Source organism: Lucilia sericata, unplaced genomic scaffold (genome assembly GCF_015586225.1).
Source record: "Lucilia sericata isolate MDLA Ls3-8-SP2 unplaced genomic scaffold, ASM1558622v1 Contig001096F_arrow, whole genome shotgun sequence".
Lineage (NCBI taxonomy): Eukaryota > Metazoa > Arthropoda > Insecta > Diptera > Calliphoridae > Lucilia > Lucilia sericata.
In genome coordinates, this window is record NW_023995070.1 from 91,226 (window position 1) to 163,314 (window position 72,089).

At 29.0% G+C, this 72,089-nt stretch overlaps 3 protein-coding genes across 3 annotated transcripts; 2 read left to right on the forward strand and 1 right to left on the reverse strand.

Annotated features, from left to right (window-relative positions):
* Positions 1-3,700: 3,700 nt before the first annotated feature.
* On the reverse strand, positions 3,701-7,725 carry LOC119609969 (phosrestin-2). Its single transcript, XM_037965031.1, is given in 5 exon segments — positions 3,701-4,145; positions 4,256-4,385; positions 4,460-5,102; positions 5,105-5,266; positions 7,429-7,725. Coding segments are annotated over 5 exon segments (1,089 nt in total). The 5' UTR covers positions 7,538-7,725; the 3' UTR covers positions 3,701-4,100.
* A 19,221-nt stretch (positions 7,726-26,946) lies between these two features.
* Positions 26,947-31,605, forward strand: LOC119609968 (protein croquemort). Its single transcript, XM_037965030.1, has 5 exons — positions 26,947-27,238; positions 27,333-27,635; positions 30,253-31,061; positions 31,123-31,213; positions 31,272-31,605. The coding sequence occupies exons 1-5, from the start codon at positions 27,110-27,112 to the stop codon at positions 31,431-31,433; spliced, it is 1,494 nt and encodes a 497-aa protein (XP_037820958.1). The 5' UTR covers positions 26,947-27,109; the 3' UTR covers positions 31,434-31,605.
* Positions 31,606-37,905: 6,300 nt separating this feature from the next.
* LOC119609967 (protein croquemort) lies at positions 37,906-42,075 on the forward strand. Its single transcript, XM_037965029.1, has 5 exons — positions 37,906-38,046; positions 38,424-38,729; positions 38,796-39,592; positions 39,656-39,749; positions 41,874-42,075. The coding sequence occupies exons 1-5, from the start codon at positions 37,918-37,920 to the stop codon at positions 42,018-42,020; spliced, it is 1,473 nt and encodes a 490-aa protein (XP_037820957.1). The 5' UTR covers positions 37,906-37,917; the 3' UTR covers positions 42,021-42,075.
* The last annotated feature ends 30,014 nt before the right edge of the window (positions 42,076-72,089 follow it).

Consider the following 72,089-nt stretch of genomic DNA (forward strand, 5'->3'; position numbering starts at 1 on the left):
AATTGTTAGGTATAGCCATTCACTCAGAATAGATTCAGATAATATAGACTAGACTATAGAAACACCGCTATAACAAAATAAGTTTTAATCATAGGCACATTATTACTCAGAACTTCGAGATATTACTTTCAGTCGGTGTAGAGTATTATACTGTAAAGCTTGATTTTTTAACTTTTTATATACAATATCGAGATTCTGTCCCGAGAGCTAATGCTGGTGTATATTGTATGTATAAGAGTGGCATAAAAATTGGTTTGTTAGTAAAATGTCGGATGATAAAATAAAATAAAAACTGAAATAAAAATAAAAATTGATAGTGTTTGAAAGTAAAAATGTCTGTTCACATACGTTACACTTAAAGTCATTTCAATAGGGAGACAATTTGCGAAATACGAAAATGTTTGAATAAAAAACTAAAAGATTTTATCAGAAACTATTGTTGGTGTTTTGTGAAACAAAGTGGAAATCGATGTGCATTCATGCTTGACAAACTCTTTCTCACACATTGCTACAAAAACATACATACATATTTATGTACGTACTTTAAAAGGACTGAGATTAGTGGAATAAGAGAATTGATAAAATCTTCTAATCATCAGCTGGTACGACAAGACAGGTTTTAAACACTTGAAGATATGATTTCGATCTCTCTCTTAAACCTGGCTAAGAACTATGAAACAAAAAAAGATAGATCCCTGGATCCTTATTTGAAGCATAGATGCAGCTTATCTTAACTCTTGACTAGACTATAGTCCAGACTATAGACTATAGTCCAGAAAATAGCCAAGACTATAGACTAGATTGAACTCCAGACTATAGACTAGACTGTGGTCCGGAGTATAGACTAGACTATAGTCCAGACAAGAGACCAGACTATAGTCCAGTCTGTAGACTAAACTATAGTCCAGACTATAGACTAGACTATAGTCCAGACTATAGACTAGACTATAGTCCACACTATAGACTAGACTATAGTCCAGACTATAGTCCATATTATAGACTAGACTATAATCCAGACTATAGACTAGACAATAGTCCAGACTATAATCCAAACTATAAACTAGACTGTAGTCCAGACTATAAACTAGACTGTAGTCCAGACTATAGACTAGACAGTAGTCCAGACAACAGACCAGACTATAGTCCAGACAATAGACTAGACTATAGTTCAGACAATAGACTAGACTATAGTCCAGACCATAGACTAAACTAGACTATAGTCCAGAACATATACTAGACTATAGTATATAATATATAATATACTATAGAATAAACTGTAGTCCAGCCTATAGGCTAGACTGTACTCCAGACAATAAACTAGACTATAGTCCAGACAATATAGTAGACTATAGTCCAGAATACATACTAGACTATAGTCCAGAATACATACTAGATTATAGTCCGGAATATAGACAAGACTATATCTAGACCACAGACTAGACTATATCTAGACCACAGACTAGACTATATCCAGACTATAGACTAGACTATAATCCAGACTATAGACTAGACTATAGTCCAGACTATAGACTAGACTATAGTCCAGACTATAGACTAGACTATAGTCCAGACTATAGACTAGACTAGACTATAGTCCAGACTATAGACTAGACAACAGTCCAGACTATAGACTAGACAATAGTTCAGAATATAAACTAGACTATAGTCCAGACTATAGACTAGACTATAGTCCAGACTAGAGACTAGACTATAGTCCAGACTAGAGACTAGACTATAGTCCAGACTAGAGACTAGACTAGACTATAGTCCAGACTAGAGACTAGACTATAGTCCAGACCAGAGACTAGACTATAGTCCAGACTATAGACTAGACTATAGTCCAGACTATAGACTAGACTATAGTCCAGAATATAGACTAGACTATATCTAGACTACAGACTAGACTATATCCAGACTATAGACTAGACTATAGTCCAGACTATAGACTAGACTATAGTCCAGACTACAGACTAGACTATAGTCCGGAATATAGACTACACTATAGTCCAGAATATAGACTAGACTAAAGTCCAGACTATAGACTAGACTATAGTCCAGACTATAGACTAGACTATAGTCCAGACTATAGGCTAGACTATAGTCCAGACTATAGACTAGACAACAGTCCAGACTATAGACTAGACAACAGTCCAGACTATAGACTAGACAACAGTCCAGACTATAGACTAGACAACAGTCCAGACTATAGACTAGACAACAGTCCAGACTATAGACTAGACAACAGTCCAGACTATAGACTAGACAATAGTTCAGACTATAGACTAGACTATAGTCCAGACTAGAGACTAGACTATAATCCAGACTAGAGACTAGACTATAAGTCCAGACTATAGGCTAGACTAAAGTCCTCACTATACACTAGACTATAAACCAGACTATAGACTAGACTATAGTCCTCACTATACACTAGACAACATATAGTCTAGCCTATAGTCTGGACTATAGTCCAGTCTATAGCTTGGATTATTGTCAAATCTATTGTCTGGACTAGAGTCGAGTCTATAGTCTAGACAATAGTCTAGTCTATAGTCTGGACTATGTTCTAGTCTATAGTCTCGTTGTTCTAGTCTATAGTCTCTGGAGTTTTCTTTTTCTTTTCTGGACTATAGTCCAGTCTATCTATTGTCTGGACAATAGTCTACTCTATAGTCTAGAAAATAGTCTACTCTATAGTCGGGACTATAGTCTAGTCTATAGTCTGGACTATAGTCTAGTCTATAGTCTGGACTATAGTCTGATCTATAGTCTGGACTATAGTCTGATCTATAGTCTGGACTATAGTCTGATCTATAGTCTGGACTATATTCTGGTCTATAGTCTGGACTATAGTCAAGTCTACAGTGTGAACTATAGTCTGTAGACTATACTACAGCCTATACAATAGTAAAGACTATAGACTATAGTGTTGACTATAGTCTATTCTGCATTCAAGTCTAATAATTATTCTACAGTCCAGAGGGTAATCTATGCCAATTAAACGATTTAATAATTAAAACATTTGTTTATATACGTGTACTAACTCTTCTCTGTCCTTCATTACATAGTAGGTAAATTTTAATATTGCACAAGTTTCTGTATGTATTTATTTTTGTCTACAAATCTATAAAATAAATGTACTATTAAAATTTCTATGTATCTAACTATTTTTCTGGTGATTTCATTCACTTTCTTTTTTCTGCAATTTCTCTCTTAAACATTGTATTTTTTTACACAAAAGTGCTGTTTATATTGGTGTTTCCGTTTCGTTGGCATTTCCGGCTCAAATGTTACATTTGCCAAATGTCTCCAAACAATTGAATTTAAAACCTTTTTTCCTGTTTCCTACTCTTACATCCCCCCACTCCTTTAGGGGTAGAAGGGGAATTGCTTGTGAAAAGAGATACATTAAATTATTGGCACTTGTATGTGAACATATTTGTTACGGATGTGTTTCTTTTTTAAAGATTATTTATTTGTAGAGAAAAATTTAATTGACCTAATAGTTTTTTTTGTTTTTGGACATAAGTTGAAAGTTTGTTTTTATTTAAATAAATTTATAAAGAAAGAAACATTAGCCATTTGTTAAAGGCAAACAAAGTATATTATATTGCCATATCAGCTAAGATAATGATTATTTATCAGACAGGCATACAGGCAGATAGACAAATAGTCAAATTGATATGAAGCATACACGTATTCGTTTATGTTTAATTTTAAATTTTCTTTATTATTCAAACCACTTTATATGCAACAGTTGCTTCATCAATGCATTTTATTATTAATGTTATAATTACTTTATAAACTATTTATATAGAACAACATATAGACAATCACATTAAATACTTAAAGAAGAAGTAAAGCAATTGATACGAATTCCCACTTACAGTTTGCTATTTTGTATTTTTTTTAAATATTTTCAGTATTGGTATTATACTAGTATATATATGTATATATAAATAAAGAACATGCAAAACATTGGAAAAATATATATTAACTATACTTATATGCCTCATCTTTATTGCGAACAGTAGATTCAGGCAAATGTAGTAGACAGAATGTATTCTGTAGTAGTATTAGTTGCAGCTGCAGCAATAGAAAATTTAAGCTTCTACAGTTTCAGCTTCCGCTTGAGCCTTGAGGCTGGGCTGTGTTAGAGGAAATTGGAAAAAATTTAATTAAAAATTTTCAAAATAAATAGATAATGTACAGAAATTAAAAGCCTTAAAAAATCATTAAATTTAGAATTACGACTTACTTTTGGATGCATTAAAATAAAAGGCAATTCTGCACACAATTCACCACCCAATGCTCCCAAAAATAATTTGACTTTCACTGCATACGAAACAATAATGCCAAATGCATCTCGAGCCTCTTGGCTGGCAATTCTTTAAGATAAAGTTATTTTTATTAGAAAACTCTCTAAAAACTACTAAAAAAAACTATCAAAAATTTCACTTACAAAGTAGTTGAGGCCAAAGAAGTATTCTTATGCTTAATATCACCCTCAACAGCTATGCCAGCACGATCACAATTGGCCGCCAAAGTGGGCACCAAATACATAACCTTCTGTAAACTAGAACCAGGATTCAAAGGACAACCTTCACTGCTTTCCGAAAAAGCTATAGTATTACGAAATTGACCATTCTGGAAGAGCACCACATCGATGCCCTGTTGCACCATGGCCTTAATCTTTTTCACCACCTTATTCGAATTGTTACGTACACAAATGTTAATGGAAATCTTTTCGCCATGATAGTACAATTGTCGATCTAAAGTAACTTCCAACTCCAATTCTCCCGGTGATAAAAGGAAATCCTTACGCACCACAGTACAGGGTTGTATGCCAGTCTTTGCTGGGGCATATTGTATCTTACGTATACCCAAGTTAACGGTACTACGACGATGAGTACGATCACAATCATTCTCACCGGCAAAGACTTTAACGAAATATTGCACACCACAGGGTTGAGTACTATCGCTGGCTTTTTGCTGCAATACCACCGATGCCGGGGAGCTGGGTGGCATTTCCAATACAAAGGGAAAAGCATTCGAACCCAGTTTCTTTAGTAGGCGCTCTTGCATTTTAGTTAATTGTATATCGATTTTTGTTCCGGATATACCGCTTGGGAAACTAAAATTAGTTCCTTTTGAAAACGTAAACCAATCATTTCATCATCTTCACGTCCATAGCGGAAATTGCAAATGAGTTGTACAAAGATTTTGCGATTTTGACGAATATACTCATCGTCCAGAACGACAATACCATCTAGGGAGTAATGAATTTGAAAAAGTGTTAAATGTTATTTAGATTAAACAATTTAGAGAGGAAAATTTGGTTGTGCCAAATATTAGCTGCATTTTTAAAGTAAGAACAAAAGTAGGTCATGCTCGAACATGTAATAAATTCCATTTCAGTGCCTTTTTCTGAGCTCTTTTATACACAAAGATGGTGAGAAATCTTACAGTTAAAAATTAAATCGGCTACTATGTATAGTTGTTAACTGTTGTAACTGCCAGATTTGGCACAAGATAAACCTCTGATCCGGCAAAAAAGAAAAAAATTGGTAAAGGAAATCTCAAGAGTTGTGTCTGGTTGCTTACTAAAGGCAGTACCAACAGGGGAAAGACTGCTCGAAAATGGTTGTCCTCTCATAAAGAGGTGCATAAAGTCAGGTGGGATTCTTCTAACAGATAGACCACATCGTTATTAGTATAACTTCCTATAACATGTTTTAAGGAAGGAGCAAACGACTTGGTTGTAATTATTATCCCTTCAACGCATGGATTATATCAATCATACTCAGTTTTATTGGTAATTGGTTCTCACGAGGTAAGAGTATATTGAACAGTGGTTAAAACTAGCTTTAAAATGCCTGCGAAATTTAACCTCAGTTACAAAGTTTCAGATGAAACATGGAACTTTTTATCGGGATGAAAGAAATCCAAGACTCGAAAACGGAAGACAAATCTAAAATCTTTGTAAAATCAATTGAACAAGTCCTCAACGAGATAAATACTACAGGATTGATAGCATCGCTAAAGAAGAAGTTCAGACAGCCTCGAAGTCCCATATTATAATAAAGAACAGCAATGAAGAGTTGATAACATAAGAAACGGGGCAGCTTGATGTTCGACTTGACTGACCTATTGTAAAAATGCTCAACTCATCACCCTTTCAGAAGTCAAATTTGTGATCTCAAACACAACGACAACGTTGTATCTCTTGAGCTATTGTAAACAGATGCAACTGTAAATGCGAAGATCATAAGCTATATAAAATAAACAACTCAACAACTCAGCAAGTATCTTCAAAAATGCCTCTTAATTAAGATTTCGAAGAAAGTGTGTAGAAACATAAGGGCAATAACTCTCCTTAGTATGCCGAATAGGATAATTGTGAATACACTAAACTAACGCCTGGTAGATGTTCCCGCTTTCGATATCATCAACGAGTAATAATTACGAAACATTGAGACGAATGGCACCCTTCTCTCTCATTGAAAAGGCGTTCGACACTATACATTCAAGGAATATGAAAGAAATGTTATGATGTCTCAAAGACCTTGACCACTGCCATCACATACATCGGATGACAATCAGTTGAAATTGGGGGACATAGAAGTCTGAGCTGAAGATAAACACTCATAAAACTAAGATCATAAGGATTAATGCAACAAATACGTATAATTTTACGTTACAACAATATTAGTTACAACACGATCAATCGTTTCGCAACTTGTTCAGCAAGCATTATTAGCTATGAACAACTTTGGTCACAGATCAGATACAAGTTGAACATGAAATTGGAAGGTTAAAATGGATATGGATTAAGTATACTTTTGGATATCAGCAGACACGCAATAGACTAGAACCGTAGAACTACAGTGGGGCTGATCAGGTCATACATCGTGTCGGCAGTTGGACATAGAAGTGATAAATGTCTAGCTAAGGAGTGTATCAACAGATAAACAAGAGTGAAAAGAAAAAAAAACTGTTTTATTTGTAATTTCTGGAACTACATATTTGAAGTTAATAGCTTTGTGCGAACCTAAGTCCATTTGTTCCTAAAACTTGCATAAAATACTACGATAATTTCTAAGCAAATACAGATATTTGCTCAGCATTTGGTGGGTAGATATACAATCAATAAAGGCAATCAATAAAAAATGTTTTCGAAAGTTTTGGAGCAAAAAATTCACGGTATAATATTTGTCCAAAGGAGTCGTCCTCTATGTATTTGAGGTAGATCCAGGCACTGAAATGTTTTTATTTTAATTTCACTTAAGTATCAACATGTTAAGCACTTTTTCATTGTCAAAATTTTATTGTTTGTTTTAAAGATTTTAATATTCACATAAAATTTTCAAAATTTTCTTATATTTTGATAGATTTTTTCTCAAAACACAAACACAATTTACTATCACCTACCAACAGGTTCCACCTGTGTCACCGAATCCACAAATTCACGCCTGTTCATATACAGGGTAACCATATTGTTAGGCGAAGCCTTTTTAAAAATCTTAAAATTAACAACCATATTGAATAGTCTTTTCTTTCAATTAACAATTAATAAATATAAATTAAAATTCGTTCGTTTGTTATGATTGAAAATGTTTTTTTATACAGTTTTTCCAAAAAAAAATAAACGTTGTTTTTCTTGTATTTATTAGTTTTCTATTTCAAAATTTCACTACCCAGTACGATTTTAGAAATGACTTTGAATGGAAATTTACATTTAGACCAACCTTTATACCTTTAAAGACATGAACAAACAACACTAAATTTATTTAATTAGTTGCAATAGTAAGAAACAGGCAGCTAAAATTGAGAAAAAAAAACTGTCTAAATTTAACAGCAGAAATAGAAATTGTCCACTTGTTAGGCAATTTCTATGCTTTTCTGTATATACCCTATAATATCGGTAGTAGTTTTAAGGAGGAAACTATTCGGTTTATTGTTAGGAATGTAACGTTAGCAAAATCTAAAAAAACTTTGCCCAGACTTGCTCAAAAAATGGCACATCCTCTGGTAATTTTGAACTACTTCCAAAAATTGTATTTGTAACCACCTTAGCTTCAGTGGAAGTGCTGTTTAATGACTTCCAAAGAAGCGATAATAGTTACATTTTTCAAAAATGAAAGTATGACTTCAGAAATAGTGAATTTTGGAATCAAATAAAAAGAACATCCCTCCTATGACAAGCCAGTATTATCACTTCTGCAGATCTTTTTCTGTACTTCCATGGAGTAAATTCTACTTCGTTTTCGTTCCTTTGGAAATTTTTTTTACTTGTAAGCTGAAACAAATTATTTCCAAGGAGGTTTGAATTGGAAGGGGGGAAACGTTTAGTTAGTTAGTTAGTTAGTTAGTTCGTTAGTTAGTAGTTAGTTAGTAGTTAGTTAGTTAGTTAGTTAGTTAGTTAGTTAGTTAGTTAGTTAGTTAGTTAGTAGTTCGTTAGTTAGTTAGTTAGTTAGTAGTTAGGTTAGTTAGTGTTAGTTAGTTAGTTAGTAGTTAGTTAGTTAGTTAGTTCGTTAGTTAGTAGTTAGTAGTTAGTAGTTAGTTAGTGTAGTTAGTTAGTTAGTTAGTTAGTTAGTAGTTAGTAGTTAGTAGTTAGTTAGTAGTTAGTTAGTTAGTTAGTTAGTTAGTTAGTTAGTAGTTAGTTAGTTAGTTAGTTAGTTAGTTAGTAGTTAGTTAGTAGTTAGTTAGTTAGTTAGTAGTTAGTTAGTTAGTTAGTTAGTTAGTTAGTAGTTAGTTAGTTAGTAGTTAGTTAGTAGTTAGTTAGTTAGTTAGTTAGTTAGTTAGTTAGTTAGTTAGTTAGTTAGTAGTTAGTTAGTTAGTTAGTTAGTTAGTTAGTTAGTTAGTAGTTAGTAGTAGTTAGTAGTTAGTTAGTTAGTAGTTAGTTAGGTAGTTAGTTAGTTAGTAGTTAGTTAGTTAGTTAGTTAGTTAGTAGTTAGTTAGTTAGTTAGTTAGTTAGTTAGTAGTTAGTTAGTAGTTAGTTAGTTAGTTAGTTAGTTAGTTAGTTAGTTAGTTAGTTAGTTAGTAGTTAGTTAGTTAGTTAGTTAGTTAGTTAGTAGTTAGTTAGTTAGTTAGTTAGTTAGTTAGTTAGTTAGTTAGTTAGTTAGTTAGTTAGTTAGTTAGTTAGTTAGTTAGTTAGTTAGTTAGGTTAGTTAGTTAGTTAGTTAGTTAGTTAGTAGTTAGTTAGTTAGTTAGTTAGTTAGTTAGTTAGTTAGTTAGTTAGTTAGTTAGTTAGTTAGTTAGTTAGTTAGTTAGTTAGTTAGTTAGTTAGTTAGTTAGTTAGTTAGTTAGTTAGTTAGTTAGTTAGTTAGTTAGTTAGTTAGTTAGTTAGTTAGTTAGTTAGTTAGTTAGTTAGTTAGTTAGTTAGTTAGTTAGTTAGTTAGTTAGTTAGTTAGTTAGTAGTTAGTTAGTTAGTTAGTTAGTTAGTTAGTTAGTTAGTTAGTTAGTTAGTTAGTTAGTTAGTTAGTAGTTAGTTAGTTAGTTAGTTAGTAGTTAGTTAGTTAGTAGTTAGTTAGTTAGTTAGTTAGTAGTTAGTTAGTTAGTTAGTTAGTTAGTTAGTTAGTAGTTAGTTAGTTAGTTAGTTAGTTAGTTAGTTAGTTAGTTAGTTAGTTAGTTAGTTAGTTAGTGTAGTTAGTTAGTTAGTAGTTAGTTAGTTAGTTAGTTAGTAGTTAGTTAGTAGTTAGTTAGTAGTTAGTTAGTTAGTTAGTTAGTTAGTTAGTTAGTTAGTTAGTTAGTTAGTTAGTTAGTAGTTAGTTAGTTAGTTAGTTAGTTAGTTAGTTAGTAGTAGTTAGTTAGTAGTTAGTAGTTAGTTAGTTAGTTAGTAGTTAGTTAGTTAGTTAGTTAGTTAGTTAGTTAGTAGTTAGTTAGTAGTTAGTAGTTAGTTAGTTAGTTAGTTAGTTAGTTAGTTAGTTAGTTAGTTAGTTAGTTAGTAGTTAGTTAGTTAGTTAGTTAGTTAGTTAGTAGTTAGTTAGTTAGTTAGTTAGTTAGTTAGTTAGTTAGTTAGTTAGTTAGTTAGTTAGTTAGTTAGTTAGTTAGTTAGTTAGTTAGTAGTTAGTTAGTTAGTTAGTAGTTAGTTAGTTAGTTAGTTAGTTAGTTAGTTAGTTAGTTAGTTAGTTAGTTAGTTAGTAGTTAGTTAGTTAGTTAGTTAGTTAGTTAGTTAGTAGTTAGTTAGTTAGTTAGTTAGTTAGTTAGTTAGTTAGTAGTTAGTTAGTTAGTTAGTTAGTTAGTAGTTAGTTAGTTAGTTAGTTAGTTAGTTAGTTAGTTAGTTAGTTAGTTAGTTAGTTAGTTAGTTAGTTAGTTAGTTAGTTAGTTAGTTAGTTAGTTAGTTAGTTAGTTAGTTAGTTAGTTAGTTAACCTGCGGAATCAATATCTTATATAATTCCTATGTTATTGAAAATCGTTTCAGTTGAAATAAAACTAAGAACCAAGATATAAATTAATCGCAAGTAATTTTGTTGCTTTGCACGTTCAGTTCAAGTTGGTTCACTTACTTCAGTTCTTTAAGACGTAGGGTATCTGAAAACCAACATAAACCTGCTAGTATTAACGTGTTCAAATTTACTTTGCTTTTTTGTTGTTTTGTCGTCGATAGCTAATGTTCAACTTTTAAGGTTTCATTTAGTTTAATGTCCATTTTTTGCTGTCGTATTTTTTAAGTCTAATGTGATTTTGTTTTTTTTTTACACAAATATCGATTTGTCTGTTGAACTTGTAAAATTTGTTTTCAAGTTAAAATTTTTTTTTATAGATAATTTAGACAAAAAACAAAAATAAAGTTAAAAAATGTTTTCTAAACACAAAAATGTTTAGACTTTTCTTTGCGTTTTTATTGGTCTAGGAATAATGTCGTTGACTTAGTTTTTTTTTTTTTTTTTTTCATTGAATAAAAACGCAGTTTGTTTTGTATTTGTTCTTATTTCTTCTTGTTAATGACATTTAAACACTTTAAGTAGTTTTGATTTAAAATCTAGCATGTTTTGCAACAAACAAACAGAAAAAGATTAACTAGACAAAACATTTTACTTACAGTAATTAGCAAATTTTCGAATATATTATATTAATCTTTATGTCAGCAGTTGTTGCGAAATGAACTGAGAGGGAATCCAAAGTACCTGAAGTATTTTTTTTTTTTTAAATAGTTATAATAGAATTCGATTCTTTCACTTATTATATGGTTTTATAGCCGTTAAAAATTTTTAAAATTTCAAAAAAAAAAATCCGTTTTAATTTCTAGATAATAAAACGTACAAAAGTTCAATGTTTTCAACATCTTTGTTTTATTTCAGTTTTTCTTTGTATTTTTTTTCATTTCATAAAAGTAAATTTTTCATTTTGTATTTTAGTCATTATTCATTTAATAAAATTTGCAATATTCAGATTTCTGACTTTCGTTTTTTTTTTTCTAGAGAAACTGATGATGTTGCAGCAGTAGTACGGGAGCAATTCTCATATCTTTTTTCACATCTTGTATTCTATGAAATTTTTTCTTGTTTTTTGTTTGGAAATAAAAGTTAAATAAAATGCTTATGGTGGTAGTTGTGGTGATGCTGTTATGCACAGTTGTATTTTTTATTAAATTCAGACAAAAAAAAAAAATAAAAAATTGCGTGGCTCCAACGAAAAAAAATATATGTATAAAATGAAAGAGTAATTTCTGTAGTCACAGTTGTTGTTCCACTTTTGCCAATTGTTCTTCAGTGGGTTCGTCAGTTATTCTTGGTTTTAAATACCCTACACTACAGAAATAATGATCTTATGCCAGCCTTAAAATATGTCAAACTTATCAAAAATTGTTCTGCATGGTTCTGCAGCATTCTGTAAAGATTAATCCGTAACAAGACCTGGTAGGTAAGTCCAATTCTTATTGCTGCTGTAGGATATCTTATGATCGGGCTTTACCATCTATAAACTTTCTTACTTCTTTCTATGTATTGTTGTCGTTTTGTGTGTGTTTAGTAATTTGTATTGTTGACGCTATTTTTTATTGTAGTTGTTACAATTGCAACGTTAAAACTCATAAACTTTTGTAATTCTCCGTTTTTTTTTTTCTTTTCCTTTTGATGCAACTTTTTGTATATTTGACCAATTTAGTTACAGACATTGTTGGCTTAAATAGTCAGTTTTAAAATGAGCTTGTTGCAATTATTGTTGCATTTTTATGTTGTCCTTTTCTTATAAAATTTTGTCCATATTTGCTTCATAATTCAAAGGGAATTTTACACATTTGAACTTAATTGAAAGTGATTAAAATTAAATTAATCAAAATGTGTAAAGGATTCAGTTAAAGAAGGAAAATTAAGATTAATAAGTTAAATACAAATGAATATTGTTCATCTCATTTAAAAGTATTTATATTCTGTGTCCTTATTAGATTCCTAAACAATTTAGACATGTCCGTCCGTCCGCCTGTCTGTCCGTCATTCTTTCGAAATCTCTATAGAGTTCGAAAGGGGCTGATTAAGCTATGTCCGTCTGTCTTTGTGTCCTCCCTTGTGCATGTTACCTTGGTGAAATCTCCATCTTTGTGTTATTGCAATATCCCGTGGAAAAGAAATGTTACTTTAGTGTGCGGGACTATAAACTGGTGATGATCAAATGTATCCTCGGCCCTTCATTGAAATGATTTGACATGGGGTCGAACCAGAGCACTAGATAATCTGGTACTATGGGTAGCCATTTGTCAGTCGGTTGATGAGGACGCAGTAGTGAAGATGATGGTTTGGATTTTTGCTGCATACTCAAGTATGATTGATGTTTTTTGAGCGGTTAAGTAGGAGATGTTTAATCTTTGTGTTAAGGGCAATTTTCCTTCGTGGTTGGGTGTGTTTGGAGTTTACTCTAATCATGCTTAGCACAAAGCAGTAGGATCTAATGGCCACTGAAATAAGACTTGTCAAGTTATTATAGAGTCCGTTATTTGGTCTACCATTTTGTCCCTAGGTGCTGTTGCTAACTCAACAGAGCCATCCCAGTTGTGTGGTTGCGCGGGCTTTAAGAGGTTAAGGAATGCATTAGAATGGCTCATTAGATGATGTGGATTGCATTTTAAATAACTCAATCTTTCATGATATCAAACGGGTTGTCACTTTCCGGCTAAGATACCGGAAGATTGATTTCAGATGATGTTGGGGTAGTCTCCCCTTCTATTGACTCTAGACCATTGCACAGAGGGAAAAGGAAATATACACGCCTGGTACCAAATTGACACCAAAGAGTTTATAATTTTTCAATAACATCCGTTGTCAAATTATATACATACGTACGACAACACTATGTAATGTTGACAACACAACATTACATAGTGTTGTCGTACATATGTATATACTTTGGCAACGGATGGTATGTTGACAACACAACATTACATAGTGTTGTCGTACATATGTACATATATACTTTGGCAACGGATGGTATTGAAATATTATAAACAGTTTGGTGTCAATTTGGTACCAGGCGTATATATTTCCTTATCCCTCTGTGTGAATGCTTTTTTCCTTGTCGGGGTATGCATTGGGATTGACCTCGTTCTGTCTGTCATTCCGCAACGGGACTACTATGACATGAGATAGCTCGAGTATTTATACAAGGTGCTCGTACATGGACCGGCACAGCCACCTGCCACCTGAGTTCTTCATTGAAGGATTCAGGGGCGACTGATGGACCGTCCCAAGTCCACCCAGTGGTTAAAAAATACCACCGTGAAAAAAGGCCGTCAAAGCAGGTGTTCACATTAAGCATATTGACATTCTTGTCTTTGTGTTCATGCAAACCTTGTAAACGGAGTACAGGTTGATATTTTGAAGATAATTAGCAGACAACTAAGTTTAGTACAAGTCTTGATGATCATGTCGAATTTTGTAATGCTGACACATGCAAAGTCTCTTTCAGGAAATGACTTGATCGTGAATGCCTAAAAGTATGCCTATTATCTTCACAAAATATCCACAAATATAGCCAATGTGCCAGTTTAATAATTTCATCATTAAATTTATTATTTATAACTGTTTTTAAATTTCAAAATTTGTAATCTAGCTTTTTAATTTGTTTCTAAACTTTTAGATATTTCAACATTTTCGGCATCATGGGTTGAATCAAATAAATGGTTTCTCCTATTAAATACTCAAAAAATTAATTTTTTTATTAGATCCGACAAGTTTCTTTCAAAAATTTAATAATCAGATTACATATGTATGCTCTATTTATATACAGTTCTACTAAAATCACCACTTACTGTTATTGCCAAACAGAATAGTCTGGGAGGCGTGGTGGCATAATTTCATTCTTAAAGTAACTTTCGGAAAAACAAAACTTAATTTAACACTTAACAACATTATTATGTTCATTTATAATTATTGTTATTATAATGTTAACTCTAGAAATTACAACAAGAAAAAAATTAAAAGTCAAAAAACAGCTAAAACACAAACATATACCAAAACTATTTAATAGAACCATGTAGTACGAGAAGAGCTCAACTAATCCTGTAAAAAGTAGCTTATTTCTAGTGAGGTTAATTAACTACTTTTAAAGGAAGAATACAAAAATCAATTTGGGTTACTTAAAAGAAGATTGAATTACACTCCGCTTTATTAAAATTACGTAAATATATATCTGTGAAATGCTCCAAAACCCAAAATGGTTTCAAATTTCTCTAAAATATTATGAAAAGAGAGTCAATGTATTCCTCGTAAAACTACCGGAATATACTAATATATAAACAACACCTAACATGCCAACACACACATAAACATTTCAACACACATATGACCAACTTTTCCACTCACACACTTTATTAATGAAAAAGAAGCAAAAATAAAAAAAAAAAAAAAAAAAAAAACGTTGAAATTGAAGGAAGAAGCCTTATTTTGTTTAATAAAAACTATATTGCTGTACTATGCTAGAAAATGTGTTCCTAATGAAAGTCGACATGGGTGGGAGGGGAGAAAAAAAGTAGGAAAAACTAATAGTTTAACAATGTGTTGTTGTTCCTTATTCATATTGTTGAACATTTTAGTAGTTACTGAGTACTAAATGGGTCGATTTTGAAAACAGGGTGATTTGTTAATAGTTAAGTAATAACACTACTAAAGAAAAACGTTGCTTTCATATTCTATTATAGATTAGATTAGAGGCCAGATTAAAGATCAGATTAAAAGCTGTTCCACGGACTACAACATTCTATAGTTCAGACTAAATACTATTCTATAATCTAGACTACAGTCCAGACTATAGACTGTTCTATAGTCCAGATAATGGACTGTTCTATAGTCCAGATAATGGACTACTTTATAGTCAGAATATTCTATAGTCCAGATTATAGACTGTTTTATAGCCCAGACTATATGTTGTTTTGTAGTCCAGACTGTTCTATAGTCCAGACTATAGACTGTTCTATAGTCCAGACTATAGACTGTTCTATAGTCCAGACTATAGACTGTTCTATAGTCCAGACTATAGACTGTTCTATAGTCCAGACTATATACCGTTCTATAGTCCAGACTATAGACTGTTCTATAGTCCAGACTATAGACTGTTCTATAGTCCAGAAAATAGACAGTTTTATAGTCCAGACTACATACTGTTCTGTAGTCCAGTGTTCTATAGTCCAAACTATAGACTGTTCTATAGTCCAGACTATAGACTGTTCTATCGTCCAGACTATATTCCATTCTATAGTCCAGACTATTCTATAGTGCAGACTATAGACTGTTCTATAGTCCATACTATAGACTATTCTATAGTCCAGACTATAGACTGTTCTATAGTCCAGACTATAGACTGTTCTATAGTCCAGACTATAGACTATTCTATAGTCCAGACTATAGACTGTTCTATAGTCCAGACTATAGACTGTTCTATAGTCCAGACTATAGACTGTTCTATAGTCCAGACTATCGACTGTTCTATAGTCCAGACTATCGACTGTTCTATAGTCCAGACTATAGACTATTCTATCGTTCAGAAAATAGTCCAGACTATTCTATAGTGGAGACTATAGACTGTTCTATAGTCCAGACTATAGACTGTTCTATAATCCGGACTATGTTTTCTATAATCGAGACTATAGACGGTTTTATAGTCCAGGTTCAATTTAAACTGTTCTATAATCCGGACTATGAAATTTTCTATAATCCAGACTGTTCTGTAACCCAGACTTTAAACTGTTCTATAGTCAGGTACTGTTATATATTTCCAGCTATAGACTGTTTAGTCCAGACTATAGGCTGTTCTATAGTCCATACTATAAACTGTTCCATAGTCCAGACTATAGACTGTTCCATAGTCCAGACTATATACTGTTCTATAGTCCAGACTATAGACTGTTCTATAGTCCAAAATATAGAATGTTCTATAGTCCAAAATATAGAATGTTCTATAGTGCAGGCTATAGACTGTTCTATATTGCAGACTATAGACTGTTCTATATTCCGGACTAGAGACTGTTCTATATACTATTCGATAGTCTATAGGCTGGACTATATAGTCTCGACTATAGACTAATCTATATTCCCGACTATGTGTTGTTCGATATTCTCGACTATAGATTGTTCTATAGACCGGAGTATAGACTGTTTTATAGCCCAGACTACTGTGCATTTCTATAATCCAGCCTTTTATGTATATATAATGAAAACAATGGTTTAGTATATAGATTATAGCCCATATTATAGACTGATCAACTATCATATTATATATTAGATTGTAGTCTAGACTATAGACTATAGTATAGATTATTATGTTTATAGTCTGAGCTATACATCAGTCTATAATCTGGGCTATAGTCTCATTATAGATTATTATGTGTATAGTCTGAGGTATACACCAGTCTATAATCTGGGCTATAGTCTGATTGACTATTCTATTGTTTACATTATAAACACTCTTTCTTAGCACACCCTTTGATAATGGTATGTTAAAGCTGATGTTATAAAGTTTTTCGCCATTCTTGTTTTATATTTTTATTGTATGGTAACTGTGCCATCGGGTCCACTAGATCTAGACTGACATTGCGGTTGTACGCTCATAATAATAAAAATTGCATATTACACGTTAAAAACACGGACATACACCCCAAACTTTTCAGCATTTTTATCCACACAAATATGTTGAAAACTTTTCTTAATATTTTATTATGATGGTCAGTCACACAGACATTATGTGAATGAGACTAAAAGTGAACAATAAACAAGTTAGATTGCTATATTCGGCTATGCCGAATCTTAAATACCCTCCACCAGCAAGCTACTTTTTATTGAAACCCATTTAACTATCTAATTTTTAGATAACTTGGTAAAATTTTTGTTTCCTTATTGAGGGTACTAACATTTATGCATGTCAAACTAATTTTAATTAGGTTGAGAAAAATGTATATAATAGGCCAGTTTGAAAACATTTTAATATATACTCATTTTGAATTTTATCCGGATATAATCATTTAATTACGAATTAAGTGGTATTAAGTGATTTTCAGAAGTATACCTTATATGGGAGCTAAGGCAACCTATGGACCGATCCGGAAGAAAAAATCCGTAGAATGATTTATATATACAAAATACACATTTATGTCGAATTTTATCCCGATAACTGTGATTGTTAATGTGCATTTGAGTAATTTTCGGAAATGGTCCTTATATGGGAGTTGTGACCAATTATCAACCGATAAGGAAAAAATTTCGTATAATGAATTATTTATTCCAAAAAAAAAAAAATTCAAGTCGAATTTTACTATTAATTAATGAAATATGTGCGTTTAGGTGATTTTCGGAAGTGTACTTTATATGTATAGAAGCTATGACCTATGACAAAACATATTTGTGTCGAATTTTATCAAGATATCTTTATTTGATAATGAAATATGTGCGTTTAAGTGATTTTTTTGAAGGAGCTATTACCATATATGGAACAATCCGGAAAAAAATTTTGTAAAATGATTTATATGCTCACAAAACATATTCTGGTCGTACTTTATCCAGATAGCTTTATTATTCAAAGAAATATGTGCGTTTAAGTGATTTTTGTAAGTGGACCCTCTATGGGAGCCTATCAGGAAAAAAATTTCGTAGAGTGATTCATATAAAGACAAAACATATTTGTGTCGAATTTTATCAGGATAACTTTATATGACAATGAAATATGTGCGTTTAAGTAATTTTCGAAAGTGGGACTTATATCGTTTAAGTGATTTTCGGAAGTGGACCTTATATGGGAGCTATGACCAATTATGAGCCTATCCGGAAAAAATTTAGTAGAATAATTCATATTTATACGAAATATATTTATGTCGAATTTTACCACGATAGCTTTATTTGACAATGAAATATGTATTTTTAAGTGATTTTCGGAAGTGGGGTTATATGGGAGCTATAACCAATAATGGACCGATCCGTAAACAAATTTGTAAAATTATTTGCATGTATACAAAACATATTTTTATCCCGATAGCTTTAAAATTCAATGAAATATATGCGTTTAAGTGATTTTCGGAAGGGGACCTTATATGGGAGCTATGACCAATTATGGACCTATCCGGAAAAAATTTCGTAGAGTGATTTATATTTCGACTAAACATATTTGTGTCGAATTTTATGAAGATAGCTTTATTTGACAATGAAATATGAGCTTTTAAATGATTTTCGGAAGTGGGCCTTATATGGGAGATATGACCAATAATGGACCGATCCGTAAGAAATTTAGTAAGATGATTTGTATGTACACAAAACATATTTAACTCGAATTTTGTCACAATAGCTTTATTCATCAATGAAATATGTGTTGATACCGATATATTTGAGGGAGTTATTAACGATATACTAATTTCCGGGAATATATACCTTTGTATGGGGGCTATGGGAAATATTGGATCGATTCTAAAGATTTTCAACATAATTGATCATTGCCATGAAAAAATAATGTGTGACAAAATTCATCGAAATATCTTTGGTAGTTTCTGAGAAAACTTCAAAAGAATTATGAAGAAAACGTAATTTTTTTCGAGGTAGTCTGAAATTTTTACTCATAACTTTTTACGTTGTGAACCGATTTTGCTGATTTTCAATACCAAACTGCTTAGGATAATAATAAATATTTTGGGTGAATTTGGTTGATTTCCTTTGCTTAGTTTTAACGTGAGCGTGTTTTACACAGACAGACAGACAGACGGACGGACAGACGGACATAGCTAAATCGACTTAGAATTTCATAAGGACCCAGAATATATATACTTTGTTGGGTCTTAGATGAATATTTCTTGGTGTTACAAACGGAACGACAAACTTATATATACCCTCTATCACCACTGATGGTGGTGGAGGGTATAAAAATAGAAAGAATTTTTTTTAGACCGAAATTTTTATGAATCATCTTGTAAATTGTTGGCATATTACGAGCATAGCTGTAAAAACCCTTGTAATAATGTTTAAATAAAAAAAATATAATAAAATCTAATAAATTTTTGTCTACATGTTCTTTATAGGTAAACTGCTTATCATTATTAGATAATTAATATGCAAGCTCATTTATTAATCTACTTAGTTAATCGCGCAGACGGCCTTTATTTAATCGGAGGAAATGCTAAGAACTAAATAAATAATCGTTAATAGCATTAAAACAAGTGTTTCAAATAAAGAATTTTCGATTAAAAGTGCTTGATAAAAAAGTTATTGTTTTAAACATTTTAGAATTGCATTTGCTTCAAAAAAAATAAAAAAATAAAAAAACAAAATAATAAAGTTAATAAAGAAAATGTTAACCAAATAGCAGACACAAATTATAAAGAAAAAATTCTTATCATTTTCTAAGAGCACTTAGTTACCTAGTGTTCTTCTCTTTGAACTTTATAATTGTTTATTTTTAATTACTTATCTAAAGTTTGACTGAACTTAGGACAAAAATAAATTATAGTTTTATGGTTAGTTATAATCAATTTAACTACTGTTACTCTAACAATAAGATAAAAGTTATTAAAACAAAATTCAATTTATTATTAGCCTAATTGTGACTGTATATTTAAGTGTGTGTGTAGTAATCTGATCACAAGCAAACATAATAAGTACATATGAAGGTTGTGGCTATATTTGGTATACGCTGAGTCATAGTAGTTATTACCTATTTATTATCATTAATCTGATATTTTTAACAATCAATTTAAAACGATGTCTGTCTGTCAAAACGATGCAAAAAGTAGTTGCCAAAAAAATAAACAAGCAAGTATGTTCGGATATACCCTACATAAGTTATGAGTATATTAATTTAATCAAATTTTCGTAAAGATTGCAATCTGCACCTTGTGCAGCAAAAACTTACATTGAAAAGTAATGAGTTAAAAAGCTAACGTATTTTTCACCACTATTGCTTACAAATAAGTACTTAAATAAGACATTGCAAATAGGAGCTTAAAGGTTATTTTAATTTACGCACGAAACCAATGTCATCACGGAATACGAACCGCGTTCGTTAGTCCGATGTCGTACTCAAAACATCAATGCTTAGTTAAAAGTAAGTTATTGTGTAAGTACAAGTCATTACCAAGTCTCTACAGGGTAGTAATTGATTTTGTTACGTTAGCAACTTGTGCTTTAGTTTATCGATCATACAATATGATAAATTTTGATTGAGAAGATAAATCTAAGAAGATATATGTATGTATATGTGCCTTAATATGACCAATATTTGTATACCTTACAATCATCAGCACAAACTCATATTACCCTTCTCTAACCCATGGTGGTATAGGACATACAAAAATTACTTATAAAGGTCGGTTAAACATATAGCGATAAAATTTAATCTACACGTTTAATTTTCTTTAATTTTAAGATTTAAAATGTCTAAGCATTTTATTAACCTAATTTCTCAGAATTACGTATACATCAAAATACATTAACAAGACAAATATCGTCTCTTTGATTACCAATAAAACTTGGTTCTAAATAACATGCAGTTTTTCCTAGTTATTCAATTTAAAGTAAGTGATCATTCTATTTAAATAATATTCAACTTTAGGACTTCAATATTGTCAACAACATCTCAATAATCCAACCTAAGTGATAATTGATATTCTCTTCAGTTCTTAAACAAAAGTGACCTACATCTTAGTTTGAATACTACTTGGAATTAGGTTATTCTTTTAAGTTATAATGTAATTGAATTACAAACAAAATATTGACTAGTATATTAAGTTCCCCCAAACAATATCTATACAACATAAACTTTGACCCGTAATAATAATCCCCTTAAAAAAACAAAGAATATTCAATTTATGTCTATATCTATCTTTAAGGCCACAAAAATATAAGATTTCAAATGCGTCATACTAAAATACATATTATTTTATAAATCAAAGTCTAAAAAATATTTAAACAATTGTTTACAGCAAACAATTGCATATAAGGAGACAAAAAAACAAAATCTCAAACAAAGACAATTTTTTTGAACAAAAAACATACAACAACAAAATATTAATAATAAAAACCTAGCAAGTGTAATTGCAACAAAACAAAAAAATACACAATACTTTATTAATGACGAATGATAAGACAATTAGTAATAGCAACAACATCAAGTAAAAAATCAGCTGCGTCAAAACTTATATACCTACATACATACATATGTATACTGTAATAAAACTTTTTTTAATGTGATAATGTTTTCTTATTACTTGATGTTTTCTTGAAATATACAGTATTTCAAATTCTGTCCCTTAGGTGTTGGACTTTCAAAGCAAATTTATGCTAAACTCTTCACGATCTCTATATAATTTATGGTTTCTGAAACCATTAATCTGGAAAAAGATTGTTTGGGGCAAGTAAAATAAGAAATAAATATGCAAACAAATTAATTAAGTTCTTTATACGAAATACTGAGCCGCGATTCGCACGGGTTTGCGTAAACTAACGAAGCATTACACTCACTCATATAAAAACGAAGATGAGAATTAAAAGGAAAAGTATAATTAAACAAGTTAGAGTGCTATATTCGGCTGAGCCGAATCTTAAATACCCTCCACCAGCAACTTTTGTATTAATACATTTCTAATTAATAAAATATTTGTAGAAATAAGTTTTCTCATGTCTTAAATAGAAAAATCCCAAGATTTAAACAGCTTAAATCTACTACAATTCCAAGATTTATTGAACATTAGAAACGCCACTTTCATTTAAATTTTTATAGCGCCTTAAGATATGCTTTATCGATATCTCGTATTTGCATGTATGCATGTGTGTGAAAGATTTAAGGATTTTAAAAATACATACATATATATAATTTTATTCTACACAAATTGATAATGCAAATAGTTAAATACGGTTAAAGCGCTTTTAGGGGCAGAACCTAGTATGAGAGATATGACCAAATATAGACCGATCGTGAAAAATTTTTGAAATAGCATTAAGTGCTTTTTGCATTACAAAATAGTATTTATGAACAAAAATAGTATTTATTTATATCATTATTTGGTAATGAGTTATGTGCCTTTAAGTGTTTTTCTGAAAGGGACCTTGTATGGGAGCTATGATCAATTATGGATCGATAGGAAATCAATTTCATAGTAATATTTCTCTGTATATGAGCAATATTTTTGCCAAACTTTATATGGATATCTTAATTTAGTAAAGAGTTATGTGCGTTTAAGTGATTTTCGGGAGGTGACCTTGTATGGGAGCTATGACCAGTTATGGACCGATCGGAAAAAAAATTATCTGTAATATTTCTGTGCATATGAGTAATATTTGTACCATATGGGTATCTTAATTACGTAATGAGTTATGCGCGTTTAAGTGATTTTCGGGAGGGGACCTTGTATGAGAGCTATGACCAACTATGGACCGATCGAAAAAAATTTTCACAGTAATATTTCTGTGCATATGAGTAATACTTGTGCCAAATTTTATATTGATATCTTAATTTAGTAATGAGTTATGCGCGTTTAAGTGATTTTCGGGAGGGGACCTTGTATGGGAGCTATGACCAATTATGGCCCGATCGGAAAAAAATTTCACAGTAATATTTCTGTGCATATGAGTAATACTTGTACCATGGATATCTTAATTTAGTAATGTGTTATGCGCGTTTAAGTGATTTTCGAGAGGGGACCTTGTATGGGAGCTATGACCAATTATGGACCGATCGGAAAAAAATTTCACAGTAATATTTCTATGCATATGGGCAATAATTATACCAAATTTTATTTCGATATCTTAATTTAGTAATGAGTTATGCGCGTTTAAGTGATTTTCGGGAGGGGACCTTGTATGGGAGCTATGACCAATTATGGACCGATCGGAAAAAACTTTCACAGTAATATTTCTATGCATATGGGCAATACTTACACCAAATTTTATTTGGATATCTTAATTTAGTAATGAGTTATGCGCGTTTAAGTGATTTTCGGGAGGGGACCTTGTATGGGAGCTATGACCAATTATGGACCGATCGGAAAAAAATTTCACAACAATATTTCTGTGCATATGAGTAATATTTGTACCAAATTTTATATGGATATCTTAATTTAGTTATGAGTTAAGCGCGTTTAAGTGATTCTAGGGAGGGGACCTTGTATGGGAGCTATGACCACTTATGGACCGATCGGAAAAAAAATTATCTGTAATATTTCTGTGCATATGAATAATATTTGTACCATATGGGTATCTTAATTACGTAATGAGTTACGCGCGTTTAAGTGATTTTCGGGAGGGGACCTTGTATGAGAGCTATGACCAATTATGGACCGATCGAAAAAAATTTTCGCAGTAATATTTCTGTGCATATGAGTAATACTTGTGCCAAATTTTATATTGATATCTTAATTTAGTAATGAGTTATGCGCGTTTAAGTGATTTTCGGGAGGGGACCTTGTATGGGAGCTATGACCAATTATGGCCCGATCGGAAAAAAATTTCACAGTAATATTTCTGTGCATATGAGTAATACTTGTACCATGGATATCTTAATTTAGTAATGTGTTATGCGCGTTTAAGTGATTTTCGAGAGGGGACCTTGTATGGGAGCTATGACCAATTATGGACCGATCGGAAAAAAATTTCACAGTAATATTTCTATGCATATGGGCAATACTTATACCAAATTTTATATGGATATCTTAATTTAGTAATGAGTTATGCGCGTTTAAGTGATTTTCGGGAGGGGACCTTGTAAGGGAGCTATGTTCAATTATGGACCGATCCATAAAATTTTTCCTCTGAAAGAATTCTATTGACACAAGATTTTATTTTGTAAAATTTTGTGAAAACCCATTTTCCGGGAATATGTACTTTTGTATGGGAGGTATATGAAATTGTGGACCGATTCCGGCAATTTTCCTTGTGCAGAAACGAATGTATGATAATTTCCATGGAATTATCTTGCATAGTTTTCGAGAAAACTACATCAGAATGTGTAAAAAATGCTTATTTTTTTCCGAGGTTGTTTTAAATTTTGATTCATAACTTTTCCCGGTGTGAACCGATTTTGCCCATTTGCAATACCAAACAACATAGGAAAATGAAGAACATTTTGGATGAATTTGGTTAAGCTCTATTGCTTCGTTTTATCGTGAGCGTGTTTTACACAGACAGACGGACAGACGGACATAGCTAAATCGACTCAGAATTTGATAAGGACCCAGAATATATATACTTTGTTGGGTCTCAGATGAATATTTCTTGGTGTTACACACGGAATGACAAAGTTTATATACCCTCTATCACCACTGATGGTGGTGGAGGGTATAATAAAAAGTATAAAACTAACTAACTAACTAACTAACTAACTAACTAACTAAACGAACGAACGAAAAAAAACGAAACGAAAACGAACGAAACGAACGAACGAAACGAAAGAACGAAACGAACGAACGAACGAACGAACGAACGAACGAACGAACGAACGAACAACGAAGAACGAACGAACGAACGAACGAACGAACGAACTAACGAACGAACGAACGAACGAACGAACGAACTAACGAAACGAACTAACGAACGAACGAACGAAAGAACGAACGAACGAACGAACGAACGAACGAACGAACTAACGAACGAACGAACGAACGAACGAACGAAAGAACGAACGAAACGAACGAACGAACAAGAACGAATAACAATAACTACGAACAACTAACTAACTAACTAACTAACGAAGAAATAACTAACTAACTACCTAACTAACTACTAACTAACTAACTAACTAACTAACTAACTAACTAACTAACTAAACTAACTAACTAACTAACTAACTAACTAACTAACTAACTAACTAACTAACTAACTAACTACTAACTACACTAACTAACTAACTAACTAACTAACTAACTAACTAACTAACTAACTAACTAACTAACTAACTAACTACTAACTAACTAACTAACTAACTAACTAACTAACTAACTAACTAACTAACTAATAACTAACTAACTAACTAACTAACTAACTACTAACTAACTAACTAACTAACTAACTAACTAACTAACTAACTAACTAACTAACTATCTGTTAGAATTTCATCATGATACTAATGTTTATATGTAAGTGAATTATGGACTTTCAAGGGGACTTTGTGTGGGTGCTTTGGCCCGATCAAAAAACAAAGTTGTACCGATTTTTTTTTAGAGATACTACATTATTTAACATAATTATCAGCTCAAGAGCTTTATTCGGGGGGTAAGAATTTAGCCAGTTTTAATCATGATTGGGCCAAGAGAAAAGCATGTGCCAAATTTTATAAAATTGTTTTGAAAGTTGTGACCTATAGGGTGCGCAAAAGGTTTACATGAACACACACACACACGCCAGACGGACGGACTGATGGACTGACGGACATAGCTTAGACTCAGAAAGTTATTCTGTTACAAACATCAGCACAAACGCCTAATATTCTTCCCACTATAGTAGTGTAGGACATAATTATTTAAGCAATCGTTTAAAAAAAATGTTCTTGAAGGAATAAAGTTTGTATACCCACAATCCAAATATAGGGGGGTAATATTGATGTTGTCATCTCGTTTGTAACAAATCGAAATATTACAAAAATATATAATTTTATGTATGCTTAAAAATGTTTTCATGAAAGAGAGACACACCAAAATAAAGAGCATTTAATGAGAATATTAAAATCGAAAGCGATTAAAGTAAATAAAATAAAACTGAAGTCAAAATTATCAACACTTGTGGATTTAATCATACAATAGTATGACTAAGCTCAGACTGTCTGTAATACAATGAGCAACAAGTGTTTATACAACTACGCTGCAGTGTTGCTGAAAATAAAATCATAAATTGTGCAATTTGTATAATTTAATTATCAAACTAAATATACCTTTGATCTATTTAGAAGTCTTTAAGTGCTTTTGCTTTAATCATCAATCATCTTTACAATTTGCTATTTATTTTACCACAACTGTAGGACATAAACTGGTCAGAAATTATCAAAACAAACAAACAAAAAAGTAAATACAATCTCTTTATTTATTTATTTGCTTTTTTGCGATGCAGTTTTATTATTATTTATAGTTTTTTTCACAAAACAGAACATTTTATTGAAAACTTGTAAATATGAAACCTAATCAACCATCCATCAAATACTTACACTAATCATATTTAATTGATACAACTCCCTCCACTTTCCTCAACTCAACACCAACAAAATCACAAATTAAATAGCAGCAAATAAGTTTATTGACTTTAAATTGTGTGTTAAATTACTTTAAACTAATGGATTGAGTTTATCAAAATTTTAGATTATCTGATAATTAAAATGAGCTAATCTCTCCTAAGGCAAGATTACAAAACAAGTGGTCAATCAAATTGGAAAAAATGCATGCAATCGATAAGAATATGAATTTAAACTCCTGCTAATCTACAAGTCTGAAAAGTACATACAAAGAAAAAAAAACTAAAACAATTTGTATTTGTTTTTTTATTCAATTTAACAGTCGAACAAAATGTTGCCGGTATTGACACAGTCACAGTGTAGCTGTCAACGAGTAAGCTAGGGTCTGAGCGTGAACGCTTATAGTGTGTGTTATTGTGATTGTTGTCAAAACATTGTCGTAGGCCAGAACACTACACATAGAGACCATTTGAATTGTAAAGTTAACAGCGTCAAGATGTGTTGTCGCTGCTGTGGTGAAACCCAACAAAAAATATGGGTATTTGGTTTGGGGTCACTATTTATAATCTCCGGTTTGGTGTGCACTCTCTGGTGGCCTTCGTTTGCTGAGGATATGATTTATAAGGTACATTTAAATTAGGAGGAAAAATAAACTTTCTATTTTGCCCTATATTTTCTCAATATTTATATATCGAATAATTTGTTTACCTTTTTTTTAGACTCTGGCCCTTAAAGATGGTGGTCTAACTTATGACAAATGGTCTGTTACACCTATACCCGTTTATCTACACATGTATCTCTTTAACTGGACTAATCCGGAACAGGTGCGCGTGGCTGGTGTTAAACCTCATTTCGATCGTGTCGGTCCGTATGTTTTCCGTGAGGATAAAATCAAAAAGAATATTACCTGGTATCCCAATAATACTGTTTCATTTCGACCTGAACGTACGTGGTTTTTTGAACCCGAAATGTCTGGCGGTACTTTAGAGGATTTAATTACTTGTCCGCATTTGCCCTCAATTGTAAGTAAGAATGTATTTTTAAGTGATTTTTGGAAAAAAAGGGATTTTATGTGAAAATATGAATCAATGGACTTTAGGCAGTGAGATTTTTTTTTGAAGACGCACGTCTGTTAGTTTGGAAAGGTAGACCCATACCACTTTCAAAAATAGCGGTTAATATGTACTAGCCCATATATTAAATAGTCATTAGATCAATCTTTGGACTAACCAATTAATAAGTCCATTTAGTCAATAGGATGGTCCATAGTCTATTGACTTGATTAGAGTAGACTAGACAGTATATTGCCTCTCTATGGACTGGACCATAGATAAGTCTATAGAAAATTATTTAGTCTATGGACTAGTCTATATGCTAGACAATTGACTACTCTATAGAATAAACTAGTAAGTAGACCATAGACTAGTCTATAGATTAGATAACAGACTACCCTATAAACCAGAAAACTGACTAGTTTAGAGATTGGACCTTCGAGTAGTATATATAATAGAAAACTAGTCAATAGACTAGATAATCTATTGTCTTTTATGGACTAAACAATAGAGTAAGTATTCTATAAACTAGACCATTACCTATTCTATAGAATAAACTAGTCTGCATTCTAACTCATAGACTTGTCTATATACTAGACAGAAGACTGCTCTATAGACCTGACAACAGACTAATCTATAGATTAGACATTCGTAGGTTCAAAGGTTAATTCTTATTCCCTAGACTAGTTAATACACTAAACTATAGAAAAGTCAGTTTACAAGTCCATGGAATATACCAACATAAATTGAAAGCAAACTTTGGAAAACGGTCTTTATGGATCAGTATTTTCATACATTAATTTATGCCGACATTTACTATCATATCCAAAACGATATCCACCAAGCAACATTAAAGGACTAAACCAAGCAACACATTACTGCGACGGCTACTTCTATGGACTAAGCCAACTATATTCTTCATTTCGCGCTCTGGCGTATTTGTACAAAACATACGAATAGACAGACGGACATTTCTAGGAAGTTTTAGAATTTAGTCATTACGAATATCTCTTTGGGGAAGGTATATTATAGTATGTATACCAATTAGCATAGAATTATTTTTGCCCCGATTTTGCTATATCCGTCCGTCCATGTAAACCATGTAAAGAAACTGTGCCTCGCAAATTGGAATGTAATTGAAGGTGCTACCAGCACATCTAATCTGCCGGGACTATAAATGTATTCTTGGTCCTTCCTTGAAATAATTTGACATCAGATCGAACCAGAGAACCACATAATCTTGTACCACGGGAACCGGCAGCCCGCAGATCAGAGTTTCGGACTTTGTCTTGTCCTTGTTATTGGAGAGGTCCCTTCGGGGTGCACGTGATAGCTGTGGTTTAATCCCAAATTCGGTTAAAAGACTGACGCATGGTATAACTTAGTTCGGTGATGTTGCCGAGACAACAGATACCCCAAAGAGGAGTGATTGTGGAACTAAGCGTAGGAAATGAGTTAGTTTTAAGTGTATATGATACAGGATGAATGTATCTATGATGTTGTTCGAATGAGTAAGAAGTGTTTGAAAGGTAATGGATGAAATATATCTCATACAAGTGATACCATTGAATTTTCCTTTCTTGTTCAGGTATGTTTAGGGTTAAATCTAATCATACCAAATTTACCACAATGTGTTCTTTGTGAGTAAGAACAAGTCCTCGGATCATTTGATTCGTGTTTCGCTCTATCGAATACGTTTCTAGGTGTTGTTGGTGAATCAACAAAAGCGATCCCATTTGTGTGGTTGTAAACGGAAATGATGTTTTTGCATCTCGATCAGAGATTAGTCCTTGTACATGGACCGACAGAACCATTTCACCGGCGAGTAGGAAACACAAAGCGGAAACACGGAGGTACTCACGTAAAGTACTTTCACATCTTGTACCAGGAACGAAGACTATTAAAAATTGGTATAAAGAGTACGATTATTTCGCCTACCCATCATACAACAGCCCAGTTAAAGACTTTACTAACGAATCAATTGAAAAAGTTTACGATATGGTGTTTGCCGATCGGACATTGTAAGTGGGATAGATTGTCGAGCCCCACTTACAACGAGAAACCTATCTTTAAGACCACGAGAATTTTCATTTCTTGGAATTGATATAAAAGTTTTAGAAAAAAAGTTTGACAAAGTGTAAAGGAGCATACAATTGGCACGATAGTATGACCTAGGACCTAGTTGTACTTCTTCAGATCCCTTTAAAACCCTTTGTACTTCTTCAGATCCCTTTAAAAAGCAAGATTTCTGTGACTATGATTATTATTTACATTAAAAGAATTCGCAATTAATTAACCTAGAAATTATTTCTGAATTGACAAACAGATGCTAGTTTTAAAAATATTTATTATAACGTTTTTTAATATTCACAACACTTTATCAAACTAACCCCATAATAAAAATATGTCTGATAATAATTAATCCATACTAAAAAAGTGAATATACATATAACTAAGCAATTTAGTTACTGATAACCATTATTAATCATTTATTGTAATGCATTTATGGAAAAATTTATAAAGAATATTTAAAATTCTATTTATATTAGTATTTAAAAAATAATTTAATTTTCTTTCTTATCATTAGGCCGCTTCAAATGCCGCTCGTAGTTTTAACAAACTCATAAAGTTCTTTTTCAACGTTGCACTCAACACTAACGGGGGCGCCCTTTATCAAACCCACACTGCCAATGAATGGTTGTTTGAAGGCTTCTACGATGAATTCCTTGATTATGCTATGAAACTTAATAATTCTGAAACTGCTCATATAAAATCGAATCGTTTTGCTTGGTTCTTAGATCGTAATGGTACATCCGATTTTGAGGGAACATTTACCATTAATACGGGAGCGGAAGATTTACGTGAAATGGGTGAATTGAAATTTTGGAATGGACAAAATCATACGGGCTATTTTGAGGGTGATTGTGGTAAGGTGAATGGCAGCACAGCGGATTTGTTTGTGCCGAAAAGAGCTTCAGATGAATGGATCACTATATTTATAAGAGACACTTGTCGTATTATTAATTTGGTGCCAGTGGGTAATGATGTTATAGAGGGCATAGAGGCCATACGCTATGAAACTCAACCCGATACATATGACAGTGGTGAAAGGAATCCGGATATGAAATGTTATTGTCCCAAAGAAAGACAACCAGATAATTGTCCTAAGCCGGGTATGACTGATATTGGCCCGTGTTCTGAAGGTGCTCCCATGTATATGTCTCACGCTAATTTCATGTATGCTGATCCCAGTTATCAAGATACCATCACTGGCACAGTGCCAGATCCGAAAAATGATATATTTTTCATAACCATGGAGCCAAGATTGGGAGTACCATTGGAAGTGAATGCAGCTGTACAAGTTAGTTTATTCATACAACCCGACAATGATATAACGTAAGTTAAATTAATGCATAAAAGTCAATATAACTAAAATAATATTATAATTTATTTTTAGAATACTAAAAAATATTCACACCTTTTATGCGCCCATGTTTGTGATAAACAGTAAAGCCAGAATTACTAAAGAAGTAGCCGGTGAAGTTAAGGTAAAGATACACTTTTTATTATATGAAGTTCATAAGATAAATTTATTTAATTTTCCAGCTGGCCTTAAGTCTTCCCGATATCGGTTTCTATATGGGCATTGCTTTCCTCTGCATAGGAGCTCTTATGTATGCCACCGGTTTTTATCTCTCCTGTACCAACAAATGGTATAAACCCAAAACAGATGAAAGAAATTTAATTAAAGAAGCCCCAACACATTAGGTCATCAAAAAGATGTACTGAAATGTACCTGTCCATCTAGGAAGTCTCTCTGTCTTCATCAATGAGAACAAATCTTATAGTTTTAAGTTAGAGCAATAAGTATTAGTTATTGAATTTTTATATAAATAACAAAACGAAACAATGAAATTATTTAATAAAATCTATAAGAAAATATTAGACAACTACCTAAAAAAAAAAAAAACTGTTTCAGAATACAGAAATCGTTATAAAATTAAGTTTATTTACCAAATACGGGACAAAGTCGAGAAATAAAAGCACTTACACAGACCATTTCAATCAGAAATTGGCAACTACAAATCCCGCTATTGAAAATTAAGTTTTAAAAATTTCAGAAATTACGATTTTTAGTTTTTTTTTAGCAATGACATCTATACCGGGAACGGGATTATCGAAACCCTTTAACAAATTATGAAGAAATATAGGAACATCCAAAATGGGATGGAATTTTTGACCGAACAATGAATTTCGCTAAAAAATAGAGATTTGTGATGCACCTGATAACCAATGTTAGTTAGTTAGTTGTAGTTAGTAGTAGTAGTTAGTTAGTTAGTTAGTTAGTTATTAGTTAGTTAGTTAGTTATGTTGTTAGTTAGTAGTTAGTGTAGTTAGTTAGTTAGTTAGTCGTTAGTTAGTTAGTTAGTTAGTTCGTTAGTTAGTTAGTTAGTTAGTAGTTAGTTAGTTGTAGTTAGTTAGTAGTTAGTTAGTTATGTTAGTTAGTTAGTTCGTTAGTTTTCGTTAGTTAGTTAGTTAGTTAGTTAGTAGTTAGTTAGTTAGTTAGTTAGTTAGTAGTAGTTAGTTAGTTAGTTAGTTAGTTAGTAGTTAGTTAGTTAGTTAGTTAGTTAGTTAGTTAGTTAGTTAGTTTAGAGTTAGTTAGTTTAGTTAGTTAGTTAGTAGTAGTTAGTTAGTTAGTTAGTTAGTTAGTTAGTTAGTTAGTTAGTTAGTTAGTTAGTAGTTAGTTAGTTAGTTAGTTAGTTAGTTAGTTAGTAGTTAGTTAGTTAGTAGTTAGTTAGTTAGTTAGTTAGTTAGTTAGTAGTTAGTTAGTTAGTTAGTAGTTAGTAGTAGTTAGTTAGTTAGTTAGTTAGTTAGTAGTTAGTTAGTTAGTAGTTAGTTTAGTTAGTAGTTAGTTAGTTAGTAGTTAAGTTTTAGTTTTAGTTAGTAGTTAGTTAGTTAGTTAGTAGTTAGTAGTTAGTTAGTTAGTTAGTTAGTTAGTTAGTTAGTTAGTTAGTAGTTAGTTAGTTAGTTTAGTTAGTTAGTTAGTTAGTAGTTAGTTAGTTAGTAGTTAGTTAGTTAGTTAGTTAGTTAGTTAGTTAGTTAGTAGTTAGTTAGTTAGTTAGTTAGTTAGTAGTTAGTTAGTTAGTTAGTTAGTTAGTTAGTTAGTTAGTTAGTATAGTTAGTTAGTTAGTTAGTAGTTAGTTAGTTAGTTAGTTAGTTAGTTAGTTAGTTAGTTAGTTAGTTAGTTAGTAGTTAGTTAGTTAGTAGTTAGTTAGTTAGTTAGTTAGTTAGTAGTTAGTTAGTTAGTTAGTTAGTTAATTAATTAATTAATTAATTAATTAATTAGTGGTAACAGACTTTAAATAATTAATTAATTAATTAATTAATTAGTGGTAACAGACTTTAAATTCCTCTGGAACACTGATTAGAAAATTCCAAAGAACTTCGTACAGACAACTAAGTTTGGGAACATTGTTTGCTAATTTCTTTTATCAATCGTTATATAAGGTTTTTCCACCTTAATTCCTATTTATCTAAGCAATTAGCAACTGAAACCCCGATTTCCTAAAAGAGTTTTTTAATTCAGCGCTAGGAATAGATATAGGCGATAGTTCTTTATGTGGACATAAAAGATAAGAAAAATTTTAAGGTGGGTGGGTGCAGCACCGGTATTTAGACCAATTACTACTTGTCATCAAGACAAATCCTTATTCCACTATAGTGTCAAAGCATGATTTTAAAATAAACTTCTACTATTTTTTTTAATCTGTGAAATTACTCACTTTCGAAAATCACTTCTTCATATTAGGATGATGAGTAAGTAACTCTCTCTTGCTCTCTCCCTCTCTTACTTGTTTTTTATAAAACTAATTTAACGTTAAGCAATTAGAGATAATGTAAAGTTCTAAGAATGTTGTAATTGAGACTGATTTGAGAATTGGTTAAACTCGTAATTAACATGCTCTTTGATGCATTATTCGGAAAGGTTATTTATATGAGTTCTACACAAATTTACTGGGTCAAAATATAAAGAGATTCTAGCAACAATATTTGCTTATCAACAAGTTGTTAGACTATTGAAATCTTTATTAAATAGAAGTGATTTTTTCTTCTAAAATTTGAGAACAAGATTTTTATTATTATTTTATAGGAAACATGGATCACAGATTAGTTCGTAGTATTACATTAATATATGACAAGGAGAAAGTATCCCACATAAAATATTGATTTAATGTAATTTTTAAAGATTTAAAATAAATTTTTTTAATACAAAATTTTGAAATCTTATAATATAATCATTTCCTGGGGTATATAATATCATATGAAATATTAGCCTAAGTCAACAAATACACATACTTTCAAGAACTATGATTCATTTAGTTTATTATCTAGCGATAACATTTCCTCAATTTTGTTGGACAAATGGAAATTTTAAATAAAACTTTACAGAATACTTTTTTAGACATTCATTAGACAACATTCCCCTGCTTGAAACAATCATCAATAGTTAATGACTAAAGACAAACCGCTTTGTTGTATTAATTTTTTAATTGATGGAATTGATTGAAATAATTTATCTATAGAATAGAATTTTTCTTAAATAACTAGTTGCTAAGATTTCTTTATTTTTGTTTTAGTTGTGATTCGCTTGCAAAACATAAAAAAAAACTGATGCACAACATCAACGAAACTGATGAAAAATTAAAACAAAAGTTGTTAACATTAATTAAAATGTTGAAAAAAGTGCATTTCTTAGTTAAGCTTTAAGTAATAAATGACGTCAATCAACTGCTTTTTTGATTTTATAGAATGAAAACTGTTAAAATTGAGATTGTGGCACATAAAACTGTTTTGAGCGAATAAAGTCAAGATCATTTCACAATTGCATTAAATAGTTTAAAATTTAAATGTCATGATGAAATGTATATATTTTTGTTGTACATATTCGGTAAGTTTTAAGTTTGTGGGAAAGATCTTTTTTTATACCTACACCACTATAGTGGTGTGCTGATGTTTGTAACACCCAAAAATATTGTTCCTACACCCACCTTAAAGTAGTCCAATCGGCTCAGCATCACTTTCTGAGACTATTAAGCTATGTCCGTCTGTGTGACCATGTAATGTGGCCACAATATATCCCCTCTTTCTGGCAACAAATTGATAAAACATTTCGGAGCGGTGGTATTTATTTTTTGTTTGTGGGGGTACTTTCACTTGTGCAAACTCATAAATTTTATTTATTTAGAATTGCTTTTGAAATTGTTGCGTTTATTATCGTTGTTATTGTTGCTGTTATTGATTCTATTAATCTTATCAGCGCATTTAAACGTAAAACACCTGAAGTGTAAATTCAATAATTTTCTGATTAATTTGACAATTATTTGTGGATTATAAAAGCATATATGGATATAGTGACCACTATAGTGTGTCAGGGTAATATGGGTTTATGTTAATGTTTGTAACGGCCCAAAGTATTGGTCATACACTCCATCTTAAAACCGATTTTGCTATGTATGGCTGTCTGTTCATTCATCTTTTTAATAAATCTACATTTTTAAAAATAATTCAAGGAAATTTAATACGTGAACTTCTATTGCACCAAGGATGGAAGGATGGTCCATATTTGACTCTAAATCCGATCCATAAACAACTTCAACGTCTACAATTAACTTATAAACACCTATATATCAATGAAATTCGACATAAATAAACATAAATTTAACAAATTTCATTTGGATCGGCTCCCATATAAAACCATTTCCGGATGATCACTTTTCATCAACAAATTGTTTAAATGTATCGAAATTAAGCTTAAATTTAATTTAACGTTTTTATTTACAAAAAATAAATAAATTTTTAAAATTATTCATAACTGTTGTAGGATATCATATGGCCGACTATACTTTATTATTTGTTTTTTTGTCGAATTTAAATTTATTTTTAACTTATAGCGATAATTTAAATTAATAAAAAATTTTATATTACGCCTATGGTTAATATACATAAGTGATAAAGTAGTTGCAAAAATTGTGTTTATTGCAAAAAAGAAATATATATAATAAGATTTATGAAACTGCAAAAAGGCATTTTTTCTTAATTTTTGCCGCATTTGCCTTAAGGTGATGTTCACGTTATGACATGTACTACTTAATAACATAACTTACAGTGACTATTACATATTGCCTACATTACCTTTAAGTAAGAGTACTTAAAAGGGCGTAACAACCAAAAAATTTCAAAATTGCCCGCCGTGTTAAAACAAGTAAGAATGTGATAGTATGTTAAATATGTGGATCACTTTTTTAATATTAAATCTTTTAATTTGTTTTCTTACCTTAATTCAGAAATATTTTAACAATTTGTTTACAAAAAAAAAAAAAAAAAAATTTCTATACGTGGTGTTATAGAATAAATATGGGCCTATCCGTATAAATTTTAGTAGAGGGATTTTTGTCCATATTAAAGTTATTCATGCAGAATCATCATTGCGAAAATTAGTAGTATCCTTTAGACTTATATGAAACTAAGTTTTGTCGATTTCCCTAGACATACAAGAATATTTAACACAAAAGCCCTATTTAGGTGGTATGGTTGTATGGGGCTAGACGAAATAACTGACCGATTTTAAGCATTTTCAATATGCTAGAGTCAAAAGAAGAATATGTGCCAAATTTCATCAAATTATCTTTAAAATTGCGACCAGTAGCGTGCGCACCAGGTTTACATGGCTACACAGACGGACGGACATAGGTAAATCTACTCAGAGAGTGATTCTGAGCCGATTGGTATGCTTTGCAATGCTTAAGTAATGAAAAGTGGTTGAATTCATAACTTTTCAATTTAAGTTTTTGCTGAGGTATAATTTGTTATTTAAACGTTGAATTGATTGATTACTTTGTACTGTAAATTCCAAAGTAGTTAGTCACTACACAGAGGGAAAAAGATATATACACGCCTGTTACCAAACTGATACCAAACTGTTTATTATGTATTTTTCAATAACATCCGTTGTCAAAGTATATATATACATACGTACGACAACTCTATATAATGGTGACAACATTGCAACAATTCGTTGTCGAAATCTAAATTTTATACACTTCCGTTGTCTAAATGTTAACAAACGTGGTAAGTTCACTATTGACAAACAATCCATTCAGAAAAATGGTATCACTTCCCAGGTATTTATTTTTGTCGCATAGTGCTATCAATATGAATAGATGATTTGTTTTTTTTTTTTTTTGCAGTATCACATGTATATCGTCGATCAGAGGAATTAGGGACTTTAATAAGGGCTTATACTTCCTATATATCTCTGAAAAGACTTATATAGAAAGTATGATAAATTGTGGACCGATTCTCATAGAATTATGTAAAAGTACTGGTATTTTTAACCAATAATGATCGTTAAAGTCATTTCCTGAAGGGGATTTTCTGTTGGAGGTAAAGTCAATTATAAACTGATCCTCATAAAATGTTTTAAAATGATTTGGCTCCTATAAAGCTAGCTTATGTCGCATAGCTTTTTTAAGTCAGCTATGAGCGCTGATGTAATTTTCTAAAGAAAACCGATTTTGCTGATTTTTAGTACCAAAGAATAATGTTAATTTCTATTGCCGTGTTTTATCATGAGAGTGTTTTACAAAGACAGATATATCTAAAGCGAATCAGAAAATTCTAAAGACCGAGAAAATATACATATAATTTGAAAGATGGCAGATGAATATTTATTTCGCAATGTTGTGTGTATGATAAAAAACATAACGGATTTTCAAAAAAGTATCAAAATATTGTACTAACCTTATCAATCTCTTATTGGGGAGACCAGACCATATACTATTGCAAATTTTGAAAAATGTTTGATATTTTCTTATCTTACGTACTAACAAACATACATAAGTATGTATGTACTATGTAGATAAATATAAGAAATTAATTGCATACTTAATGTTTCTTTGTTTTTGTTTATTTATAGTCTAGTACATATTCCATTAAAATGTTAATAACAAAAATCTCTTTTCAATTTCTATTGCAATATTGTTTAGAGATTATACATTGAGGCTTTAATAACTTTTGGAAATTAAGTTAGTTGACTGCAGTTACTTTAGTCTAAAACATATAATTTTAAAAAATAACAATAAAGGAACCAATTGGCGTATTAATAACTACTTTTCTACATATAGATCTTAATGGAAATAGAATATAGATTTGAAAACCATAGGAAAAATATATTGTTACAATATTGTATAAAATGTGTTGCAAATGTTGCAGTGTTAAACAGCAAAAAATATGTGTGTTCAGTGTGGGTATATTGTTAATGATTCTGGGAGTTGTACTAATAACTGCTTCGCCTACACTGTCAGAGCAATTTGTATACTCGGTAAGCAATGTGTTCAGATATAACTGATCTTATACAACTGTAAATTGCGCCTCTCTATTGCACTTTGTCATTACACACAATATTGCTTTTACATGTCTCTCTCTCTCTTTCATTCTGACCAATTTATAAAATAGAGAGTTTTTTGTAATAACTGTTATTGTCTCTCAATTGCATTTTTGTACTGTTTAGCTGATTGTGCTATTTTTCTCTTGTATTATTCTAAGGAAATTGAATTAATAGAGAAAGAGCTTGATTGACAAATTGATTTTGTTTAATGCGTTCAGATGTCTCTCTCTCTCTTTCTCTTTAAGCATCTGATGAAACTAAAGTAAAATAGATGTATCCATTATAATAAATTTACTACCATTATTCTTTAGATGTTACCTCTCAGTCCAGATTCCTTTATGTTTTCGAAATGGGTGATCACGCCCGTGCCCTTATACCTTAGCTTTTATCTATACAATTGGACAAATCCACATTTGGTGAATGATACAAAAGTGAAACCAAATTTTGTAGAAATGGGTCCATATGTGTTTCGGGAAATGAAAGTGAAAGAAGATTTGCATTGGGACAACAATGAAAATTTGGTTACCTACTATGGACGTCGTACATGGTATTTTGAGGCCTCCAAATCGAATGGTTCATTGGATGACATGATAACGGCACCACATTTGCCTACAGTGGTAGGAAGATTTTCTGAAAATATCAAACTAAATAAAATAAAGAATCTAATTTAACTTCTATTCCAGGCTGGAGCAAAAATTTTTCGCAATGCTCATCCAGTTACACGTAAAATTCTTAACTATTGTCTCAATCGTGAGGGTGGTAAATTGTTTATGACTCATAAGCCTCTCGATTGGATATTTAATGGTATTTATGATGACATTATGGATTTTGGTGAACGTCTACATTCGCCCAGAATAGTGGTAAAAGAAAATTATTTTGGTTATTTTTACAAACGTAACAATTCCAAAGAAGCTGAAGGTACTTTCAGCATAGACACTGGAAAAGGAGATATAACACGTTTGGGTGATTTACGATATTGGAATGGTTCGAATCATACTAGTTTCTGGGAAGGAGAATGCGGTCGTGTTAATGGTAGTACAGGAGAGATATGGGCTCCTGGTAAGAAATGGCATGAACCCGTAAGCATATTCTTATCAGATGCTGCCCGCTATGTTAATATTTATCCACAAACTAATGAAACCTACAAAGGTGTAAGTGCCCGTAGATATACTACCACTGAACTAACATTCGATAGTGGTTATATAGCAGAGGATACCAAATGTTTTTGTGTACCCGGCCGGGAATGTCCTAAAAATGGTGTAATTGATTATTCACGTGTAACATTTAAAGCTCCCGTTTATTTGTCACATCCTCATTTCTATATGGCCGATCCTTTATATCGTGAAAATACTACAGGTCTTAAGCCAGATCCGGAAAAGCATAGCACTTATCTGGTGTTAGAACCAAAATTAGGTATACCTTTAAATGCCAAAGGTCGGGTGCTTATAAGTGCTTTCGTGGAAAGAGATGAGAAAGTAGAGTAAGTAATTTTTTAATAATTAATTTTGTAATATTGTTTTAATTTGTTGTCTTTAATTTATAGTATTTTACGAGATTTAGCTTGGAATTTTTATGCTCCTCTATTTGCGACAGAAATGAGTGCTGAAATAACTGAAAATTTTTTAAGTATTGTTAAGGTATTTTTTGAAAAATTTAATTAAATTAATTTTACTCTTAACTATCATATGTTTTTAACGCACAAAAATATTGGCAGTTAGAATAACTTTTTATATACAAACAAAACTTATTAATTCCTCATTCGGAGTTAAACAGCACTGCACGTTCAAAGAGTAACATAACATCTTCTTAAAAACTTACTTTGAAAAAAAAGATATCTTCAGAGTCGGTAGTTATCTTAGATTCATAAAGCAATTCAGTTTTGTGTATACCAATTAGATTATATCGATTTAGTGAGTCCATCCGTTTGCCCATGTAATCACAGTACAGGTGACCTTTTTTATGATAATTAGAATTTTTGTATGTTATATCAAATCCGAAGAAAAACACCTCTATTGGGATCGCTTTTACATAAGCGTTTTCGGTAGGAATCGAACACACGATCACCGATCAGACAGACTAAAACACTAACTAAGGACTGAGTTAGAGCAAGTGAGAGTGTTATATTCGGGTGTGCCGAATCTCATATACCCAGCATCAAACCATATGCCCTAAAAGGAATGCTCCCCTATAAACATCAGGGTGATATTTCTGAATGTTTTTGTTCAAATTTTAAACCGTATGAGTAATGCGTCAATTATGAACCGTTACTCATAAAATTTTGTACATACATAGATTTTGTTTTGTGTAGAACATCGCTGTACTCGATTTCTGAATCCTCCTCATAAAATTTTCTTAATTATTGACCGATCTTCATAACCTTCTGTAGACCGATTTTGATTCATATAAAACTTGTTTACATCGTCGCTGTACTAGCATTTTTATGCCAGTAGTTAGTGTTAAAGTAATTTTATGAAGGGGTCTTATATGGGAGGTAGGGTGAGTTACCGACACATTCCGCAAGAAATTCGGTAGCAAGATTAACATTCGTCTACAAGTTTCTTATGTCGAATTTCATAACTCGTATTTTCAAGCCAGCAATAACCGTTTAAGTAATTTTCTGAAGGTGACCTTGTATGATCGTCATGGTTAGATCGTCTTAGAATTTAATAATACTTTTGTGGGTTCATGACCAATATTTCGATGTGTTATAAACGGAATGACAAAATCAATAACCATCCATCTTTTTTGATGGTGGGTATAAAAATTCTTCGAATGTTTCTTCGAAGGCAAGTCATTTGACCAATATTTCGATGTGTTACAAACGGAATGACAAAATCAATATACCCCCATCTTTTTTGATAGTGGGAATAAAAATTCTTCGAATGTTTCTTCGAAGACAAGCCATTTGAAGTTGTGGCAAAGGAAGCCAATCACTCGTGATATCAGGGTTGATAAACTCGTGATATCAGGGTTGATAAACAATAATGAACCGATATGATGGTAATATAATTTCCATACATTTTATATACATATCTCCAAAATTTAGTGGTGATACTGATATTCTTGATAAGTTTATTAACGATAAATCCATTTCGAGATTGGATTGATTTTGAACATAATTAATTCCTGGGCGATAAAAATGATATGTGACAAAATTCGTTGAATTATCGTTGGCAGTTTCTAAGAAAACTACTCGAGAATTAAGAAATCAAGATTTTTTTTATACCCACCATCAAAAAAGATGGCGGGTATATTGTTTTTGTCATTCCGTTTGTAACACATCGAAATATTCATCTAAGACCCATAAAAGTATATATATATTCTGGGTCCTTATTAAATTCTAAGACGATCTAGCCATGTCCGTCCATCTGTCTGTCTGTCTGTTGAGAACACGATAGAGTCCAAATAGAAGTAGCTAGGGAGCTAGATATTTTATATTGATGCAGTTTGTTTGGCATTGAAAATGGACAACATCGGTCCACGATTTCGCCTAGCCCTCTTACGAAGGGAAACCACGAAGCATTTCATGCAATGTACAACATTTTTCGTATATATTATGAATGGATTATTTTCAATTGAAATACCTTATTTAATTATTTCCAATATGTTTAAACAATTTATTGATGAAAATGTGACTTTCAAAAAGGTCCTTTATATGGGTTCTACAGTCAAAACCAAGACCTCCGTACCAGAACAATCATCTATCACAGAGCCACCCATTAAATTGCTAACTTATCAAATAACTAATTGTTCTATTTCAGTTAATTTTAAACTTGTCCCATATTGGTCAATATTGTGGCATTGCATTCACCATTTTGGGATTAATACTGATTTGTATTGGAATATATTTGACAAAAAAGCATAAATGGCATGGAGAGGATTTCTCAAAGGATAATTATAACAAATAGTATAAAAAACTAGATGTTAAATGTATGTATAAGTAAAATTTTTATATATTTAAAAGTGTAAATTAGCTAAAATATATTGAGTTTAAGTAAAACGTAAAATAAATCTTATTTCTTTAGATTTTAAAAAAATATTTATAATTAGAAAAATTTAATTTTTATAAATAATCATCAAATATTAAATTTATTAATATATTTTTTTTGAAACTAGTTTTGTTTCAATATCAAGTTATAAATTTTAAAATATTATTACATCATATTTGTTTAAAAAGTTTAAAAAAATCTATATAATTATCGCGACATTTTATTTATTTTTCTAAATACTTAAGTAATTCAATACTAACACATGACCTTTTTCGCATGCGATTTAATGCAAGTAATTTAATATTTAAACAAAAAATATATTTAGCAACAAGAAAAATAAACAACGAAAGCAACAACTTTTGACATTTTTGAAAAAAAAAAATAATTTAAAAATTTCCTTTATATTTAGAACAAAAGAAGTGAAAAGGTAACAAAATTTACTAACAGTTAAATATTTTCATCCAACTAAAGGTCTCATAACAAGTTGCTAAATAAATAAATTTATTATAATTGAACATGCAAACTTACGTTTTATATCAAAATTTATTTTTAAAATAAAGTAAAATGAAATGAAATTTTTCATTACTGTAAATAGTTATTAAAAAAAAAAAATAAAAAAAACTAATAATAATAAATAAGAAAAGTTAAATATAGTTTAACTGATGACATTTTCTAATCAAAATCAAAGAAACATTGGGTAAGGCCGACTATAGGATATCCTTAAACAATTTACATTAATAAGATTTGCGTCGATGTTTCGAAAGTCCTAGTATTGGAAAGATTTTGAACGCTCTTTTGGGTTGCATTAAACATATCAAAGTACTATCCACCACTGTAATGTTCTAGTGTAGTCCACTATAAAGTATACTCATACATACACATTTACTTATGTAAATATTACGAATAATTTTTATAAAAAATATTTTCTAAAATATGCATAATTTACACATCATATTTATATAACTAAATATATAAGTGTTTCTAGAAAGTGTTTAAAATTTACATATTATTTTCACATATTTTTCTTTACTGCAAATTATAAGAATTTCTTAAATAAATAAAATTGTGTATATTTTGTGTAAACATTTGTAAAAACTTAAATTAATAATAGTGATAATAATTGTTATCCATTTAGATCTTTAGGCATGTAAATGCACAATTTTTGAAATTCTTTTAGAATATTTACTAAAGTCCATATAGGAAATTTGTATAATTTTTAAATAAGATAATGAATATAAGTACTTTTCGGAATATCTCTAAGGTATCGTGGACTGTTAGAACACAATTTTATAGTGGATGAATTATATAAAGCTTAGAGATCAGCATGTATTGGCATAACAGATACTAAGTGACTTTATTCTATAATAAATCCAAAAAATACAGCTAGACCGTTATTGTGACTATTGTGTGCTGCTTCACGTGGAAAATTTTGGTGGGAAACTAATATAAAGGGATCTATGAAGGTATTATAGACCGATGTTTAGAAACTGAGTTTCCTAGATTCAATTCCTAAGAGTTTTTCAATCTGTATTCATGAGTTGTGAATAATATAGCTCCCAAGAATTTTGTATATAATTCGACGAAAGTTTGGCAATTACAAGTAGAATATTCCAGAGTTTCACTGTTGTCTCTACATGATCTGCATTCGACTGAATCCGTTCATCCAATTTTGTTCTGGCCGTTATCCCGTGTGTCCACCTAGAATACGTACCATCATACTAACCTCGAACTTGCTCATTCTTAGGAATCTACTCGCCTAGAATCTTATTGGTTCAACCCATCGTTTAATTATTCCGAATGGCCCTCTCTCTCTCTCTCTCTTCGTCGAAAAGTTATGCATTCGTCAGGTTAACTTTTTCGAGTATATTCGCTCTTTAGTTGCTGATTATAGATCAGCATGCATTGGCAGATACTGAGGGTCTTTATTCTATATCAAATCCGAAAAAATACGGCTAGACCATTATTGTGACTTTTGTGTGCACCTTCAGGTGGAAAATTTTGGTAAGAAAACTATATATAGGGATCTATAAAGGTATTATCGACCGATGTTTAGAAACTGAGTTTCCTAGATTTAATTCCTAAGAGTTTTTCAATCTGTGTTCGTGAGATATATTTTATAAGGAATTATAAAGCTCCCAAGATTTTTGGATCTAATTTAGATGAAAGTTTGGCAATCACAAGTAGAGTTGTTCCAGAGTTTCACTATTATCTCTACATGATCTACATTCGACTGAATCCGCTCGTACAATTTTGGTCTGTCCGTTATCCCGTGTGTCCACCTATAATACGTACTATCTCATACTAACCTCAGACTTGCTCATTCTGAGGAATCTACTCGTCTAGAATCTTTCTGGTTCAACCCATCGTTTAATTATTCCAAATGGTCCTCTCTCTTTTCATCGAAAAGTTATGCATTCGTCAGGTTAAATTTTTCGAGATCTCTTATCTTTAAAGCAAGTATATTCGCTCTTTAGCTGCTAATTAGAGTTCAACATGCATTGGCAGATACTGAGGGACTTTATTATATATCAAATCCGAAAAAATACAGCTAGACCGTTATTGTGCCTATTGTGTGCACCTTCCGGTGGAAAATTTTGGTGAGAAACCAATATTAAGGGATCTATGAAGGTATTACCGACCGATGTTTAGAAACTGAGTTTCCTAGATGTAATTCCTAAGAGTTTTTCAATCTGTGTTCGTGAGGTATGTTTTATAAGGAATTATAAAGCTCCCAAGATATTTGGATCTAATTTATATGAAAGTTTGGCAATCACAAGTAGAGTTGTTCCAGAGTTTCACTATTCTCTCTACATGATCTACATTCGACTGAATCCGCTAGTCTACCTAGAATATGTACCATCATACTAATCTTGAACTTGCTCATTCTAAAAAAGCTGCTCATCCTAGAATCTCGGTGGTTCAAGCCATCGTTTAACTATTCCAAATGGCCATCCCTCTCTCTCTTCGTCGAACAGTTTTGCATTCGTCAGGTTAACTTTTTGAGTTCCCTTACCTTTACGTGCTGTTTAGTGGCTGATTATTCACGAGTGACCTGGAACCCATTTACTTCTTGGATCAGCTAATGATATTTTAAAGTTCAAGATGTTCTTAGATTTAACCTTATAATAACTTTAACTCCTATTGTCGCCATATTTATTATAATCCCGTTTACATATTCCGTATATTTCTGTTTCTGGGTTTTTAATGTAATTTATTCCCAGTTCCAATGTTCCAATGTTCCCAATGTTCCACTTGACCATGATATTCTATCTGGGATCAGTGTTTCAAAGTTTCTGACCAGATGTCACATACCCTCCTATGTGGTATCTCCATTTTAACATTCGGTCAAGGATTACATCTAAATACTTAACTTTATCGGAAACCGGTATCTTCTTGCCAAGAAACAGGGTGGATTAGACTTTGGTATCACATAACTAAGTTTTTCAGGTTTGGGAATACACATTGCCCTTGTATCCTGTCATTTTATTGGCCTATGTGCGATAAATGTCGTAAAAATTTTTACTACTACTTTTTATGCAGCTGGTCTTCCTTCGTTCCCACCTTAGCTCCTTCTTCCTTCCTTTCTATCTTAGTTTGAGTACCTGCGCTTAGAAACAACTGCGGTAGTGAACTTTGAATATCTCTAACACGGTACGTCATGGACAGACGTACTTAATCGACTTCGAAAATGATTCTAAACCGTAGGCAAACTTTAGGTATAGGTCCATTCAATCCCAATTCTACCAAGTTCCCAATTTCGCAACTTTTAATGCAATTCCGGCAAGACTTTCCTTTTTCTGATTGAACTAAAATTTGGAAAACTAGACTACAGTGAGGAAATCATAATATCACTATTATTTACAATAATTTTTACTATAATAGTATTTGCATTTTTTTATTCCTATTAACGATAATTTCCTTTTGGGTTTAGTTTATTTAATTATTTTACTGTAGTAAAATAATCGAATAAAATTTACATGTGTAAATATTTATAAATAATAAACTCAAAAATCATAAAAAGAAAACACATTAAAATACATCCATAACTATGAAGCGTTAACATGAAGATAACAACACAATAGCTATAAAATTTACAATAAGACCGATATAAAAAATATTTAAATTAAAACAAAAACTTGAAAATTTTATTAAGGTTTGATTATAAATAAACTATTTAGTTGCAGTAAGAAAATTATGATGATTTGCATATTTAAAATTCATACAAAAGAAAACCAGTAAACAAATTTTTTTACTTTTTACAAAAATTAAACAGAAAATATGTATATTACATTTTATATTTGATATTTAGTTTAATATAGTTTGTGTAGAATAAAGATTATATTGCTCATTCATTACAATATTGGCAAAAATCCAATATTTTAGGTGCAGAATTATTGAAAACTAACCTTAAAAATGCACTGTATTTTTAAGCGAAAGTGTAAGAGCTTTCCCTCAATTTGCTTACACGATCTCTGATTGTTTTTATTTAGTTATTTAAATACGTGTGAAAGCAAGAGAACTTATGCATATGTATTTCTGAGTAGCAAATTAATAATTACCGTATTGAAGTAACAAATATTGCTATCGCAAATTTGTATATTTTTTCAATATAAACTTTGAATGTTTACTATGTTATTGGATTTCATGTTTTTGACATTTTACATGAATAATTTATAAATATTTATTGAAAATATTGCTTTTAATTGATTTTCTTTTCACCATATATTTTTTACTTGTAATAAACAACAAAAACAACAATAATATTAAAGTGACAAGAAAATGATAAAAATTAAACATCAACCACACCTTTATGAATATGATTAAATTATATTCATAATAAATCAATTTTAATCTTGAATATTAAAACAATTACATATAACAATTAGTAGAAATATGGGTGGTAGAGTACAATTATCTAATCAACTAACTAACTAACTAACTAACTACTAACTAACTAACTAACTAACTAACTAACTAACTAACTAACTAACTAACTAACTACTAACTAACTAACTAACTAACTAACTAACTAACTAACTAACTAACTAACTAACTAACTAACTAACTAACTAACTAACTAACTAACTAACTAACTAACTAACTAACTAACTAACTAACTAACTAACTAACTAACTAACTAACTAACTAACTAACTAACTAACTAACTAACTAACTAACTAACTACTAACTAACTAACTAACTAACTAACTACTAACTAACTACTAACTAACTAACTAACTAACTAACTAACTAACTAACTAACTAACTAACTAACTAACTAACTAACTAACTAACTAACTAACTAACTAACTAACTAACTAACTAACTAACTAACTAACTAACTAACTAACTAACTAACTAACTAACTAACTAACTAACTAACTAACTAACTAACTAACTAACTAACTAACTAACTAACTAACTAACTAACTAACTAACTAACTAACTAACTAACTAACTAACTAACTAACTAACTAACTAACTAACTAACTAACTAACTAACTAACTAACTAACTAACTAACTAACTAACTACTAACTAACTAACTAACTAACTAACTAACTAACTAACTAACTAACTAACTAACTACTAACTAACTAACTAACTAACTAACTAACTAACTAACTAACTAACTAACTAACTAACTAACTAACTAACTAACTAACTACTAACTAACTAACTAACTAACTAACTAACTAACTAACTAACTAACTAACTAACTAACTAACTAACTAACTAACTAACTAACTAACTAACTAACTAACTAACTACTAACTAACTAACTAACTAACTAACTACTAACTAACTAACTAACTAACTAACTACTAACTAACTAACTAACTAACTAACTAACTAACTAACTAACTAACTAACTAACTAACTAACTAACTAACTAACTAACTAACTAACTAACTAACTAACTAACTAACTAACTAACTAACTAACTAACTAACTAACTAACTAACTAACTAACTAACTAACTAACTAACTAACTAACTAACTAACTAACTAACTAACTAACTAACTAACTAACTAACTAACTAACTAACTAACTAACTAACTAACTAACTAACTAACTAACTAACTAACTAACTAACTAACTAACTAACTAACTAACTAACTAACTAACTAACTACTAACTAACTAACTAACTAACTAACTAACTAACTAACTAACTAACTAACTAACTACTAACTACTAACTAACTAACTAACTAACTAAACTAACTAACTAACTAACTAACTAACTAACTAACTAACTAACTAACTAACTAACTAACTAACTAACTAACTAACTAACTAACTAACTAACTAACTAACTAACTAACTAACTACTAACTAACTAACTAACTAACTAACTAACTAACTAACTAACTACTAACTAACTAACTAACTAACTACTAACTAACTAACTAACTAACTAACTAACTAACTAACTAACTAACTAACTACCTAACTAACTAACTAACTAACTAACTAACTAACTAACTAACTAACTACTAACTAACTAACTAACTACTAACTAACTAACTAACTAACTAACTAACTAACTACTAACTAAGACTAACTAACTAACGACTAACTACTAACTAACTAACTAACGTAACGAACTAACTAACTAACTACTAACTAACTAACTAACTACTAACTAACTAACTAACTAACTAACTAACTAACTAACTAACTAACTAACTAACTAACCTAACTAACTAACTACTAACTAACTAACTAACTAACTAACTAACTAACTAACTAACTAACTAACTACTAACTAACTAACTTAATGCTTAATTTAGCGAAGACCCCAGAGTTTAAAACTCCTCAGCCCGGCCGAAGGCCAGCTGTCCATGACACTTTTTTTAAAGGAATCCAAAACGCACCATACATCAAATTTGGGATAAAGTTCATGGATACTATGACACTTTTTGATGTGTCATAACGTCCATGGACATCATGACACTGGACATTAATACACTCTTTTTTGTTTACTTTAAGAAAAAAATCACTTGAAAAAAAATATTTTGCATTCAAATTTTATAAGTTTTAATACTTGGTTAATACACTTTTATATGCAATTGAAATTTGTGTAAATATTGAATTCCAAATAGAAGTTGTTCACTGTATACATCATATTATTTGAACTATATTAGTAACTAGAAAATTTTAATTTTGAAAGTGTAACTTTAGAGTCAAATTTCTCCTTTAGCAAAAATTTTGTAGGATTTTTGTATTTTTTATTTCTTAAGAGATTTTGCTCCAAAAAAATTAATTAAATTTTCAATTTACCTAATTTTTTATTTTGACAAAAAATTTATTTTTATCCTTTTTCTTAATAGAATTAAAATGTAGCTTTCTCCTTGAAATGTAAAGAAAATTTTCTCACCTGCATTTTTCTTTAACTAAGTGAAAAAAGTAACTAAGAATATCTGCAAATGTGATTCTTGCGTTTATCTAACATTTGCTAAGTATATTGCTGTTTCTTTAATTTAATTTGCAACTAGAAGCTTTATCCTTTTTTTGGTATTTGGGTAAAGATGTATTTAAAAAAAGTTTTACCAATTACTCTTGATGTTTTACATTTTGCTGTGGAGTTTTTTCGGTGTAGTTTAGGAAATAGCATGGTGTTCAAGAAAATTACTGCATTATTTACACACGTTTTCGTTTTTTTTTTTAGAATAACAAAAAAAGAAATGCAATTTTATCATTAATTTCTGTCATTCTCTATATTTTACGGTTTTTATAATATATTTTTTTTTTCCGAGTATGATGATAATATTTTAAAAACATATAAACAACAATAAAGGAATTCCAGTTATTTTTCTATTCACAACAAACAAAATTATAATTTTTATAGAAATCAAATTAAATAGATATCAACAATATTTTTAAAATTTTATTTAATTTTAATTGAAATTTTTAACTTTATAAATTTCTTCTTAAAAATATATATGAAAAACAACTTATGTCCTTTTGCCTTGTTGCCATAGTTTTGTAATTTTTCATTAGAAATGTTTGTTTTGTCACACTTTTTTATTATTATATTTTATTCATTAAAATTAATAAAATTTATTACAGATTTCTAGGAAAATTTATAAAATTCATGAATATCATTATTTTTTTCAACATAACGTATGTGTAATATTTAATATAAATAATTTTAATAATACTCATACGTCTGTGTGATTTTTTTTTGCGGTAATGTTCTTATAAAAACTAAACAATTTTTCATTTCGTAATTTCTATTATATTTTATGACTTTTCGACATGTTAAATTTCAATTATTTGAATTCCTCAGAATTCCTCACCATAATAAACTACAATAGAAAACATTTTCATTATAAGTTATGTTAAAAAACAATATAAAATTAAAAACCTTGAATAGAAGTATGAAATTAAAAATTTAATTAAATGGAAGAAAAGTGTTTGAGTCGCTTTGTAGACGCTAATTTTAGGAGTTTGAAACCAAGTATGAATTATATCATTAATGCAGCATGTCTTGAATAGTCACCTATCAGTAATTTCTTATATCCTACTATAGTGGGAAAGGTATTATGCGTTTGTACTGATGTTTGTAATGCATTAAAATATTAGTACTATATCCACCTTAAAGTATACCGATCGACTCAGAATCACTTTCATCATTAAGCATAATTTCAAATTCACTCTCACAACTTTTAAACAATTGTAATCAATGTATTTACAATTACAAAACAAAAAATCCCTTAATAATGAAAATAAGTCAACAGCTCACTTAAATTAAGTAACATTTTCAAACCCTATTTAAAACTTATTTACAATGTTCATGTTTTAATTTACAAAAATGAACAGGAAAAAAAAAAAACATTTTAAAATAAACAGTAACTAAATAAAAACATGATGAGGTTGCGTGAATTAACAAACGACAAAATAATAAGTCAGTCAACAAAGAGCAAACTTTTGTCCCCATCCAACTGATAGCCAAATTTAAAACGTAACCGTTTTAGCTTTAGCAAGAGTTCATACTAGCTGTTGGAATTTTAAACATTTAATTCAACCCACCACCTTCTACCACCATAAAGTTGCGTGTTATAAAACCCAAAAATTGTTTGCATTTTTTAACATAAACACAATTTATACATGTTGGTTCAAAAATTTATCGTATGTTATAATAATAACAATATATGTATAGTAGCAAAAACAACAACAACAGTAACGATAAAATTGTTAAAGAATGTTAAACATTTTTACTAATCTGGTCACAAATCAGCCAAGTGAAGTGGCAAAAAAGATTCTTACAGAAATATGTTTTAAAAATATGTATATTGTTGTAACACTTTTTAAAGCTTATAAAACAGTTTTGTTATTTTTTATGACATTTTCAATTGCTGTTGTGTTATAACTTTTCAAAACCAAAAATTTAAAAAATGTAGCAAAGGTAGCAACTTTCTACAAAATCTTGCTTAAAATAAGGCTAAACAACCAAAAAACAAAGAGTATAGGGAAAACATAACAATAAACTAAATTCATGATACAGGAACGAAAGAAAAATTTAAAAATCTTTTTTTTTTTTTTTTGTTCGACAAACTACAAATAAGTCACAAAAATTGCATGTCAGTCTTTATTGGAGTTTATGTGTTCCGTACACCAGAGAATTATAGTCAGCACAATCACTTGAGCTGGTAGGAAACAATAACGTAGGTTTCAATTACTCGGATTTGCTGAATTTAGTCTGAAATGATTTTGTTTGACTATAGTTATAGTTTGTGCATAAAAGCCGACAAATCGGTCGAGCACAGGATTAGCGTACGACAGTATTAAAGCCTAGCTGTAAATTGGCATCCTAAAAGTAGGCAATAGTTATTTGTAACTTATTTGAACATTGAAAGAGAAAGAAGAGGTATAATAATAACGCATTGAAAATTTAATAGCCGACTAACTAACTAACTAACTAACTAACTAACTAACTAACTACTAACTAACTAACTAACTAACTAACTAACTAACTAACTAACTAACTAACTAACTAACTAACTAACTAACTAACTAACTACTAACTAACTAACTAACTAACTAACTAACTAACTAACTAACTAACTAACTAACTAACTAACTAACTAACTAACTAACTAACTAACTAACTAACTAACTAACTAACTAACTAACTAACTAACTACTAACTAACTAACTAACTAACTAACTAACTAACTACTAACTAACTAACTAACTAACTAACTAACTAAACTAACTAACTACTAACTAACTAACTAACTAAACTAACTAACTAACTAACTAACTAACTAACTAACTAACTAACTAACTAACTAACTAACCTAACTAACTAACTAACTAACTACTAACTAACTAACTAACTAACTAACTACTAACTAACTAACTAAACTAACTACTAACTAACTAACTAACTACCTAACTAACTACTACTAACTAACCTACTACTAACTACTAACTACCTACTAACTAACTAACTAACTAACTACTAACTAACTACTACTAACTAACTAACTAACTACTAACTAACTAACTAAGAAAAATTCCCTTTTACATAAATTTTTTTTTGAAAACAATTTTCCGAAAAGTTATCTGTTTTTAAAAATGTATATTATGGTAGAAAATTTTCCAGAAAGTTTTCAAAAATTTATTATTTTTATAGAAACCCATAGAAAATGCTTATTTTTGTTCTATCAGGACGGATGCTTATTTTCATACTGTGATATCAATAATATCAGACATTCCCGATTATAATTTCATTGTCAAAGTTACATCATAACTTTCAAATTTGTATCCGTAAAACCAGTTACAAATTTTACCGCGCTTTTTTTGTAAGAACAGTCATGCGCTCTACCAGAAGGGGCTGTTTAGACTAAATTTCCTACAAAGGGGCAATGTTTTCATTTCTCACTAAAACAATTTGAGAACACTCGCTCACATCACACCAACTCTTCTCATAACAATAGCAAAACATCTGTTTTATGTTTTTCTTTCTCTTTGTATTTTCCCTGGAGATAGGAATACTTGTAATGCGATGGTTGTGTGATGTGAAGGTACCTTTCATTTTGGTTTTTCCACATTTAGTATGCGTGGCAAATTTCACTTGTTCACACACACGGGAAAAGTTGTAGAAAAAAACAATAAATAGAAAAAGAAAATCATATTGAAAATTTCTTTTTTTCGGAAACTTTAGCTGGCAACATTACGAAGATGTGCCTTCATACGAACGATAAAATCAACGAAAAGTAAATGTTTTGATTCAGTTTGTTGCGAGTTTTTAAACATAAACGGTTGTGGCTGAATAAAAATATAAAAAATGCGAGAAAAATGATGTTTTGAAAGAAAATTAGAAAAAAAAAAACAAAATTAATTTAAAGAAAATTTAAATAAAAAACTTAAAGATTTAAAATATTTTAAGAAAAATTAAAATACTTACAAAATCGAATATTTGTAAAAATTATTTAAAATACTAGTGAATAAAATTGTATATAAATTAACAGATTTTTAGTTTATAAAAATAATTTTTTTCATTGTATATGTATGTGTGTGTGTGTTTAAGTGTTGATAATAATAAATTACTAATTAATAAATTGCTCTCTCTAGCCTTAAATTGTTAAGTGTTAATAAAATTTTAATTAAAAGTATAACATAAAAAAATAACCACAATATTTAAATAAAATAAACATAAATTAGTTTTAATGCTTTTTTTTCGAAACTCAAAAATTGAAAAAAAAAAGAAAAATAAAAATATACCTATAAGAGTTTAATTGAAAAAAAGCTAAATATTTATTGCCAACAGTTGATTGATGGATTAATTTAATTAAAGCTTTTTTCTTTGAGCATAAATGAAAATTAATGTGTAAAATATGTGAGAGATTTAAAATAATTGATAAACGATGCTGTGAATTTTTTTTTCTAAAATGAAAGTTTATTTAAGCGTAAAAATAAGAATTGTGGAATAAATTTAGAAATTTTCTTTTAAGGATAATATATAGCTAGAGGTAAGTGTGCGCTTTATTATAATAAGTATTTTAAATTTGTTTAAGAAATTAAAAAATTTTGCATAAATGTGTTTGAAGAGAAAAAAAATTATACATATTAATCATACGTCACATATGTTAAGTAGAGATTTTTTAATAATCATACGCCCTGGTTGACAAAGAGATAAATAAGGTTTATGTTTAAATTAGTTAATTTAAAAATACAGTAGATAAGATTGTAAATAAATATCAGAGCTGAACTTTTTAACAAAGAAATTACACAGTGGGACAAAATAAATGAAAATTGAATACCTGAGAAGTGATACTATTCTGAAAGGTACATCTGAGTAGAACAAGAACAAGTAAAGTTGAATCTTAACGTGATATTAGAAAGCCATAGTATTTATTAATCCATTAGAAAAACCATGTCTGTTCATGAATAAAACGCAACTTTTAAGACTCCATTAGGAATTGACAACGTTATTGATAATTTTCTTAATACAAATTGTTTAAAAACTCTTTTCTGATATATGCTTTATATGGGGGGATAGGGTTAAATATGGGCCGATTCTCATAAAATTTGGTGAAATTATTAATGTTTATATAAAAACTATATAATTAAGACAATTATGGAATTAAAGTCATTTTCTGAAGAAGGTTTTGCATGGGGACTAAGGTCAAATACATTATTATTACTAGTTAATCTTAGATTCCATGGAATAAAATTAGACTTATCAAAGACAATTTTCCTTTTCAGGGGCAGTACTAATAATCGAAATTTGCTTGCAAATCATAAAAAAACATTCAAAATATCAAAAGAAGTATAAGTTTGAAAACTTTCTGATGATTAAATTTAAAGTTTTTATACAAGTATTTGATAATATTGAAAACATAAAGACTAAAGGATTAAACTTAATAGATATATAATATAGCGGATCTTTTATTAGAACAAAATTTACGAAAAGTTAAAAAATCATAATATAGAGATTTTTTTAAAATTAGAAATATAAAATTTGAGTTAATGTAAAATTTGAACGGATAAAGATATTGGAACAAAATTTTGAACATGTATAGATCCAAGTCTTTCTAAAATAATACCGTAACCAGTTCTTTCATTTCCATATACAAATACCGAAATTCTTAAAGTGGAAAAAATGTGTTCCAAAAATGAGTTTTTTTGATAAATGTGTCCACTGTGACGTTATTTACCCTGTAATGGTAAAAATACTAATATATAGCCATAAGAATCATATATGGCTATATAAATATGGAAGAGTTGTGGCGATCGATGCTTTCCATTTTTAAATTTTTTATTCAAATCAAAATATTTCTTTTTAAAATTGACCAACTTTATATAGGGACTGGTGGCGGCAGTGTCCGCTTAAATAAGCCAAATTTTATTTTACCTACTTCTACATTATGTTCTCTTTTCTGGATCATATAAAATTTGTATATCGTCCCGAAGAAAAATTTTTTTTCTATAAAAGAAAGAATATAGGGACTTTTTTGGGAAAACCAATAGGCGTTTTTTTACATTATGCAATTTTGAATGCGTCTAAATTTTTGTAGGGACTAGATAACTGTTAAGAAGTTTCTTTTTGTTTTCTTTAGAATTTTATCAGAAAACTAGAGGATATTTTAAAAATTTCACGACACTCTATAGGTCCGCCACATTTAAAAAAATAAAAATAGATGCGGAAAATTTAAGAATAACGAAAATTTAAAGCTAAATATCTTTTAAAGCAAATAATATAACTTACATTTGTAAGCATACATATGTAGATCTTCTCAAGGCGTAGTTATATTTAAATTTCAGCTCATTTTGACCATAAATAGATTTTTGGTGATTTTTTTTAAATTAATTAAAATTAGTCTCCCAGATTATCAAATTTGAGGGGCTACCCACTGGCCCCCATTCTGAATTCGATCACCTACAACTGTCAATCAAATCGAAAACACCTCCGCTACAAAAATTTGAAATTTCATTGTAATATATTTAATAGTTTCAAAGATACCGAATTATTTACAAAAATAAAAGTTTCTGAACCACTGTCAATATCTTTCTCAGACTAGCGGTAGCTGCGGTTTGAATTTTAAGGATTTCGTAGAAAACTATTTATTTGGTAATAATTTTGAAAATTAGCCTTAATTCTTTACTGTTATGTATTTTAAATAAAGCTTTTACAGAGCAATAAAATTCCAGACAATAAGAAAAATATATGTATCTGAAGTTTTAGTATAAACGAATAATATTAACCCATAAACTGTAAAGGTCAAAATCAAACTATACAATATTTGGAAACTTTATTGAAACCGTAGTACAATATTATTTAGTTTAAGTGAAATTGAGGAAAAATTTATTACAGAGTCCCATATTTATAATGACATTGAAACAAAAATCAAAATTAACCCTTAAACGTAAATATATATTCTTATAATTATATAGAATTTTCGTAATATATAAACAAACGATTCATGGCAGTCCGTCTGTGTGTTGAATAGGAGCTAAAGAAGAGAATATAGAACCTAAAGGGCATTAAAAATAAAGAATAGGATTTCACTTAGTTCCCATACAAGTGGCCGTCAAAATGCAGTTTTAACAGTCGTAAATTTGTTATTATACTGCAATCATGATGTATAAGTTATACACAGAAAAATTATAACGTAAAGTATGTCGAACATTGGGTCAGATATTCGACTCTTGCCCCTATAGGTATAGGAAACCCTTAAAAATAACTGTATTAACCCTTCATTCATTTTTATTATTTTATTTATTTCTCCTTTACTTTAAATCATTTTAATAATAATTTAAAACAAAAACCATGAAAAAAATCCTTTGACATGGCATATTTTTGCTCTTTATGTTTTTCTTAATTAACACATTTTTTTTTATTTGTAGATTTATTACAAAAGCCTTAAGCTAAACTAAAAGAATTTTATTTACATACAAAACCAAACCACATCACACATACACAACATTTTTATTTTATATTATTTAAATTCATAGAAACTTTGAAATAGTTGTTTGCCTCAATTAAGCAGAACAAAAACATTTTCCGGAAAAAAAAAATGATCGAATGTTTAAAATACATGCACGTATATATATATGAAAACATAAATTAGACTGGTTTCTAAAAAAATATTTATAATATTAAAGAATATTTAAGAAAATTAATTAATTATAAACAAAAATGCGATCTATAGTTGGATTTACATAGATGGACGGACGGACTGACAGGCGGATGGACGGACATTGGAGTCCATTGGTATACATATGTACGTATCTAAACGTGGGTGTAGGGTATAATATATAAAAAATTTCTAAAAGTCTATTTTATAACAATTTTTCTTCAGTTTCTTCAAAGAAACTGTAAAAAGTTTCTATAAATCTAATAAATTTTTGTTTGAGGAAGACCTAAAGAAACGATGCCAGTCTAATATTTGTAGCTCATGTTAAATTTGTTGTCAGATCACAACAGCATAAAACTAAATGTGTTGTAAACAAAAAAAAGTTTTCTCACTCCCTAATTAGTTTTCCAAGAAGAAAATACTGTTTGTTTGCTTTAACTTTAAATTAGTTTTTATTTAAGTTTTTGTATTTGTGTTAATTTTCGTTTATTAATTTAAGTAAATATTTTGACATTTTTCTAAAACAACAATAGTCATTTAAATTTCATAGAAATAAGTTGTTTCTCTAAAACAAAAATAGCTTTAACATATTTCAAAGACAAAGCTTAACATGCTGGTACTTGTGTAATAATGTTGTAGAAAAATTTACATAAAATTGATTTTTTAATTTAACAATTTTTTACGTTGTTTTTTATTTATTATGTATTTTATGTAACATAATTATTTAAAACAATTGCTTTTTAATTAAATTTTTTATAAACGTGTTAAAATTTTAATATGTAAGCGTATGATTAATATGATTAATGTTTAATATAATAATATTAATCATACGCATGTTGTGTTTCATAACCTTTGCTAGTTTTAATTGAATTTATAATTAATTAGTATTATTAATAATTTAGTGGCACACGGCAAAAAAGATTTTGTTTTTTTTTTTTTTTTTTTTGAAACTAAGTTAATACACTTTTAAAGTAAATACCAACTGATTTTCATTTTTCATAAACACCAACAACAAAGTTGGGGGCGGTATATTGATTTTGTCTTTCTGTTTGTTACACGAAATATTAATCGTAAACCCACAAAGTTAAATATATTCTAGAACCTTTAATATATTCTAAGATGATCTAGCTATATCCGTCTGTCTTTGTTTCTGTCTATCCGCCTGTTTGTCTCTTGAAACAACGATAAGTAGAGTGCGAAAGTAAGGTTTGGTACTGAAATGAGAAATATTGGTTCAGGTTCTCTCCAAGATCTTTCTCTAGTTAATTATTTTTCAATTATTTGCTTAATTAACTAAACAAGTTCTTAAAATTATAGTTTCTGAAATATTTCCAAATTTGTGGGCGTATGTTTAATAAATTTGTCACAAATTTATATTTTTCATACGTTCATTTGATTGTCATACAAAAAATTCTTGCACATTTATACACATTTTGCTTTGAATAAAAATTACATCAATAATAAAATTTTTCATTTTAAATTGTATTTGTAGACATTTGTATACATTAAATATTCTATTAAAGAAAAGTGGATTTGAATAGAAATGTTAATAATATTGTCTACTTATTTGTACAATAGCACAATTTTTGTGAAAATTTATAAAAACGAAGAGCAAAAATAAAAGTTTAAGAATATTTACTTACAGATGAAATTCTTTAAATAAAAATAAAGAAAGATTTAGCTTGAATAATAATATTGACAAAATGTATAAATATAGAATTTAAATTTAAAAAAAGTAATAGAGTTATTTTATTTTTACAAAATTTGAAGGATTGATTCATTTCCGAGAATAAATCGTTTTTATAGAATTCTTAAAAGGGTATTTCTGACTTGATTTCAGTGACTATCAGTAGTCTAGTCTATAGTCTAGTCTATAGTCTAGTCTATAGTCTAGTCTATAGTCTAGTCTATAGTCTAGTCTATAGTCTAGTCTATAGTCTAGTCTAGTCTAGTCTATAGTCTAGTCTATAGTCTAGTCTATAGTCTAGTCTATAGTCTAGTCTATAGTCTAGTCTATAGTCTAGTCTATAGTCTAGTCTATAGTCTAGTCTATAGTCTAGTCTATAGTCTAGTCTAGTCTATAGTCTAGTCTATAGTATAGTCTAGTCTATAGTCTAGTCTAGTCTATAGTCTAGTCTAGTCTATAGTCTAGTCTAGTCTATAGTCTAGTCTAGTCTAGTCTATAGTCTAGTCTAGTCTATAGTCTAGTCTAGTCTATAGTCTAGTCTAGTCTATAGTCTAGTCTAGTCTATAGTCTAGTCTAGTCTATAGTCTAGTCTAGTCTAGTCTATAGTCTAGTCTAGTCTATAGTCTAGTCTATAGTCTAGTCTATAGTCTAGTCTAGTCTATAGTCTAGTCTATAGTCTAGTCTATAGTCTAGTCTATAGTCTAGTCTATAGTCTAGTCTATAGTCTAGTCTATAGTCTAGTCTATAGTCTAGTCTATAGTCTAGTCTATAGTCTAGTCTATAGTCTAGTCTATAGTCTAGTCTATAGTCTAGTCTATAGTCTAGTCTATAGTCTAGTCTATAGTCTAGTCTATAGTCTAGTCTATAGTCTAGTCTATAGTCTAGTCTATAGTCTAGTCTATAGTCTAGTCTATAGTCTAGTCTATAGTCTAGTCTATAGTCTAGTCTATAGTCTAGTCTATAGTCTAGTCTATAGTCTAGTCTATAGTCTAGTCTATAGTCTAGTCTATAGTCTAGTCTATAGTCTAGTCTATAGTCTAGTCTATAGTCTAGTCTATAGTCTAGTCTATAGTCTAGTCTATAGTCTAGTCTATAGTCTAGTCTATAGTCTAGTCTATAGTCTAGTCTATAGTCTAGTCTATAGTCTAGTCTATAGTCTAGTCTATAGTCTAGTCTATAGTCTAGTCTATAGTCTAGTCTATAGTCTAGTCTATAGTCTAGTCTATAGTCTAGTCTATAGTCTAGTCTATAGTCTAGTCTATAGTCTAGTCTATAGTCTAGTCTAGTCTATAGTCTAGTCTATAGTCTAGTCTATAGTCTAGTCTATAGTCTAGTCTATAGTCTAGTCTATAGTCTAGTCTATAGTCTAGTCTATAGTCTAGTCTATAGTCTAGTCTATAGTCTAGTCTATAGTCTAGTCTATAGTCTAGTCTATAGTCTAGTCTATAGTCTAGTCTATAGTCTAGTCTATAGTCTAGTCTATAGTCTAGTCTATAGTCTAGTCTATAGTCTAGTCTATAGTCTAGTCTATAGTCTAGTCTATAGTCTAGTCTATAGTCTAGTCTATAGTCTAGTCTATAGTCTAGTCTATAGTCTAGTCTATAGTCTAGTCTATCGTCTAGTCTATAGTCTAGTCTATAGTCTAGTCTATAGTCTAGTCTTAGTCTAGTCTATAGTCTAGCTAAGTCTAGTCTATAGTCTAGTCTATAGTCTAGTCCTAGTCCTAAGTCTATAGTTCGTCTATAGTCTAGTCTATAGTCTAGTCTATAGTCTAGTCTATAGTCTAGTCTATAGTCTAGTCTATAGTCTAGTCTATAGTCTAGTCTATAGTCTAGTCTATAGTCTAGTCTATAGTCTAGTCTATAGTCTAGTCTATAGTCTAGTCTATAGTCTAGTCTATAGTCTAGTCTATAGTCTAGTCTATAGTTCTAGTCTATAGTCTAGTCTATAGTCTAGTCTATAGTCCTAGTCTATAGTCTAGTCTATAGTCTAGTCTATAGTCTAGTCTATAGTCTAGTCTATAGTAGTCTATAGTCTAGTTATAGTCTAGTCTATAGTCTAGTTCTATAGTCTAGTCTATAGTCTAGTCTATAGCAGTCTATAGTCTAGCTATAGTCTAGTCTATAGTCTAGTCTAGTCTAGTCTATAGTCTAGTCTATAGTCTAGTCTATAGTCTAGTCTATAGTCTAGTCTATAGTCTAGTCTATAGTCTAGTCTATAGTCTAGTCTATAGTCTAGTCTATAGTCTAGTCTATAGTCTAGTCTATAGTCTAGTCTATAGTCTAGTCTATAGTCTAGTCTATAGTCTAGTCTATAGTCTAGTCTATAGTCTAGTCTATAGTCTAGTCTATAGTCTAGTCTATAGTCTAGTCTATAGTCTAGTCTATAGTCTAGTCTATAGTCTAGTCTATAGTCTAGTCTATAGTCTAGTCTATAGTCTAGTCTATAGTCTAGTCTCTAGTCTAGTCTATAGTCTAGTCTATAGTCTAGTCTATAGTCTAGTCTATAGTCTAGTCTATAGTCTAGTCTATAGTCTAGTCTATAGTCTAGTCTATAGTCTAGTCTATAGTCTAGTCTATAGTCTAGTCTATAGTCTAGTCTATAGTCTAGTGTATAGTCTAGTCTATAGTCTAGTCTATAGTCTAGTCTATAGTCTAGTCTATAGTGTAGTCTATAGTCTAGTCTATAGTGTAGTCTATAGTCTAGTCTATAGTCTAGTCTATAGTCTAGTCTATAGTCTAGTCTATAGTCTAGTCTATAGTCTAGTCTATAGTCTAGTCTATAGTCTAGTCTATAGTCTAGTCTATAGTCTAGTCTATAGTCTAGTCTATAGTCTAGTCTATAGTCTAGTCTATAGTCTAGTCTATAGTCTAGTCTATAGTCTAGTCTATAGTCTAGTCTATAGTCTAGTCTATAGTCTAGTCTATAGTCTAGTCTATAGTCTAGTCCTATAGTCTAGTCTATAGTCTAGTCTATAGTCTAGTCTATAGTCTAGTCTATAGTCTAGTCTGTAGTCTAGTCTATAGTCTAGTCTATAGTCTAGTCTATAGTCTAGTCTATAGTCTAGACTATAGTCAAGTCTATAGTCTAGTCTATAGTCTAGTCTATGGTCTAGTCTATAGTCTAGTCTATAGTCTAGTCTATAGTCTAGTCTAGTTATTCATAGTCTAGTTATTCATAGTCTAGTTATTCATAAACTTTTATTAAAGGTTTATAAAACAAATTTTCATATAAAATTTGTTCCATAAACCTTTGATAAATGTTTGTGAATAAGGCCCATACTCTTTAACATTCAGATTTCTGAGTGAATGAAAATCTGTAGGAAACGAATTTTGGTACTTGTATGTATGTATATTATGTATTGTTTTAAATCTTCCCACGAATATCCTTTTATGATGGTTTTATTTTCATTCCAAAAATACATATATTTTTCAGATTTAATATTTAAACTCAAAGGCGTGATACGTGTCCCACAAATGAAGTCTAAAAATATTTTTCATATATTTTCACAAAATGCATCTTAAAATTCTTATAATTTTAGTAACAAGTTTGCCTTAAGTATTTTTAACTTTTTGCAGTTTTACTGTGAAAATTTATAATTGTCATACATGCTTGTAGAAAACTTTGTAAGTGGGTGAAAAACAGAAATATTACTTTGAAAAAGTATTATATAAAAGAAAAATTTTTTGTTGCAGCAGCAGAAAATAGTTGTAAACACATTGTGCAACACATGTTTGTCATGCACTAAACAAAAACAAATGGTAGTTGCAGCTGCAGGGGAGGCGTAAACTCTTGTGTGACTTTGACACTGACATTATCTCTGGCTTTTTATTGCCTACGCCACACAAAATGTGGTACAATGTCAAATATGTGACATTTGTGTGGCAAATAAAATCGGGAAAAAATTATTCAAATTAAACAATGTTGTATATGAAATGCTGTGAACTGTGTGAAAATATCAATAATAAAGAGGGAATTGTGTGGCAATGGGGAAAACAAACAAAAAAAGTTATAAATAAATTATTTAAAAATATTTTTAAATATTAAGATAAATATGACAAACCATTTAAAATTTCGTTTTTTTCTATTTTCATAAAATTATATTAAAATATAATTTAAAAAGTTAATTAAATAAAATTTTTTAAAATTTATGAAGCGTTAAACATTTTTAAACCCAAAGCTACTCACAGCTCTTGATAATTATGTGTTAATTAAATTATAAAAATCCACTTAAATGTAGAGATTTTTTTCATACAAAAAATTTTGTTGTTTTTATTTATTTCATAGAATTATGGAATCAATAGTGCATGAATAAAAATTGTTTTGAGATTTGCTAAAGATACATAAATATTAAAAAAAAAAAAAATAACACAGCAAACAATGAAAATAGATAAACATATACATATCTGAGTGTGTGTGTATTCTGTGTATCGTAAAGATAAAAAACTGTATAATTTAATTGAATTTTATTATTATCTATTTGTTTGCCATTTTCACTTTTGTTAAAGAATTTATATTTTTGTCAGGTTTTTTATTGTGTGTGATAGTATTTATCGTAAATTTTCGATAAATTTGCTATTTGTAGTAAAATTGCTATTTATAGCAAAATTTTGATAAGTTTGTTATTTATAGCAAGTCTTTTATAAATTTACTGTTCATAGGAAATGTTCGATAAATTTCCTATTTAGAAGAAATTTTCGATAAATTTGCTATTTATAAGAAATTTTCGATAAATTTGCTATTTATGGGAAATTTGCGATAAAAATACTATTTATAGGAAATTTTTGTTAAAATTTATATTTATAGGAAATTTTCGATAAAGTTGCTATTTATAGGAAATTTTCGATAAAATTGCTATTTATAGGAAATTTTCGTTAAATTTGCTATTTATAGGAAATTTTCGATAAATTTGCTATTTTCAGGAAATATCAAAAATTTCCTAAAATTAGCAAATTTTATCGAAAATTTCCCATAATTATCAAATTTATCGAATTTGCTATTTATAAAAAATATTCGATAAATTTGCTTCTTAAAGGAAGTTTTTCGATAAATTTGCTAATTATAGGAAATTTTCTATAAAAATGCTATTTATAAGAAATTTTCGATAAATTTGCTATTATAGAAAATTTTCGATAAACTTGCTATTTATAGGAAATTTTTGATAAATTTGCTATCTATAGGAAATTTTCGATAAAATTGCAATTTATAAGAAAATTTTTGATAAAATTGCTATTTAAATAGCAAATTTATCGAAAATTTCCTAATTATAGGACATTTTCGATAAATTTGCTATTTACAGGAAATTTTCGATAAATTTGCTAATTATAGGAAATTTTCGATAAAAATGCTATTTATAGGAAATTTTCGATAAAAATGCTATTTATAGGAAATTTTCGATAAATTTGCTATTATAGAAAATTTTTGATAAACTTGATATTTATAGGAAATTTTTGATAAATTTGCTGTTTATAGGATATTTTCGATAAAATTCCTATTTATAGGAAATTTTCGATAAAATAGCTATTTATAGGAAATTTTCGATAAAATTGCTATTTATAGGAAATTTTCGATAAAATTGCTATTTATAGGAAATTTTCGATAAATTTGCTATTTATAAGAAATTTTCGGTAAATTTGCTAATTATAGGAAATTTTTGATAAATTTGCTATTTATAGGAAATTTTCGATAAATTTGCTATTTATAGGAAATTTTCGATAAATTTGCTATTTATAGGAAATTTTCGATAAATTTGCTATTTATAGGAAATTTTCGATAAATTTGCTATTTATAGGAAATAATTTGCTATTTAAAGGAAATTTTCAGTAAATTTGTATTCATAGGAAATTTTCGATAAAATTTCTATTTATAGGAAATTTTCGATAAATTTGCTAATTATAGGAAATTTTCAATAAACTTGCTATTTATAGGAAATTTTCGATAAATTTGCTATTTATAAGAAATTTTCGATAAATTTGCTATTTATAAGAAATTTTCGATAAATTTGCTAATTATACGAAATTTTCGATAAACATGCTATTTATAGGAAATTTTCGATAAATTTGCTATTTACAGGAAATTTTCAATAAATTTGTATTCATAGGAAATTTCCAATAAATTTATATTCATAGGAAATTTTCGATAAAATTGCTATTTGTAGGAAATTTTCGATAAATTTTGCTTTTTGTAGGAATTTGTTTAACAAACTTGCTCTTTATAGTAAATTTTCTCTAAATTTGCAATTTATTAAATGTTCGATAAATTTTCTATATATATTATATTTTCGATAAATTTGCTTTTTATAGGAATATATCGATAAATTTACTATTTATACGAAATTTTCGATATATTTTCTATTTAAGCATGCTTGTTATGGTAAATTTTCATTAAGATTGCTATTTAATGTAAAATATTGTATATTTTTAACGACAACACAACTTGCCATACCGCTAGTGTTGCAAAAAATCGATTATTCAAGCAAATAATAATAAAATAAATGTTTTCTTAAATCCCATTATTTGCTATAAAAAAGTAAAAATAACATGACGATAACACCTTTAAATGTATTTCATATTTCTTTTATGACATTATCTTTTTTTTATTACCAATTTCTATAGATTGAAGAGCAAAAAAACAAGAAAATAGCTAACATGTGACACTTACTAGCAAAAAAAAATCCTAACATATACAAAATTCTTTAGATAAAAAATGCTTGTTTTTGCTTATTTCTATACATGTCTATTTTTTGCCCTGAAACAGTTTTTCTTACGTTAACACCTTTATTATATTATTAGGTTAAAGGAAAAAAAAAAACGTACAAAATATTTCTAACATTTCTACAAGTTTTTATCACATTTCTACACATTTCATACCCATTGTACACATCATTTAACAGTTAACATTTTTACCTATTAACCTTGAAATTGTGTTTTGAAAAAAAAAAAAAAAAAAATAGGTGGAAATTAAGGACCTCATAATCATGTTGACATCTTCTGGGTGTTAATCTAGTATCTGAACAACTGTGTTTTGTGTCATGTTTTGAAGACACTGACTATAGCACTACTATAAGTGTATCGCCATTTGGTTTGGGTATGTAAGTTTGCTAATGATGTTTGCATGTGACTTTAACGCCTTAAAGAGAAGAAAGACTTGTCGAAAAAGATGTTGTTGTCAACAAACATGCAATAATGTTAAACAAATTTGTAATGAAATCTATAATCTTATCAGCAAATGATTTATGATATTGCATGAGATAAGCCTGAAAGTGAAATTTTCAAATTTCACTTTGTGGGTGTCCACTAAGAGTGATATGACAATTTTGTGTTTATTTTTGTTAAATTATAAAGTTAATTAACGAATTAAAGGGAGTGATACAACAAATTTTCTCCATGTCATCATTAGAATGACATTTTTTTGAATAAAGCTTTAATAAATTTACTTAAAATTAACTATTTAGAGAAAATTAGTGAAAAAAGTAATTTAGACATTTTATTCGATAATTTTAAGTAAATTTTCGATAAATTGCTATTTAAAAGAAATTTTCGATAAACTAACTATTAAAAGAATTTTTTGGATAAATTTGTTATTTAAAGGAAATTTTCAAAAAATTTTTTCTTTAGGGCAAATATTCGATACATTTGCTGTTTAGGGTAAATTTTCGATAAATTTGCTATTTATAGGAAATTTTTGATAAATTGCTATTCATAGGAAATATTCAATAAATTTGTTATTCATAGGAAATTTTCGATAAATTTGCCATTTATAGGAAATTTTCAATAATTTGTATTCATAGGAAATTTCCGATAAATTTGCTATTTATAGGAAATTTTTGATAGATTTGCTATTTATAGGAAATTTTTGATAGATTTGCTATTTATAGGAAATTTTTGATAGATTTGCCATTTATAGGAAATTTTTGATAGATTTTCTATTTATAGGAAATTTTCGATAAATTTGCCATTTATAGGAAATTTTTGATAAATTTGCTATTTATAGGAAATTTTTGATAAATTAACTATTTATAGGATATTTTCGATTAATTTGCTATTTATAAGAAATTTTCGATAAGTTGCTATTTATAGGAACTTTAGGAACTTTATATTTATAGGAAATTTTCGAAAAATTGCTATTTATAGGAAATTCTCGATAGATTTGCTATTTATGAAAAATTCTAGATAGATTTGCTATTTATGAAAAATTTTCGAAAATTTGCTATTTATACGAAATTTTCGATAAATTTGCTATTTATACGAAATTTTCGATAAATTTGCTATTTATAGGAAATTTTCGATAAATTAGCTATTTATAGGAAATTTTCGATAAATTTGCTATTTATAGGAAATTTTCTATAAATTTGCTAATTATGGGAAATTTTCGATAAATTTGCTATTTATAGGAAATGTTTGATAAGATTGCTATTTATAGGAAATTTGCTATTTATAGGAAATTTTCTATAAATTTGCTATTTATGGGAAATTTTCGATAAATTTGCTATTTATAGGAAATGTTTGATAAGATTGCTATGTATAGGAAATTTTCGATAAATTGCTATTCATAGAAAATTTTCGATAAAATAGCTATTTATAGGAAATTTTTGCTAAATTTGCTATTTATAGGATATTTTTGATAAAATTCTTATTTATAGGAAATTTTCAATTTTCAAAAAATTTATTTGTACTAAATGTTGTATTGTTGATTGAATTTGTTGAAAAGATTGCCAAAGTCTTGAAATACCCAAAATTGTCTTTTTATTTGGAGTGAAAAATAAATTTAAATTTTCAAGTTTCTTTTATAATTTACTTCAATTTATTTAAAAAAGGATCTCATAACTATTAAAAATCATTAATTTGGCATTAAATTATTTCTCTTTAATTATGATAATGATTTCATTATTTTCCATTAAAATGACTACACCTCAATTACCTTTTAACCAAATACACAAAATAACATAAAAATATAATTTCTTTATGATTTTTATTTTATGACAAAACACATTAGTGTTTTTGCCATGAACTGAGTTAATATGGCAAAAATTCAATCATAATGATAAAACGTGTACGTACCTCTGTACAAAGCATTATAACAGTGAAGAGTAAAAAAGACAACATACCTGTAAAAATAAAACAGAAATTATATTAAGTAAAATAAAGATAATATCGAGATTTTAAAATCTTAAAATACTTAAGTTAAAATCTAAAATATTTGATTAACATAACTGAACTAGTTTTGTGCTTCACTGTTTAGTTTTATTGTATTGAAAGCTTGTGTTTCAATGTGTTGGTTAACAAGCTCTCATGTCCTTTTTGAGTAGTTTCTTAAATAATGAGCTATCAAGAGAGTATTTCTTTTTTTTCTTTTTTGCTAAGCTAAAAATATACACCTTATTTTAACTCTATTTATAAGCTGTGCAGGCTTTGGTATTTACTTTGTGGGTTGTGATTTTTAAAAAAGGATTTACAAATGTTTGCCTTAATAATCACTAATTATGTTACATCAGGGATGTTTAAATAGATAAACCTATTAAACACCCACAAAAAAAATACATACTAACAGTTATGGACATTTGAAAAAAATATACATTTTTGTTGAAAGTTTACATATAAGAGGTTTGTTAGTGAGGTTTATAAAAAAATGTTTAACAAAGGGTAGTTTATGCTAAAAGGGCCTTTTTAGTGTGAAACTAAAAATAAATCTAAAATGAAAGAAAAACTTATATATAAATGTTTGAATTAAAAAATACATTGCGGCTAAACACGAACAAAATTTTAACAACAAAAGCTGTAAATATAATGTGAAGGTATAAATACCTGACTCTTAATAGGTATTATTTTGAGGATACATGTGAATGAAACTCTTTGTTGTTTGCAACTAATTAGAAGAACAATTAAAAAAGGTTATTTTAAGGTCTATTTAAGGAAACTGTTTGAGAAGAAAAGCATTAATGATTTTCTTATTTATAAGAAATATTCGATAAATTTGTTAATTTGAAAAAGTGGTTAATAAATTTGGCATTTATAGCAAATTTTCGATAAATTTGTTATTTATAGTAAATTTTCGAAAAATTTGATATTTATAGTATATTTTTGATAAATTTGATATTTTAGTATATTTTTGATAAATTTGTTTATAGTTAATTTTTAATAAATTTGATATTTATAGCAAATTTTCGATAAATTTGTTATTTATAGTAAATTTTCGATATATTTGTTATTTATAGTAAATTTTCGATATATTTGATATTTATAGTATATTTTTGATAAACTTGATATTTATAGTAAATTTTTGATAAATTTGATATTTATAGTAAATTTTCGATAACTTGATATCTATAGTAAATTTTCGATCAACTTGATATTATAGTAAATTTTCGATAAATTTGATATTTATAGTAAATTTTCGATAAATTTGATATTTATAGTAAATTTTCGATAAATTTGATATTTATAGAAAATTTGCAATAAATTTGATATTTATAGAAAATTTTCGATAAATTTAATATTGCTTTTGTTATTTAAAGGAAATATTCGATTGTTTGCTATTAAAATTATGTATAGATAAATTTTATATTTATAGTAAATCTTCGATAAATTTGCTATTTATAGTAAAAGTTCGATAAATTTGCTATTTTGGGAAATTTTTGATAAATTTGATATTTTAAGAAATTTTCAATAAATTAGCTATTTATAGGAAATTTTTGATTATTTTACTATTTATAGGAAATTTTCGTTATATTTACTGTTTATAGGGATGTTTAAATAAATAGAAAATTTATCGAAAATTTCCAATAAATAACAAATTTATCGAAAATTTCCTATAAATAGCCAATTTATCTAAAAACTCCCATAAACAGTAAATTTATCGAAAATTTCCTACAAGTAGCAAATTTATCGAAAATTTCCTATAAATAGCAAATTTATCTAAAGATTCCTATAAACAGTAAATCTAACGAAAATTTCTTTAAATAGTTAATTTATCTAAAATTTCCTAAAAATAGCAAATTAATCTAAAATTTCCATTGGCTATTTATAGGAAATTTTATATAAATTGGCGGTTTATAGGAAATTTTCGATAAATTTGCTATTCATAGGAAATTTTCGATAAATTTGCTTTTTATTGAAAGTAATTGCTATTTATTGGAAGTATTGCTATTTATAGTAAATTTTCGATAAATTTGCTATTTAGAGTAAAATTTCAATAAATGTGCTATTTTTATGAAATTTTAGATGAATTTGCTATTTCGATAGATTTGCTATTTATATGAAATTTTTTTTGCTATTTTTAGCAAATTTATCGAAATTTTACTATAAAAAGCAAATACTTCCAATAAATAGCAAATGCTTCCAATAAATAGCGAATTTATCGAAAATTTCCTATAAACCGCCAATTTATATAAAATTTCCTATAAATAGCCAATGGAAATTTTAGATAAATTTGCTATTTTTAGGAAATTTTAGATAAATTAACTATTTAAAGAAATTTTTCGTTAGATTTACTGTTTATAGGAATCTTTAGATAAATTTGCTATTTATAGGAAATTTTCGATAAATTTGCTACTTGTAGGAAATTTTCGATAAATTTACTGTTTATGGGAGTTTTTAGATAAATTGGCTATTTATAGGAAATTTTCGATAAATTTGTTATTTATTGGAAATTTTCGATAAATTTTCTATTTATTGGATATTTTCGATAAATTTGCTATTTATTGGAAATTTTCGATAAAATTTGCTATTCATAGTAACTTTTCGATAAATTTGCTATTTAGGGTAAAATTTCAATAAATGTTGCTATTTTTAGGAAATTTTAGATGAATTTGCTATTTTAGGAAATTTTCTATAGATTTGCTATTCATAGGAAATTTTCGATAGATTTGCTTTTCATAGGAAATTTTCGATAAATTTGCTATTTATTGGAAATTTTCGATAAATTTGCTATTTATAATAAAATTTCGATAAATTTGCAATTTTTAGGAAATTTTAGATAAGTTAAAGTTATAAGTTATAGGAAATTTTCCATAAATTTACTGTTTATAAGAAATTTTCGATAAATTCGCTATTTATAGGAAATATTAGATAATTTTTTTCTATTTATAGGAAATTTTATATTGGTGATTATATTTGGAGCTTAAACTTAAAGTGTTGAAACTTAATGAAAAAGTATTTTTTTAATTTCTTTTTCGTAAAGATATTTTTTAAGAATAATAAAATAAGAATTTTTTATTTTAATTATTACTTGACTTAAATTTTTTGGTTTGTGTATTTGTAGCAAAATAATGTTCATTCCAAACAATTATACCTGTCCTTTGCACTGACCTTCAACGAAGTGTTAAAAAGAAACATTTCCTTTCTGTGTTAAACATGTAAATTAAACTGTTGTTTATATTTTCAGACTTAAACCTACTAAAACCTTTATCAGAAACAAAAAAAAAAAATAATTCTTTTATTTTAAATTACTAACAATTTCTAATAAATGTATTTATTTTGCCGACAAAAAAATAGAACAAAATACAAGACCTAAATATGATATTAACCTTTTTTTTGGCATTTATATATTTGTTATTGTTTCTGTGTTTAACCAGTTTCACCTTTACAAAAAAAATATTAACGCAAAATATTTTTATATTTATTTTTAAATTAAACAAAATTGCAAATTTATGATCGGTCTAATACGAACTTTGGTAAATATATATAATTATATATAATTAAATTTAAATTAAAAAAATATAAATTTTGATTGTCCCTTACATATAGTTCCCAGTTTTACAATATAACTTTGTAACAAAATTCTTAAACAATTGTGTAAACCTTAAAAAAACTACATATTAAAGAAATTCTTTATCCAGATAGCTTTAAATTGCGAACCACAATTTCCAGCAGGTGTGTTTTATCAAGGTAGCAGATCTACAAAAAGAATCCTTATAGTCCACTTGGACCATCGCAACTTATTGTGCTTCAGTGACCTAATTCATAACTTAGAAATAAACAAAAAAAAAAAAAAAAAAAAAAAAAAAAATAAACAAAGAAAATAAAAGGTGTCTTTAAAATAAAAAAAAAAGAAACAGCATTTTTCTATTTTTGTCTTTTCTCCCATTTTTTTTGTTGGAAAATTCCATCATAATTTCATTAAGCTACTTAAAAAGGACAATGTCTACAATACCTTTTGGTATTTTTCCTTAAATGTAATTTGAATCAATGTAAAAAAACAACACGTGCAGT

What these genes read in the sequence shown, in the direction of transcription:
- LOC119609967 (XM_037965029.1), top strand. Translation starts at nt 37,918, where the DNA reads ATGTGTTGCAAATGTTGCAGTGTTAAACAGCAAAAAATATGTGTGTTC. An exon ending in CACCACATTTGCCTACAGTG is followed by an intron (nt 38,730 to 38,795) that starts GTAGGAAGATTT and finishes CTTCTATTCCAG; the next exon opens with GCTGGAGCAAAAATTTTTCG. An exon ending in GAAAGAGATGAGAAAGTAGA is followed by an intron (nt 39,593 to 39,655) that starts GTAAGTAATTTT and finishes TTTAATTTATAG; the next exon opens with TATTTTACGAGATTTAGCTT.
- LOC119609968 (XM_037965030.1), top strand. Translation starts at nt 27,110, where the DNA reads ATGTGTTGTCGCTGCTGTGGTGAAACCCAACAAAAAATATGGGTATTT. An exon ending in GTCCGCATTTGCCCTCAATT is followed by an intron (nt 27,636 to 30,252) that starts GTAAGTAAGAAT and finishes TCTTATCATTAG; the next exon opens with GCCGCTTCAAATGCCGCTCG. An exon ending in AAGTAGCCGGTGAAGTTAAG is followed by an intron (nt 31,214 to 31,271) that starts GTAAAGATACAC and finishes TTAATTTTCCAG; the next exon opens with CTGGCCTTAAGTCTTCCCGA.